Genomic DNA, 71,158 nt, shown 5'->3' with positions numbered 1-71,158 from the left:
GGTGTGCTAGTAATATCCAAAAGATGGATCAATGATTTTGGGAACCTTCTTAGAACCTTGTTCTACAGGTACAAAAAACCTTAGTACATACCTTTTGGGATGGTTGAACCCATGATTCCATGCTCGTGACATCGAACCTTTGAACCATATTTGATTGTGTTCTTGTTTGTGCATCCATCCATTGATGCATTCATTCATTATTTTTAATCAAAATTTCAAGGAACTTAGAAACACTTGTTGCAAACATCACATGAACTTTTTTACCATGGATTTTGGAAGAAGAAGAACTCAAAAGTACACTTAAGGAGAAGATTGTGCATGTTTGGCGTCATGTCCATAAAAAGGGGAGAGAAGTTCTAGGGAAGTCAAACTGTGCTACTTTGGAGCCTTATCTTTAATGAATACAATCTAGGGATATCAAGTTGAAGATGTCGTATCCTTGTCATGAGCCTTTGAGAAGGCTTGTTACTCTGTTAGTTTAAAGGTTTGGCTTTAACGTAGGTAGAGGGCATGGTTCAAAGTCTATGTTTTCCCAGATAGTACTTATGTTTTGGTTAATGGCTACTCAATATAAGAGATTAGTATTCAATTGTGTGATTAACCAATTTTATAATTTTATTAACCAACTTTTTATATTGTATTAACCAACTTTGATGACTATTAAAATTTATTTGGACAACTGAACGTTTATTAATCAACTTTTTATTTTTTATTAATCAACTTTGGTGTATTAGTAAAAATTATTTTTAATATCTGGAGGTGTATTAACCAATTTCATCATTTTATTAACCAATTTTATTTCATTACTATAAAGGTATTGTTCACTGTCATACGGTAAACTGACTTGGGGTGTTTTGCTTTTTATCGCAATGTCGCGGATAGCAAGAGTCGCCACCGACTTTTCTTTTATCCAATAAGGAAAGGTGGAAAAGAACAGGAAAGACCTCAATAGATTTTGGGTTCGGGAGGTACATTATACAAAGGGAAGGTGTTAGCACCCTTTGTATCCATGGTTATCCATGGGCTCTTAATTACTGGATCACTTATATTTTTGTCTGAAAAGTGTCGGTGAATTGCTTAAAAAATGTTTGAAAGAGAGTTTAACTTTGTAATGATTCTCGTATGAATGTATACAAAGTATTTATCTCATTTGATTTTGAAAATGGTTTAGAAAAATATAACTCGGTAATGATTCTAGTATGAATGTATACCAAGTGGTGATTTTCTAGGATTTGTAAAGTGTAAAGTGTGAGGGGTGGAAAATGTTTTAGGTTATGATCCAGTAATTGAGAGTTATACCTTCCTGAGGTCGTTATGGGCATTTCCTATCCTTATGAGGGTAAAACTGTCCTTACTATTGAGAAGTAAGTAATCTTACCCTTTGGATGTTTAAGGGTCACCGTAGGGTCATCGATAGGTCATTGAAGGCAACAGTTGTAAAGATACCTTAGCATTCGAAGGGACGATCATCATTTAACCGTAGGTTACACCGAAGGGTCATCGAGGGAAAAAATCGTATTTTCGAAGGCAACATCCGAGGGACCATGATTTATTTTATGATGATTTAATCGAAGGGTCTTTGCTAAGTGTATCCCTACATTCGCGGGACATGACCGTTATACCGTAATATCATAAGGCAAAAGAGAGGTCCAAGATCACATATTTAAAGGCCACATTTTAAAGTTAATTAAGTAATTAAGTCCATATTAAAATCAATACATTAAAAATAATACATTAAAATTAATACATTAAAATTAATTATTAAAATTAACACATTAAAATTAATTATTAAAATTAACACATTAAAATTTATTAAGCAATTTAGGGTGAGCCTCCATAAGGGTATCCCACAAATAAAGTGGAGGACCTAACGGCGGTCTTTTTTCTGGGACATATGAACCTTTGCAAAATTCAACAAACGGGTTAGCATACCAAATCCGGGTGCAATCGAGGATTACACCGTAAAAGAAAAACAGCAGCAAGAAAACAGTGTATAATTAACATAGAATCGACCAGATACGCATAAGACATAACAAACAAAATATTGGCGGCTGCCCTTGTTCGCCTCTGCTTCGCCTAGCGAAGGTCTAGCGAACACTCGCTGCGTGCTCGCTTAGCGATGTGCTAGCGAGCGGCTGCGGGTTTTGAATTTCAGAACAATATGACTTAAACCTGCGGCATGGCTTATGGCATCCAACACATAATTATATGGTTCAGCATTCACAATATCAAGGCACACTTAAATTCACATGCAAAACCTCAAATATGTTTATGAATTCAATTATATTATCACATGCAAGTTAAGAACATAAAGCGGTATCACATGCAAATTAAGAAAATAACACGATAATAGTAATGCAAACCTGTTTGCAATCGAATTGCAACCTTGAATTGGCGAGCCGGATTGAGTCGGGCGGCGGTAGCTTCGGGGCGGGGAAGCGGCCTTCAGGGTTTCTTCACTCGGAACTCTCTAAAGTAGCCTCCAGGGTTTCCGTGCCAGGGTTTCCGTCCGTCTTCCTCTGTTTTTCCTCCCTCCTTTCGTTACTGAAGTGCTGGTATTTATAATGCCATTTTTCATGACCTAATGGGCTCAGAACGAAGCCCGAAATTTTTTGTTGTCTGTCAGCCTCGCTAGGCGAGCTGGTAGCGAACGTTTGCTTCGCTAGGCGAGCTGGTAGCGAACGTTCGCTAGGCGAGCTGGTAGCGAACGTTCGCTAGGCGAGCTGGTAGCGAACGCGTAGCGAACAGGCCAGTTTTGGGCCATTTTCTGGATCGGGCCGTTCGCGAGCTGGGCTTTTGTCCATTTGAGATCAGTGTCATAAACATGATTCGGAATGCCTTGAAAAATGTCTTGAAATATTAATGGGCAAATTTTGGGGTATGACAGCTGCCCCTGTTCAATATTCTTGAACCGAGAGAGTAGAATGGTAGGTGCCGTTCGTGGTCTGGAGGTGAAAGATTATTGAACACTAGAATGCCCCAAAAATTTGCGCTTGTCAATCAGGAGCTAGTCTTGATGGAGATGGGCTTAAAGATGCCATCCAGGAAGTTTGATGACGAGCTTTCCAGATTGTGTCGTACGTTAGACAATGTCTGAAGACATGGATGTCATACCGGGTCATACGCTAGACCGTATAATGAATCATCCATCCTGCTGTTGCCTTCGCTGGGGAGTCAGCGTGTGCTATATACTGCTGGGGATGAGGGATCAGAAATGTACCTGTCCGAAGGTAGCATCTGAAGAGATGAAAGTTTAACTTGGTCGTACATTAAACCATATCTGAGCAGAATGAGCCGTCCGTTAGGCTGAATCTGCTGAAAAGGGAGTAGTCGTATACTACACTAGCATTCAGAAATGTACCTGTCCGAAGGTAGCATCTGAGTAAGGGAGTAGCCGTATACTAGACCACCATTCAGAAATGTACCTGTCCGAAGGTAGCATCTGAGTAAGGGAGTAGCCGTATACTAGACTACCATTCAGGAATGTACCTGTCCGAAGGTAGCACCTGAGCAAGGGAGTAGTCGTATACTAGACTACCATTCAGGAATGTACCTGTCCGAAGGTAGCACCTGAGCAAGGGAGTAGCCGTATAAGACTACCATTCAGGAATGTACCTGTCCGAAGGTAGCACCTGAGCAAGGGAGTAGTCGTATACTAGACTACCATTCAGGAATGTACCTGTCCGAAGGTAGCACCTGAGCAAGGGAGTAGTCGTATACTAGACTACCATTCAGGAATGTACCTGTCCGAAGGTAGCACCTGAGCAAGGGAGTAGTCGTATACTAGACTACCATTCAGGAATGTACCTGTCCGAAGGTAGCACCTGAGCAAGGGAGTAGTCGTATACTAGACTACCATTCATGAATGTACCTGTCCGAAGGTAGCACCTGAGCAAGGGAGTAGCCGTATACCAGACTACCATTCAGGAATGTACCTGTCCGAAGGTAGCACCTGAGCAAGGGGAGTAGCCGTATACCAGACTACCATTCAGGAATGTACCTGTCCGAAGGTAGCACCTGAGTAAGGGAGTAGCCGTATACCAGACTACCATTCAGGAATGTACCTGTCCGAAGGTAGCACCTGAGGAGATAAAGGTCTAACTTGGTCGTACATTAGACTGTATTTGCAAAATCTGACTTGAAGGTCTAACTTGGTCGTACATTAGACTGTATTTGAGTGGTATTTGAAGATTTGAAGGTCTAACTTGGTCGTACATTAGACTGTATCTGAGTTAATGAAGGTCAGAATGGATCGTACGCTAGATCGTATCTGAGTTGAAGGAGTCATGTGTTGAGATGAATCAGGATGGACCGTATGCTAGGCAGTACCTGAGAAGTGAAGGTCCAACTGGGTCGTACATTAGACCGTGTTGGGAGTAGTTGAAGATCCAAATGGGTCTTATGATAGACTGTATTGGAGTTGCAGGATGAGCCGTCCATTAGGCTGAATCTGATGATAAAAGGGGGTAGTCGTACACTAGACTACACTTCAGAAATGTACTGTACACTAGGTAGCATCTGAGGAGACGAAGGTCAAATTGGGTCGTACATTAGACCGTATCTGAGCAGACTGAGCCGTCCATTAGGCTGAATCTGATGATAAAAAGGGGGTAGTCGTACACTAGACTACACTTCAGAAATGTACCGTACACTAGGTAGCATCTGAGGAGACGAAGGTCAAATTGGGTCGTACATTAGACCGTATCTGAGCAGACTGAGCCGTCCATTAGGCTGAATCTGATGATAAAAAGGGGGCAGTCGTACACTAGACTACACTTCAGAAATGTACCGTACACTAGGTAGCATCTGAGGAGACGAAGGTCAAATTGGGTCGTACATTAGACCGTATCTGAGCAGACTGAGCCGTCCATTAGGCTGAATCTGATGATAAAAAGGGGGCAGTCGTACACTAGACTACACTTCAGAAATGTACCGTACACTAGGTAGCATCTGAGGAGACGAAGGTCAAATTGGGTCGTACATTAGACCGTATCTGAGCAGAATGAGCCGTCCATTAGGCTGAATCTGATGATAAAAAAAGGGGGTAGTCGTACACTAGACTACACTTCAGAAATGTACCGTACACTAGGTAGCATCTGAGGAGACGAAGGTCTAATTGGGTCGCACATTAGACCGTCTTGAAATAGTTGAAGGAATCATATGTTGGGCTGAATCAGAATGAACCGTATGTTAGGCTGTATCTGATGATATCTGTATATGTTGTACTTGCAATAAATGTCTGGGATGAGCTCATAAATGCCATCGTTAGGAGGATGTCAGAATGAATGTTGACATGGAGTATCTGAAAGATGTAGTTGACTTCTGAATGTAATTGATAAAGCTGTTCGTCTGAATGGACCTTTGTTTTGATTGTATCAAGAGGATAATTAACCTGAAAAATAAAGTTAGCTTCATGCCATGTCATGATGCATGAGATGCAAATGTCGTATGCATGCGCGTGCTTTGAAATGATGTAATCAGTGAATTATGCGTCTGGAATAAATGCGAGCTATGTTATGAAATGATGTAATGTATATGATGCGGAATGAAAATTGTATGTAGGTATGTGATGTGAAATGATGTAATGAGTGCACTATGCGTCTGAAATGTTCTTCCAGGGGACTCTACTGGGGGAATAAATCTCAGTCTTCTGGTCGGAGATATTTGTATTGATGACCCTTTCTTAGCTGGGGGTATTTGACCTTTATCTGATGGCAGAGATATTCAACAGAGCCTGGCTGGGGGTAGAAGAGATGACCAGTCTAGCGATGCCCATTTCTTCTGGGGAATAACTGGCTTAGCCGGGGAATAGAATTGGCAACAGATCCATTGGAAAGCCTGGTTAGACCTTCTCCTCGATCCTGAAGTCCTTTAGTAATTGCCATTGTTATTTTATGCATGTATTTTGATAAACATTGATCATATTCAAATGCACATATCAATTCAAATTAAATCAATGGACGTTTATGCAAGCAAAACAGAGAAAGTAAAACAAAAGCATCTTTTTGGAAATAAAATTGTATTGATTTTGAAAGAGGGCCTATAAACAGGCAATTTGTGTACAAGGAGACAAAAATCCTAGTAAGAGGAAATTGTCAGGCAAACGAAGAGAAGCTATGAGGAAAAATCCTGTCGATTCTAATTCCACTACTGTCATTATGTCTTCAAGCATCTCATCTCCTGCTGTCGGATAGAAGTGATTGGCTTGTTCAGTCCCTTGAACTTGGTTGAGGCAGACAGAGAATGAGGCATAGTCATACGCTTTAATCCCTAATTTTTGCCTGGACCGCCTTTTCAGGTTTTCAGTCCACCGGGATACCCTTTTTTGCTCAAGCCGCCTTTTCAGGTTTTCGACTTGCCGGGTGTACGTCTTTATATGTTTATCCCTAATTTTTGCCCGAACCCTTTTGGTTCGCCGGGATGCCCTTACTTTTGCCTAGGTACATCGACCTAGCGGGTCTCTTTTATGCGTAGTATTTTTTAACTATGTCAGCGTCCACAGGATGCGGGAACTCTTCGCCGTCCATTGTAGCAAGCATCATGGCTCCACCAGAGAATACCTTCTTAACTACAAATGGCCCTTCGTATGTGGGAGTCCATTTGCCCCTGGGATCACCTTGTGGTAGAATGATACGCTTGATAACTAAGTCGCCGATTTGGTACACTCGTCTCTTGACCTTTTTGTTGAATGCATGGGTCATGCGCTTCTGACATATCTGCCCATGACAAACAGCCGCAAGTCTCTTTTCATCAATCAGATTTATCTGATCGAGTCGAGTTTGAATCCACTCATCCTCATCTAAGCCTGCATCTTTCACAATTCTTAGAGAGGGAATCTGAACTTCCACTGGTAAAATGGCTTCCATTCCATAGACTAAAGAGAAAGGGGTTGCCCTTGTCGAAGTGCGGTAACCATGAAGAGCAAAAGGTAACATCTCATGCCAGTCTTTGTATGTTACTGTTATATTCTTGATATTGTTAGCAGCCTCCACGGCGCCGTTCGTCTTTGGCCGGTACGGAGAAGAGTTATGGTGCTTTATTTTGAACTGCGTGTAGAGTTCAGTTTAGTACCATTATCAGTGATAACTCTCTCAGGAGACAGCAGGTTTCTCAAGTAGATATTTGATAGAATCCATCTTAGAAATCAATAAAGTGGTATGATTCAACATATACTGTCTTAGTCGGCGAGCAGCCTAGGCCAAAGCGTAGCAAGCTTTCTCGAGCCGTGAGTATCTTGTTTCACAGTCGGTACCTTTTGCTAAGGCAGTGTATGGCATGCTCTTTTCGACCAGACTCGTCATGTTGCCCCAGCACACCCTATTGAATTTTCTAACACGGTCAAATACGTGATTAAAGGTCTTCCTTCAACTGGTGGCATCGGAACTGGAGGTTCTTGGGGATATTTCTTGATTTTGTCATTCATCATTCCCTACCATCTCTTGATTTTTCTGTTTTAGTAATTTGAAGATGGGTTTGCAGGTAGCAGTCAAGTGTGGAATGAATCGGGCAATGTAATTCGAGTGCCCCAAGAAACTTCTGACTTCTCTCTTGTTTATTTCAGTACCCAGATTTACAATTTCAATTGATTCCTCATGCGGCTGTATAGTCTTTTGTAGTACCAGTCTGGCAAGTTCTCTAGGGACTTCACAATCTTCCTCGCTTCCATCCTCGGCTTGGTAGATCGGATTTTCAAAGTCATAATGAACAGTAGCAGAGTCATTACCAACAGGATCCAGAGTGGATATGGATCGGCAAATTGTTACGTGAGTGTGTGCAAGAAAACATAGCTTGTTTTGAAAAATGACAGGAAAGATAAAGAGCGCAATATTTGAATGCAAAAAGTCCATTGATCTATTGAATATGAATATGCTTATGAAAATGACAAAACCCTTGAAAAATTAGCTATTGTGCCCCGGGCATAGACACAATGCCTTAAAATGCTAAAACAACAATAACAATTACTCCTGACTAAAGGAAATCGGGATAGTGTCTTCAGCCTTCCAACTATCGAGTCTGTCACCAATTGTTGGGGAAATCCAGCTATCCAAGTCACAATCGTTATCAGTATCTTCCACATCATTGACAGTCTCATCTTGATTAGGCAGAGGGGCAGTGATGACATTAGGAGTCTCAGGCGGATCAAATTCAAATTCTCCGGCGTCGATCATATCCTGAATTTTGTTCTTCAACGACCAACAATTGTTTGTATCATGCCCGGGGCTATCGGAGTGATATGCACACCTGGCATTGGGATTATAACGAGGAGAAGTAGTGTTGGGTTTTGCAGGAGGATCTCTAAGGGTAATTAAATTTGCTTTTAGCATACCCTGCAGTGCCTGTGCTAAAGTCATATTGATCTTCGTAAACTGCCTTCTTCCCGGGTTAATGTGCCTCACAGATTTCTTGTCTTTTTTCTTCTCGAGCAAGAGAGCCTTCAGTTCCCTCTGCCCCCTGGATAAGTTCAAGATTATCTTCTGGAGTTGAGCATTCTGAGCCTGGAGGTCTTTGACAATTTGTTCGAGGTCCATTTTTCTGTTTGGAGGAAAACCGTGAGAACATTGATCCCTTTAGAGTACCTGTTATGCAATGTTATGTTATGCTATGCAATGTATGAAATGTTTTCAAGGACTTTTGGAATTTAACTTTACGTAAACCAACAAAAAAAGGAAACTTTTTTTTTTTTTTTTTTTTTTTTTTTTACAAAACAGAGCAAAGTTAAATCCCTAAGTCCTCGAAATGGTTAGTACAATGCCATGATGTTATGATGTTAAGTAAACAACAAGCACAAGCAAGTCATACAACCATCATCCCTAGGTTTTAAGGCTTGCATGAGTTCCATAGGTAAGTACCCTCCCCACTGAAGTTTGGTTGGTTCAACCTGTCCTAGAATAGTAACCGGGTTCTAGAAGGATCTCAAATCATTGACCTTTCTTTAAGTCCACTTCAGTGCAACACCAAGTGGTTGACCGAAGCTTCCCTAAAGTCCAATCTCAAAGAGTGTAGTATCGAGTCTCAACCAACCCCAGTCGGAACCGAAGTCAGTTATCTCACTACTTTCTAATGGCCAGGATGAGTCAATTAGGGTTCTAAAGGTCTGGTTAATGCTTTGATGACACCACGCGGAAGCCAAATTTTTCCTCAAATAACATGAGGACCATCAGGACAACCAAAGTGTCACATTAACCGTAGCCATCATTTTAACCATTCCAGTATACGCCGGATAGTCGCGATGATCTATTGCTACTTACCTAAGGTACACTAGATCCGGGTGTAGGATCTTTCACTCAAGAATACCCAAGCGATCCCTTAAAAGTAAATCAGACAATTTTAAATAAGTGATCTTGTTTTTTAAGGTAACCTCTCTTGTAAGTATTCCCCAGCAGAGTCGCCAGTTCTGTCATACGGTGAACTGACTTGGGGTGTTTTGCTTTTTATCGCAATGTCGCGGATAGCAAGAGTCGCCACCGACTTTTCTTTTATCCAATAAGGAAAGGTGGAAAAGAACAGGAAAGACCTCAACAGATTTTGGGTTCGGGAGGTACATTATACAAAGGGAAGGTGTTAGCACCCTTTGTATCCATGGTTATCCATGGGCTCTTAATTACTGGATCACTTATATTTTTGTCTGAAAAGTGTCGGTGAATTGCTTAAAAAATGTTTGAAAGAGAGTTTAACTTTGTAATGATTCTCGTATGAATGTATACAAAGTATTTATCTCATTTGATTTTGAAAATGGTTTAGAAAAATATAACTCGGTAATGATTCTAGTATGAATGTATACCAAGTGGTGATTTTCTAGGATTTGTAAAGTGTAAAGTGTGAGGGGTGGAAAATGTTTTAGGTTATGATCCAGTAATTGAGAGTTATACCTTCCTGAGGTCGTTATGGGCATTTCCTATCCTTATGAGGGTAAAACTGTCCTTACTATTGAGAAGTAAGTAATCTTACCCTTTGGATGTTTAAGGGTCACCGTAGGGTCATCGATAGGTCATTGAAGGCAACAGTTGTAAAGATACCTTAGCATTCGAAGGGACGATCATCATTTAACCGTAGGCTACACCGAAGGGTCATCGAGGGAAAAAATCGTATTTTCGAAGGCAACATCCGAGGGACCATGATTTATTTTATGATGATTTAATCGAAGGGTCTTTGCTAAGTGTATCCCTACATTCGCGGGACATGACCGTTATACCGTAATATCATAAGGCAAAAGAGAGGTCCAAGATCACATATTTAAAGGCCACATTTTAAAGTTAATTAAGTAATTAAGTCCATATTAAAATCAATACATTAAAAATAATACATTAAAATTAATACATTAAAATTAATTATTAAAATTAACACATTAAAATTAATTATTAAAATTAACACATTAAAATTTATTAAGCAATTTAGGGTGAGCCTCCATAAGGGTATCCCACAAATAAAGTGGAGGACCTAACGGCGGTCTTTTTTCTGGGACATATGAACCTTTGCAAAATTCAACAAACGGGTTAGCATACCAAATCCGGGTGCAATCGAGGATTACACCGTAAAAGAAAAACAGCAGCAAGAAAACAGTGTATAATTAACATAGAATCGACCAGATACGCATAAGACATAACAAACAAAATATTGGCGGCTGCCCTTGTTCGCCTCTGCTTCGCCTAGCGAAGGTCTAGCGAACACTCGCTGCGTGCTCGCTTAGCGATGTGCTAGCGAGCGGCTGCGGGTTTTGAATTTCAGAACAATATGACTTAAACCTGCGGCATGGCTTATGGCATCCAACACATAGTTATATGGTTCAGCATTCACAATATCAAGGCACACTTAAATTCACATGCAAAACCTCAAATATGTTTATGAATTCAATTATATTATCACATGCAAGTTAAGAACATAAAGCGGTATCACATGCAAATTAAGAAAATAACACGATAATAGTAATGCAAACCTGTTTGCAATCGAATTGCAACCTTGAATTGGCGAGCCGGATTGAGTCGGGCGGCGGTAGCTTCGGGGCGGGGAAGCGGCCTTCAGGGTTTCTTCACTCGGAACTCTCTAAAGTAGCCTCCAGGGTTTCCGTGCCAGGGTTTCCGTCCGTCTTCCTCTGTTTTTCCTCCCTCCTTTCGTTACTGAAGTGTTGGTATTTATAATGCCATTTTTCATGACCTAATGGGCTCAGAACGAAGCCCGAAATTTTTTGTTGTCTGTCAGCCTCGCTAGGCGAGCTGGTAGCGAACGTTTGCTTCGCTAGGCGAGCTGGTAGCGAACGTTCGCTAGGCGAGCTGGTAGCGAACGTTCGCTAGGCGAGCTGGTAGCGAACGCGTAGCGAACAGGCCAGTTTTGGGCCATTTTCTGGATCGGGCCGTTCGCGAGCTGGGCTTTTGTCCATTTGAGATCAGTGTCATAAACATGATTCGGAATGCCTTGAAAAATGTCTTGAAATATTAATGGGCAAATTTTGGGGTATGACATTCACGATTACTATTCACATGTAATGTTTATCTATTGTTCATACACTGTTCATATACGGTTCATAATTATTATTTTTTAATTTTAAAAAAAATACTGTTTACCGTATTTATACGGTGAACAGTGTATACGGTGTATGTATTTAGTGTAAAAAATAGCGTAACTGGTTCTGATAATGTATTGGCGGGTAGTAGTTGTCTGCCCAAAAGAAATAAACATAATGAAATTTGAGTCCCCACCATAAAACATTGAAACCAACTTTGCATTTTCGACAGCAAGAAATTTGCGTTTCATATTTTGGGTGTCAAAAAAGAAAACGAGTGATACGGTATACCCACTTGTAAGCTTGGCTCTTGTATATAATAATTACTAATATTTGTGCCAACTCATCATTCATGATGCAATAGAAAACTACTACACTCTGTCTACATCTAGCTGTCAACACGGCAACATATCTGAGTGATTGCATTGCACTTTCCTTTGTTTCTTCCTTCCTTTCACAAATGTAGGACTATAAATACAATCATCCCTTCTTTCATCATCACTACCTAAATACAAATCTACCATGGCATTCATTCATTCTTCAACCATCACTTTCCTCCTATCTCAACTATTATTGGCTTCTTTCATGGCATCCTATACAGCAGGAAACTTCTACCAAAACTTTGACATAACTTGGGGAGATGGTCGTGCCAACATACTCGACAACGGTCAACTTCTCACTCTTTCTCTCGACAAAGCCTCTGGTTCTGGTTTTCAATCCAAGAATGAATATCTATTCGGCAACATTGATATGCAACTCAAACTTGTACCTGGAAATTCTGCAGGCACCGTCACTGCTTACTATGTATGAACAAATAACTCTTATTGTCTTTAATATTTATAGTAATATTAATACAAGTTTCAAATTCCTAATTACTTATTTTTAATGCAGTTATCTTCAAAAGGATCAAACTGGGATGTAATAGAGTAGTAGTGTAGCTGAGTCTTAGATATAAGTTTGTTATAAGTTTGTTATGCTGTTGTGCTGACGTGGCATAATCTGTTATGCCACTGCTCATCTATATAAGAGCTTCTGTAATCTTCTATTTTCATCAATGAATATAATATTCTTCTTCCTCATTATGACTCTCTCTAGATTTCTATCATGGTATCCAGAGCTTCTCTCTTGATCCAGAATTTTTTTTCCTTCCTCCATGGCATCACCGTTTCGCAACGACGGTGCCTTCCCTTCTTCTCACGTCAAACTCTCGCATCTGATCTCTGTTAAACTTGATGAGAAAAACTTCAAGTTATGGAAACAGCAGATCGACGGTGTTGTTCGTGGCCACCGGCTTCAGCGGTTCATCACAGTACCAGCGGTCCCTCCGCACTTCATCTCTAACTCTGGTCCTACTCACACTGTTGAAAGCGATGCGTATCTGGATTGGGAACAACAAGATGCGTTAATTTCCACTTGGTTACTCTCTACCATTTCTGACTCGCTTCTGCCGAAACTTGTTGATTGCAAGCATTCATGGCAGATATGGACCGAAGTTCATCGTTACTTTGCAACGCTCCTCACGACGAAGGCGAGACAGCTTCGCTCTGACCTTCGTCATCTTTCCAAAGGTGCGCTCACTATTGAAGCGTTCATGTTACGTGTTCGTGACCTCAGTGAGTCCCTCATCTCTGTTGGTGATCCAGTACCTTTACGTAACCTAATTGAAATTGTTCTCGATGCACTCCCTGAGGAGTATGATTCAATTGTAGCTGCGATTAACAGTAAGGAAGAGCTTAGCTCCTTGGATGAACTTGAGGCTTGTCTTCTTGCGCATGAATCGCACCTTGACAAGCATCGTAAGGCTATTCTCACTGAACCGGTGTCAGTCAATCTTGCGCAAGCATCGCCGGCGCCTTCGTCATCTCCAGCTGACTCTACCTCTCTTACTTCAGACGCCTTTCCTTCCAGTACCAATCACGTCACTGCGCAAGCTGAGAATACTAACTCTCAGCACAGAGGTGGCCGGTCAAGTCGTGGTGGAGGCCGTTTTGGTCGAGGCGGTGGCCGTTCTGGTAAATCTCAGTGCCAGATCTGTCACAAAATTGGTCATGATGCGTCTATTTGTTATCACCGGTACACACAGTCCATGCCATCTGCTTTCTCTGCTCCTCGTATTCCTTTCAATCCATTCATGATGCAGACTCGCCCTCAGTATCCTCCCTCCTTTGGTTATGCTGCTCCTGGTTATGCTGCTCCTCGACCTTCAGCACCTCGTGCTGCTACACCACAAGCGTTTCTTGCCACTTCAGATCCTTCGTTCAACAATCAACTGTGGTTTCCTGATTCTGGCGCATCTCACCATGTCACACCTGATTCCACAAATCTGTCTGACATTCAATCTATGACTGGTTCTGAACAAGTTTATATGGGTAATGGCCAAGGTTTGTCAATTAACTCTATAGGTTCTCTTCAATTCCCTTCACCTAACACCACTCACATGCCACTCACCTTACATAATTTACTTCATGTCCCTCATATCACCAAAAATCTCATGAGTGTTAGTAAGTTTGCTCAAGATAACTGTGTTTTCTTTGAATTTCACCCTTATTTCTGTCTTGTCAAATCTCAGGATTCTTCTAAAGTCCTTCTTCAAGGAGTGGTAGGAGCTGATGGTCTGTACAAGTTTCATCTTCCTGCTCCTCCTGTGCCAAAATCTCTGCCTAGCCTTAACTCTAGTGTTGTCCTTAATGCTTCCAATAAGCTCTCTAGCTCTCTTTGTAAATCCTCAATGGATAATTCTGTTTCACCTGATTGCACTCCTTGTAATGATCTTACATTCATTAATAAAAGTGATTCTTCTTCTGATAATTTGCCTACGGTTAATTCTGCCACTGCTTGTAATTCCGCTTTACCTATTTCTCACTCTAAATATACTTTGTGGCACACACGTTTAGGTCATCCTCATTATCATGCTCTCACTGAAGTGTTAAAATTATGCCATATTCCTGTTCCTTCTAAACCTCTCAATGAACTCTGTACTGCCTGCTGCCTTGGCAAGTCTCATAGGTTACCCTCCTCCCTTTTCCTCTACTGTTTATACTCATCCTTTTGAGCTGGTTGTTTGTGATCTATGGGGACCTGCTCCTGTCACTTCTTCAGGTGCTTACACCTATTTCCTCACGTGTGTGGATGCTTTTTCCAGGTTTGTGTGGGTGTTTCCACTCAAACTAAAGTCTGATACTCTAACTCAGTTTGTTCATTTCAAGTCCATGGTTGAGCTGCAATTCAATTGTACAATAAAAACTGTCCAAAGTGATGGAGGTGGTGAATTCAGACCCTTCACCAAATACCTCACTACTCTTGGTATTTCTCATCGTTTCACTTGTCCTCATACTCACCATCAAAATGGCATAGTCGAACGAAAACATCGTCATATTGTTGAAACCGGGCTTGCCCTTCTAGCTCACTCTCAATTGCCTCTCAAGTTTTGGGATCATGCTTTTGTTACTGCTGCCTATCTTATTAACCGGCTACCTAGTGTCTCCCTTGGCAACCAATCACCTTACTTTAAGCTCCTTCACAAAGTCCCTGACTACTCTCATCTTAGGGTTTTTGGTTGTGCATGTTTTCCTTTCCTCCGTCCCTACAATTCTCACAAAATGGATTTTAGGTCACAAGAATGTGTGTTTCTTGGTTACTCTTCCATTCATAAAGGGTACAAGTGTCTTTCCCCCACCGGGCGTATCTATATTTCCAAAGATGTTCTATTCCATGAAACCAAATTTCCGTATGTGTCTTTATTTTCCTCAATAGCCTCTCCTGCCTCTAAGTCTTCTTCTTCCCCTCTCTCATCGTGTTCTTTTCCTACTTTATCTGCCCCTCTATTTCCTCTTACAAGTGTTAGCCCTGCTCATAACACTCCTAATGCTACAACTTCTTTACATCATGCTTCTCCTAATTCTTTACCTAACACTCCTACTGCTACAACTTTTTCCAACTCTGCTCATAACACTCCTCCTGCTCCTACTTCTTTACATCATGCTTCTCCTAATTCTTTACATAATGCTTCTCCTGCCACCTCTCCTGTGACTCCTGCCCTATCCTCTCCTCTTACTCCTCTCACCTCTGATCCTGCTGAAGCTAGCACCATTTCTCCTTCCTCTCTCCCTGCTAGCATTTCCTCTGTACCTTTTGTCCAGCCTTCAGCCCCTCCCCTTAACTCTCACCCCATGGTCACTAGATCCAAGAATGGCATTGTTAAACCTAAACTTAAACCCACTCTTTTACTAACACATATGAATCCCACCTCTGTTAGATAAGCCTTGGCCACTCCCCATTGGTTTCAGGCCATGAAAGATGAATTTCAGGCACTTTTGAAAAATCAGACTTGGGACTTGGTGCCTGCTTCATCAGCTAGGAAACCCATTGGTTGTAAATGGGTATTTAGGGTGAAGGAAAACACTGATGGCTCCATCAATAAATTCAAGGCCAGGCTTGTTGCCAAAGGATTTCATCAGAAAGCTGGTTCTGATTTTACTGAAACATTTTCCCCTGTGGTAAAACCTGTTACTGTCAGAATTGTCCTAACTCTTGCTGTCACTAACAGGTGGCCTATACAACAGATAGATGTTAACAATGCTTTCCTCAATGGCACTCTAGAAGAGGAGGTTTACATGCAGCAGCCTCCGGGGTTTGAAGCAGCTGACAAAACTCTTGTATGTAAGCTCAACAAAGCCATTTATGGACTCAAACAGGCACCTAGGGCCTGGTTTGACAAGCTAAAAAGGTCTCTGATGCTCCATGGCTTTACTGCCAGCAGATGTGATCCTAGCCTGTTCCTCTTGAACAAGGTCACCTTAACTATCATGGTCTTGGTTTATGTTGATGATATTATCATCACTGGGAATTCTGCCACCTTTATCACAAGCTTAATTCATCAGCTCAATTCTGATTTTTCTCTTAAGCAGCTTGGCAAGTTGGACTACTTTCTGGGCATTGAAGTCACTCATTTACCCAATGGTTCACTGCACTTGTCTCAAACCAAGTATCTCACTGATCTGCTATCCAAAACCAACATGCTGAATTCCAATGGCATGCCCACCCCCATGGTTTCAACTTCCAAACTCTCTAAAATTGGCTCCAATGTTGTCTCTGACCCCACTCAGTTCAGGTCTGTGGTGGGTGCACTTCAGTATGCCACCCTCACCAGGCCTGAAATTTCATTTGCCGTTAATAAAGTATGCCAATTTCTTTCCAATCCCTTGGAGGAATATTGGAAAGCTGTCAAACGTATTCTACGATACCTCAGTGGCACTCTGCATCATGGTTTACTAATCCAACCTGCCTCTCCTCATCAACCATTGTCTCTTCTTGGTTTCTGTGATGCTGATTGGGCTTCAGACCCAGATGATAGGCGTTCCACCTCAGGCGCTTGTGTTTTCCTAGGGCCTAACTTAGTGTCATGGTGGTCTAAAAAGCAACAATTAGTTGCTAGGTCAAGTGCTGAGGCAGAATACAGGAGCATGGCTCAGCTGGCCTCTGAAATGCTTTGGGTGCAATCTCTGCTTCAGGAACTTCATTGCAGGTTTACTACCCCTAAGCTCCTATGTGATAATCTCAGCACAGTGACACTTGCGCATAATCCTGTTCTGCACAACAGAACAAAACACATGGAGCTCGATATCTTTTTTGTAAGGGAGAAGGTTCTCTCTAAGCAGCTGATAGTTGAGCATGTCCCAGCTCAAGACCAGTGGGCAGATGCCCTGACCAAACCTCTTTCTGCTGCTAAATTCCTCCCTCTCAGAGACAAATTCAGGGTCATCAGCAAACAACAGCTGTCTTCTACACTGCCAGCTTCTACGAGGGAATAATAGAGTAGTAGTGTAGCTGAGTCTTAGATATAAGTTTGTTATAAGTTTGTTATGCTGTTGTGCTGACGTGGCATAATCTGTTATGCCACTGCTCATCTATATAAGAGCTTTTGTAATCTTCTATTTTCATCAATGAATATAATATTCTTCTTCCTCATTATGACTCTCTCTAGATTTCTATCAGGATGAGATTGATTTTGAATTCTTGGGAAATGTAAGTGGACAACCATACATTCTTCACACCAATGTGTTCAGTCAAGGAAAAGGAAATAGAGAGCAACAGTTCTATCTATGGTTTGATCCAACTGCTGATTTCCACACCTATTCCATTCTCTGGAATCCTCAGCATATTATGTATGTACTTTTTACATATTTGATAGTCTTTTCAATTTCATTCATTTTGAGTGTTGATTAATGATGAGCATGTGTGTATATTCACTGAATGCAGTTTTTCAGTGGATGGAACGGCTATAAGAGAATTCAAAAACATGGAATCAAAAGGAGTTGCATTTCCAAAGAATCAAGCAATGAGAATATATTCAAGTTTATGGAATGCTGATGATTGGGCAACAAGAGGTGGTCTTGTCAAGACAGATTGGAATGAAGGTCCATTCATAGCATCATACAGAAATTTCAATGCAGATGCATCCTCATCCAATGCTTGGTATTCTCAACAGTTGGATTCAACAAGTAAAGAGAGATTGAGTTGGGTGCAAAAGAATTACATGATTTATAATTATTGCAATGACACCAAAAGATTTCCTCAAGGCCTTCCGACTGAGTGCACTGCATCCTAATAGATCTTTCTATCTTCATATTGCAACTATATGTTTCAAGATTTAATTCATTCTTTTTCTTCTTAGTTAGGCCTGTTCAATTTCTTTTACTTGTAATTTGCTTCATATCAATTCATTTCATTTATTCTTTGATACAAAAATAAATATTCAATTTTTTTTGTCTTCCAAACTCAAGGTAATCTTTTAATTTTTTATTAGAGTTCAAAATCAAAACTTAATCATGTTTAGTTGTTTATTAATGAATTATGATATTATGTTATTGTACACCTATAAGAAATATTAAAATGCATTCACTAATACTCGTTTTCTCATTCATTATGACCAACCTTCCATTCATCATAATCAATAAGTGCGTCTACATAAAATTGATATGCATTTTGGTTGTGTACTTACCATTACTACAAATCTTCAAATTGTCTCATGATTGTTGAGTCCTCAAATAAGGATTTTTTAAAATTTAAATTACTCTTAAAACATTATATTTTATTTTATATTTATCATAATAGTAACTTTGTCTAGGTAAGCTTTGCTATGCATAGTTATTTCTAAATCCGGATAAAAGGAGAAAATTGTGTTAGACGGTCAACAAATAATTTAAAATATTCTTGAATCTCTTTGAAATGGATCAAATACGTAATAATATGAATGATAGGTCATTGTCTAGAAGCAACACGATCTATGACTCGAGTATGTACAATGTTAAATGAGTAAGGGTGACTACATTAGTACCGGATACATTGAAAAATAAGTAAGGATTTATTTTGAAAAATAAAATATAAGTGCAGTGAGAAGAAAATATATGAAAATAGTGGAGACTATGTTTTGAAGGAAGTTCAACTTTATGTGTCTACAAAAACCTACCTAGAGGGTGAAAAGGCAAAAGAATTAGACATTTTAGGCTTTAAGGTTTGATATAGGACAAAGTTGGATCAATAAATGATTTGAGAATTATTGTAGACAAAGAGTGAAATAAATATATTATGGATGTATGAAGGATAGTATATTGGATCATAGTCTTGAAATATATAGTGGAACAAGACACCTTTAATGTTATTAGTGCTTACACACCTTAGGTTGGATTATTAAAGTTTTTGAAGGAATTTGAAGTATTGTTTTAAGATATACCTCAAAGAGAAAAGATTTTCTTGGAAGGAGGTCTAAATGGGCACATAAGGAGCTTATTGAGATGTTTTAAGGGAGTACATGAGGATATAAAATATAAAGGGTAAATCCATCCAAGATTTTTTGTCGACTTTTAATCTGACCTGCCAGAAGTGTACAATTATGCAAAGTAGTATAAAAATAGATTATCAAACCACTGAGATCTATGGTTTGATTATTGAATCCTATTTTATAGGTTTATATCTAGAGTGACCAAAAATTGATGGTTTGTGAAACAACTTAAATAAAAACCACTTTTGGAAAATAACTTCAATAAAAATCATTTAAAAATATTATGAGATAAACATGACTTAGGGTTCGTAATCCTTAGTCCGACATATCCATGTAATAATTTTGCTTCTATTACGAGAATTTCAATATTGTTATAGAAAATAGATAAATGTGGACAACACCTACTTTCATCAGCGTGTTGTCCTATCTGTGGTGAATAATCCGTCTGCTTTCGCACGTCCGAATTATTCATCAAAGATTCTTTTATTTGCACAACTATAAAAGGTGGGATATTTATCAACCGCATCCGAGCACTTTCGTTGTTTCAGGCTTAATTGTTTAAAAACATGTTCTTGGGTACTGATGCATATCCTTTCTGATTATGATCGGTACAAGGGTTGGGTTAAAAAATACAGGTTTTAAAATAATGTATGAATGAAACTCTCATAATCGATTTGCGAAGATTAATATGGATAGTCATGAGATAAGTCTCACGACCCTTATGCTATTTTTGGATATCATAAAATAAACAGAGCGGAATGGAGTGGAGCGGAGTGGGATGGAGAGGAATGGAGAGGAGCGGAACCAATGTTCCATTCCATTGTTTGGAAATTTTAGAACGGAATAAGACAAGTAGTTCATTCTGCCCAAATTGGAGGGGAAGAAATATGGTGGTAAGGGATGGAATGGAATGGAATCCATACCACTTCATTACGCTCCGCTCCATCGAATTTTAAATGATCCAAACAATGGAATACCATTCCATTCTATCTCATTCCGCTCTATTCGATTTCATCAATCCAAACAAAGTCTTAGTCCCTAATAGACTACTCACTCACGGTGACCAATACACAAATAGAGCAATAATCTTAATCGAAAATATGATTAACAATAAAATTATAAATTGACAAATGTAAATAATGATGAATATAACCCGACTGAAAATAAAATAGCTTGAATGATAAAGATCCAGATGCTCCAATGGAGACTTGAATACACAACAAAAACTTAGAGAAAACGAAAATTATACGATAAAACTAAAAATATCACCCCCCTCAACTATTACAGTGTATGAGCTTTTGTAGAAAAATCTTAATTGTCGATCAAATATCTCTACTAAATGCCTATTAAAATAAAATATTTTGAATCAGGAAGTTCACATATCCCAAAACAGCAACAGAAAACACCGGAAAAGAAAAGAAAATATGGGGAAAATAGACTTGTATGCCACGGTCCGTAGCAGCTGCTACGGCCGCCTGTAGCAGGCGCCTGGAAAACGTATGGGAAAATGGCTAGGTTGTAGCATCCCTCTAGAAAATGCATAGAGAAAAATATGTCTTTCCTCATTTTTCTGTGTGTTTGCTCATTTTGGTTCCTCTTTTGTCCGAGATACTTACTTAAGCCTGAAAAACATCAAAAACACACTACCAAGCATAAAATATGGTAAAAAAGAAAGTAAATCAAACAAAAACGTGAAAATAGATAAGTAAAACAACTAACAAAAGCGATACGAAAACCACTTATAAAACTTTCTCAAACTTAGATCGTTGCTTATCCTAAAGCAACAAAGTTTGCTTATGCAAATTTTTGGATCAAGTGGTTTAATAATTGAAAAGCTTACAAAAATTAAGCTATTGGTACTCATACATGAGTTTTTGCTCGGATTGGCTAAGATTCAGTTCTCTCGGTACTCATTTGACACCAAAGGTATTTACAGGGACACTAACCATAGTGAGACTACGAAACCAAGTCTCCCTTTCAGATACCGCTCAAACTATGCATTGTAATTAAGTATCATTTTTAAAATTTTCCTTCCCTTTTCATTCTGACAATCAAATTAAGGCATTTGGATTTATTATAATCTTCACATGCACAAAATCAGTTGAGCATTTTTATTTAGACACCAGATATGCAATAATTACCTTCTTTATTTACCAATGAAATTGCACACTTTTGTGTGTTTATTTATTGTCCACTTTGGGACAACGTCTAGGGTTCAACCATAGTTGGGCTAAATAATCAGACAAGGGTTACCCATCTTAGAAGGTGTAGTTGCCTTTTACTGTCTTTTTCATCATTTCGGCGCTAAATATATTTATTTTTCAACCAATAATATATGAGATGTGAATCTAAATTATGACAGACTATCATGATAAACTAATTAGGGAGTACTTCTCAAAATTCGAGTACTATGGTACAAATCTACATATTGGACTCGTATCTTACTATGGGGGACTTGGGATGTTTGAGTAATACATATTTTGTCAAACTTTCCCGGCGTCCCTAGATTTAGCCTATCATCCCTCTAACTCTACATACTTTTCCGGTTTCCTCATGATCAAAGTTTTTTCAAGAATTTTGTTTGAACAATCCTAATTCAAAAGAAAAAAAATGAAACAGTGGTCTTTTGAAAATAAAATTAACGAAGGCAAACAAACACACAAAATAGAAAGAAGCAAAAGAAAAGTTAATAAATTCCCCCTAACTTTAACCAAATATTGTCTACAATTTTTTAGCGCAAGCAAGAAGAGGTAAACTCACAAAAGCCCTCACTCGGGAGGGGGAAGCACAACATCAGTTGCATATCATCTAGTACCATACCTTGCCTTAATTTCTCATTGTGAGTCATTTTATTATCTGGAAAAAAAATCAAATGACAATAAAATCTATTAGTAACAAAAATTGTGGGTTGCCTTCCACGTAGCGCTTTGTTTAATATCGTTTTAGCTTGAAGGTTCATGAGTAGAAACACTCATGATAGTCCTTTAAAAAATGATTCCTCAACCTTATTCTCAATAGTCTTAGGTTTCCATGCCCACTTATGAAGCCATCTCTCATTCCATCACTCTTTCTATCCTAAGTATTAGTTGTTCGGGTTTGGATTTGATCCTTTCATCTCCACCTCAAAGGTCAACCTTCCCCTCTTAACATCAACAATTTCCCCAGTTTCATGGTCCTCTAATTTTCTCTTTTTAGATAGGACCTCGGATAATGGTACATTGGTGTGGATATTTTCTAATATTTTTGCATAACTTTTGAACTGGGCGCCTACCTTAGCTTCCATAAATCTTTGCGAGAAAGGAATTGGTGGCTTGTGGGGAAGATGATCAATATAAGGTGTTTTCTTTTCCACCTCATCGACAACCTCTTTTTTAGATGGTGTCGGTGAGTTTTTCTCAATCTCTACATTTTTCTCACCAGAAGACTCCTTAACCTCTTTACAATTCTCTCTAGAATTTTCAACTTGGTTTTCACTTATGATTTTTACAATATTCACATGTCCCTCAGGGAATGGTCCTAGAAGGGTGTGTGCAAGCTCGGGGATTTCGGTTTCCAATGCTTTGCTGTTAGTTGCAAGGGACTCGGCCACAATGTTTAGGGTCCTAAGGACTTCACTAGTATAGATATTTTGGTTTCTAAACTCTTCATTCTTGCGAGAGTTTACGCCGCAATAAAATTCTCCATTAGCATTTCAAGGTTGGATTGTTGGTAATCTTGTGGTTCCTCGGAATCCTGGGAGTGGTTATTTGAGAAAACTTGAGTGATCTATCCACCACGGATTATAGGTACTGGGATAAGAGTCTTCATGGTTATTGTTCACATAATTGACCATATTTTGGATAGACCTCATGCATATCATAAAAGAAACAACAGAAAAGTAAAAGTTGCTCTAATCTCTACAGTAACAAAAAATAAAAACGCTGGTCTATATAGGGACTAAATTGAATTTCAATATCAAGCACAGTTGGTCCCGACAATGGCACCAAAAACTTTTCTCCAAACATTTTTCGTCAAAGACGAATTCCACGTCTTTCCTTAATAAGTTGGTTAATGGTTTTGTTATTTTAGAGAAATCTTTAATAAACCTTCGGTAAAAATCGGTGTGTCCAGAGAAGCTTCACATTTCTCTAACAGTTTTTGGGGGTTGAAGGTTTTCTATAACCTCTATTTTCGCTTTGTCAACTTCAATCCCTTTATCGGACACTATGTGTCCAAGTATTATCCCTTGTCTAACCATGAAATGGCATTTCTCCCAATTTAGCACGAGATTAACCTTTACACATCTATCAAGTACCTGTTCTAGGTTTTTTAGACAACCTTCGAAACTCTACCCACAAACAGAAAAATCGTCCATAAATACCTCTATGATGTCGTCTATATAGTCTACGAAAATTGACATCATGCACCTTTGAAATGTTGCAAGTGCGTTACAAAGTCCAAATGGCATTTGTCTGTAGGCAAATGTACCATAAGGACGTGTGAAAGAGGTATTTTCTTGGTCATCAGGACAGATGGGAATTTGAAAGAATCCTGAGTAACCGTCCAGAGAGAAAAAATGAGAATGCTTAGCTAATCGTTCCATCATTTGGTCGATAAAAGTTAAGGGAAAGTGATCTTTGCGAGTGGCTTTATTAAATTTTCTGTAATCAATGCACATCCTCTATCCAATTACTACACATTTAGCTACAGTCTCGCCCTTTTCCTTATCGACAACCGTAACACCACCTTTCTTGGGTACTACATGTACTGGGCTGACCCATTTACGATCAGATATGGGATATATAATACCTGCCTCTAATAACTTCAACACTTTTTTCTTACTACATCGCTCATAATCGGGTTTAGTCGCCTTTGGTGTTCTCTAGAGGTTTTTGAGTCTTCCTCCAGCATAATGCGATGCATGCACAGAAAGGGACTAATTCTTTTTAAGTTTGAGATGTTGTAGCCTAATGCATTAGGGTATTTCCTTAAGACATGTAATAGTTTTTCAGTTTCTATTTGTCCTAAATCAGCGTTGACTATAACTGGTTGCTCAAGCTCTGTGTCCAGGAATTCATATCTCAGATTTTTTGGTAGTGTTTTAAGTTTTATAGGTTTCTTCGGGCATGGCATAGGATTTAGAGTTAATGCTAGACATTCCCTTAGACTGTCATCTACGGATGGTTATTTCCATTGCTCATCCTCAAGAATGGGTGGTGTTAGGATTTTTAGGATTTCAGTATCCTCTGATGGTTCCATTTTTATTTATTTTATACACTCATCAATGGTGTCCATGAAACAACATGTGTCGTCTATGGCAGGTGCTTTTAGAAATTGCAATAAAATGAATTCAATTTTCTCCTCTCCTACATCGAAAGTCATTTTTCCTCGTTTCACATCTATAATGGCATCGACAGTTGCTAGGAAAGGTCTTCCTAAGATAATTGGATGTTAGAATCTTTTTTTATTTCCATTATTATGAAACCGGTAGGGATAAATAATTGACCGACTTGGACGGGAATGTTCTCTAGCATTCCTATGGGGTACTTAACAGAATGATCTGCTAGTTGGAGATACATTTTCGTTGGTCTTAACTCTCCCAATTTGAGTCTTTCGTAGATAGAAAGGGGCATCAAACTCACACTAGCTCCTAAATCGCATAGGGTTCTGTCTATTACAAACTTCCCTATCACACAGGGTAGGGAAAAACTGCCAAGATCTTTTAGTTTAGGTGGCATGTTATTCTGAATGATAGCACTACACTCTGCATTAAGTGTCATTGTCTCATCATCCTCAAGTTTATTCTTGTTAGATAAGATTTCTTTTAGGAACTTGGCATATAAGGGTATCTATGTAATAGCTTCAGTGAAATGGATGGTAATATTAAGTTGTTTCAAGAGTTCAACGAACTTCCTGAATTGTCCTTCGGTTTTGGACTTAGCTAGTCTTTGAGGGTAATGGATTGGTGGTTTATATGGTGGTGGAGGCACGTATGGTTTCGCCTTCTCAACTGTCTCTTTGATTTCATCTTTTTCCTCTGGTTTATCAGGTTGGTCATTTTTCTGAGCCATCGGCAGAATTTGTATTCTAGGATCAACAGGTCCATCTAACTCCGCCCCACTTCACAATGTGATAGCATTAGCTTGACCTTTAGGATTAGGTTGTGGTTGACCAGGGAAAGTTCCAGTTGGAGTTGCGGTAGTTGCTTGTTGCTGGGCTACTTGAGAAATTTGAATTTTCAACATTTTGTTATGAGTAGCCAAAGCATCTACTTTAGTTGCTAATTGTTTCACTAATTCTGAGGTATGGACGTTTTGGTTCATAAACTCCTTGTTTTGTAGCATTTGAGAAGCAACAAAGTTTTACATCATTAACCCAAGATTAGATTTTCTAGGCGTTTGAGGAGCAGCTTGAGGTATGCTCTGAGCTGGCTTCTGGTAACCAGGAGGTGGTTGATTTGGAGCATACAAGGCATTGTTATTCTTATAAGAGAAATTGGGGTGGTTTTTCTAACCTGGATTGTAAGTATTGGAGTACGTGTTTCCTTGAGCATATTTTAACCGGTCAGGTGCGATGCCTGCTAGTAATTGGCATTCAGAAACGTTGTGTCCAAGTACTCCACATAAGTCGCAGCTTAGGGCTACGGCAGCCACGGTGGTCGTGGGAGTTATGGTCAAACTTTCAATCTTTTGAGTCAGAGTGTCTACCTTAACATTGACGTGATATATGCCACTGACTTCGTTCATACCTCCTTTCGGTTAAGGTTTCTCTATAGAAGTGCGATCTCCTCCCCATTGGTAGTGATTTTTTATCATATTTTCAATAAGCTGATAAGCTTCTTCATATGGTTTATCCACTATAGTGTCGCCAATTGCAACATCTAGGTTTAATTTGGTGTTATATGAGAGGCCACCATAGAAGGTGTGGATAATGAGCCATGGTTCAAGCCCATGATGCGGGAAAATCCTTAGCATGTCATTATATCTCTCCCACGCTTCAAAAAGTGATTCGTTGTCTTTTTGCCTAAATCCGTTGATTTGGCTTCTTAGCATAGCCGTTTTACTAGGTGGGAAATATGTAGCTAAGAAGACCTTCTTTAATTCATCCCATGTAGTTATGGAATTGGACGGTAAAGACTGGAGCCAAGCTCTAGCTCTGTCTCTTAAAGAAAAGGGAAAAATACGTAATCGTATCGCTTCGGGATTAATGCCATTAGCTTTCACTGTATCTGCATATTGCACAAATATTGACAAATGGAAATTTGGGTCATCTGTAGGGCTGCCAGAGAATTGGTTTTGCTGTACAACTTGTAACAGCGAAGGTTTCAACTTGAAATCGTTTTGGTCGATGGCAGGGGCAACAATGTTGTTGTGTGGTTCATCCTGAGATGGGGCAGCATAGTCCCTTTAAGGACGGTTAGTAGGGACAGCCATATCGGATTCGGGTATACTAGGATCAGGAAGATTGTATTTTAAACGGTATCTTCTGATTTGGCGTCTTAGTCTAATATAACGCTTGACTTCGTCTATCGGTTGTTCTAACTCGTTCTCTTATGAGCGAGTGTTTGGCATGCAACCGAAACAGATAAAAAGGAAAATAGTTGTCTTAGTCTATACCGTGCAACAATGGAGTTACGATATTAACTTAATTGGTCCCCAGTAACGGCGCCAAAAACTTGATCGCGACTTAGTATGTCTATCGAAATGGCTAACTGCAAGTGAATAGTCGTATCGCGTAGTTTTAAAAAGATATCGAACCCAAAGGACCAAAAACCAAATTATCGCTATCTATAGCTAAGGCTAATGAATATTTTTTTTAGATTAGATTAAGGGAAACTAGAAATAAAATTGAACGGCAAATAATAATATAATAAAAAATTTCAATAAAGAGGCATCGGTATGTAAATTATATCATTCTTCGAGGATTTAGTAAATAATTAATATAAAATAAGGTAAATCACTTTTCAGTAAAAAATATAAAATTAAAAGACTTTGCCTCACACTCTCGTGTTATTGACTCGGGTTATACTCTTAAGCCAAAATATTTTTCTCTCGCTCACCCACCTGAATTAAAAGTAATTTTTGGAAATTGATAAATCCTACTTAATCCTAAAGCGCTCTCGCCGTGTTTAGGATTAATGTCTAGAAACCAATATCCGGTTAAAATCTCAAACTCTCGGTCTGTTGATTTATAATCTTAATGACTTTTCACTCTCATGCAAAAACCTTTTTAGATTAGAATTGGAAACCACAGCGAGAAAAATAACTTATAAAAATTATCATTAATTATTACCGAATCCCGTCGAAACGACGGTCCTTACATACCGATGTCGAAAGGTTTAGTCAGACGTGGTTTTAAACTTAATCATATAGTTATAATTATTAAACATAGACATAATCATGATCAAAATTCAGAATTGTAAGCATGTAAATAATATTATGCGATTAGGCCAAATGAAAGCGGAAAGTAAAGAATTAAGCAATTAAAAGAAACCTGGTGAATAATAATAACTGGATTAAACTTCGGAGAATTCTTCGAGTAGAAATAACAATTGGAAAATATAACGATGTCGGCACGCTTGATCCAAGCAACTAGTAAACTTAAGAACTAAGGTGCAATAGCATCCCGATGTGGAAGAACTATAACTTTTAAGTTATTTCTGCTTAAGCTAAGAATCAAAATTATACGATAAAAACTTGGATGTTTTTTTTCTTTTGGTTCTGCCTTTTTGTACTGGTAAAGAGGAGTTGAACTTCCCTAAATTCGTGTGGAAGTGGTTGAGGAAAAATAGGGGGACTTTTGACCATGTTTTGTGTAGTTGCTGAAAAACTGCATTGCGTGCTTGTGGCGAACGTCACAGGGCCATGGCGAACGTCGTGGTACTAAAAGTTTGAAGTGATGTGGCAAGGGGGTCGTGGCGAATGCCACAGGGCCATGACAAACGTCGTGGTACTAAAAGTTTGAAGTGATGTGGCAATGGGGTCGTGGCGAACGCCACAAGCCCAGAATCTGCATTTTCAGCGTTTTCTTTCCCTTTTTCTTCATTTCTTCTCTTTTCTTTAATTCTTTCTCACACGTGAATTCTTCATCGACAAGTACCTGAAACAGGGCAACAACACCAACATAATACAATAAAACATACACAATATTATACTAAAATACATGCGAATCGAGTCAAATAAACAATATAGTTTCACGTTATCAAGCGTGATTCGCAAAAGAGTCTTAACCACAGGTGGAAGATTATTGGCTTGCCTCAGCCAAATGAGGATTGGTTTCAGGCTTCTTTGTCCTTATCTGGCCTAAAGGACTTGTGCATGACAACGATCAACCAGATGATGCTTAATGCATTCGTGGAGAGATGACACTCAAAGACTTCGTCATTTCATCTCCCGCTTGGTGAGATGTCTATCACACTCGACGATGTCTCGTGTTTTTTACATCTTTTGATCAGGGGAGACTTCTAGATCATGGAAGGATTACCAAAGATGGGGCACTCGAGATGATGGTTGACTATATGGGGGTTGATCCAATGGAGGCGAAAGAGGAATTGGATAGAACTAGGGATGCTCATGCTAGGTTTGAATACTTGAAGAAGATATATATGACTGAGATCTTGATAGCACATCAGACTACAGGTGATGATGAGTAGGTGACACTCCACGAGTCGCATGCTAAAAGAGCATACGTGATATATTTGGTTGGCACCACAGAGGCCAGCTCATCAGGAGATACTAGAGGAGGAGCAGACATAGTTTTATCATGCTAAGGATGTCTTACCTAAATGTCATCGTATTGTGGATATTACACAGGCAGTCATTGACTTTCCTGATGGGTTCGATGTGAGGCAGATCCTAGATGCCATCATGACAGAGGCACGAGGGACATTGATGTATTGGAGACAGTGCTGGAGAACGAGAGAGTTGATGGCCGAGGAGAACGAGGACATAGAGGAGGCAGAGGAGACCGAAGACGTAGAAGAGGCAGAGGAGACCGAAGACGTAGAAGAGGCAGATGAGACATAGGAGATGTAGTCAAACATACACAGTAATGCATTAGTATATTATAGTAGTACTATGAATTATATTTTATTTTGGCAGCATATTACTTATCGTTGTTCTCAGTTTTTTTTATATTTATTGGTGTTCTATTTATATATGACATTTTTTTACCATCTATTTATGTACGTCATTTTTTGCATATCGTTTGCATGGTTTAAATCTTCATCTAAATACACGTAAACAAAATATAATATGAAGAGATATGTTCTTATACATTACGGAGATACATCTCCGTAAAATAAATGGATTTGCATCTCTGATACAATAAACTTATAAAATAACTTCTGAATGTGATACATGATATATGTTTTAAATTGTTACAGATATGTATCTTCGAAATATGAGATGGATGACTCACTTATAACGCGCAATGCGCCTCTAAAATGTGTCTGAAAATAGATCTCTATAACAAATTCGAGTTTTTAAGTGTTTATCGTTAGTCTATAGAATGGATAAAGTAATGGCTGAAATAAATTACAATTTAATGGTTATATGCCCATGTTGAAAGTCCGGACTTTGTCACTTCTAGTGCTGGGAGTTAAGAAATTGTGATATTTATATTCGAATCCAAATCTCACGAGTCAGCAAAATAAGTTGGAATCTGTATCTTGTATCTGTTTTGATATATATCCTGGAATCTGTTACCTTGTATCTGTTTTGATAGATATCCTGAGGGAATAACTTAGTATTGCATTTGGATATACTCAAAAACAAATGAAAAAGTAAATATACTTACAGCTAGCTGGCTGCTTGTGCTTGCTGCCTCTTAACATGGGAATAGGGTCAATTGTGGCGACGTTGACAGGAACCATATCCACTCAAGTAAAAACATATTCACTTTATTATCATTTACATCATCATGATACACCCTCTCCACCATCACTATTACCTTTATCTATTTATTAAATGCGACAAACTTTGTTGGTTGAGCTCTCATTTGAGCTTTTGACAGCTAAATTTCTTTATACCATTCAATTCAATACAACTACCTACATAGTACAATACCACAAACTGACCTTCCTGTCCTTTTCCCCTCTTAGCAACTTGCTTCAAATCACACGTTCTTCATTTACTACTACTACTATATATACACCAACTCTTCAATCTTCACAACATATCCAACTTTACCACTTACTATTTTATTTATTCACAACATCATGGCTTGCCACAAATTACTACTGCTGCTTATTCCTCTCCTTTTCATTCATGTTGCTGCTAACTTCAACCAAGATTTTCAAATTACATGGGGAGATGGCCGTGCCAAAATACTCAACAACGCCAATCTTCTTACCCTCTCCCTTGACAAAGCCTCCGGCTCTGGCTTTCAATCCAAAAATGAATATTTATTTGGCAAAATTGATATGCAACTTAAACTTGTTCCAGGAAACTCTGCTGGCACTGTCACGGCCTATTATGTAAATATACATACATGAAAAAAGATATATATTGTGTTTGATTTAATGCTTAGAGATCATTACTAATTTGAAACTCTTTATGTTTGATAAATTCAGCTATCATCAAAAGGAGGTGCATGGGATGAGATAGACTTTGAATTCTTGGGAAATTTGAGTGGTGATCCTTACATCGTTCACACCAATGTGTTTAGCCAAGGAAAAGGCAATAGAGAGCAACAATTTCATCTATGGTTTGACCCAACCGCAGATTTTCACACGTATTCGATTCTATGGAATCCACAACGTATCGTGTAAGCATTCATCCAATTCAATTAAACTCATATATACTATTACTTTTTGTTCTTTTATAAATTGTTATTATAGTGAAGTTATTAAACTTTTGATGAACTAATTTCAGGTTTTCTGTGGACGGGACACCAATAAGGGAGTTCAAGAATTTGGAAAGAATAGGAGTTCCATTTCCTAAGAATCAAGCAATGAGGATATACTCAAGCCTTTGGAATGCTGATGATTGGGCAACAAGAGGTGGACTTATAAAGACAGATTGGTTCAAAGCTCCATTCACTGCTTCATACAGAAACTTCAATGCAAATAATGCTTGTATATGGAGCAGTGGAAAATCATCATGCAAATCTTCTTCTCCTACATCTGCTGCATCATGGCTATCACAAGAGCTTGACTCAACTGGTTTGCAGAGGCTGAGATGGGTGCAGAAGAACTATATGATTTACAATTATTGCACAGATAAAAAGAGATTTCCACAAGGCCTTCCACTTGAATGCATTCACTCCTAGTCCTATTATCTAGGACACTCTCTGCCTCATTTATCATTTTCTTATGTAGTTATATCATCTTTCTTTCTTTTTTATGCCTATATTTGTTCCTTCTTTCTTTCTAATTCTATTTTTTTTATTTAGTTACCATGTAAAATATCATATCAAGTCGTAGCTAGATAACCTTTTGTAACTTACATGAATATGATATTGTCCGATAGCAACTTTTTCCATTAATCTCATGTCAAATTTTCACATCATTTTTCTATTGATATGTCTTAATTGATTATTTTTTATAGATCAATCTACGCTTATTTAATTATGGCGATATGTTTATTTGAGTTTATTATAATTTATGTGGAATGTTTATTTCATCAACTATTCACTAAACATATAACCTTTTAATCTGATTTAGAAATCAATAATACGACAAATTAATTTATATTAGAAGAACAAATTATCTTAATCAATGTTTTTACAAGCTTTATACAATACATTATTCACACTTTTGATCTTTAACGATATGCTTCTAATTCTTCTACTAATACTTCCTTCACCTCAAATTTATTTTCCAAAATATTATTTACTTTATAAACAAAATTAAAGGTGAAGGAAGTGATAGTAGAAGAATTAGAAGCATTGAATTAAGTTCTAACTATTAAAGTACAAGATATGAATAATAGGTTGTTAAAGTATAAGATACAAATCATAACGGTTAAAGCTCGTAAAATATTGATAAGTGTAATTTGATTTCTAATATAACTTAATATCTCATATTGGAGGATGTGATTTGAATCAAATATCCAACACCGGAGAGGATGAAGATCAATGTGATACTGAAGTGGTTCTAAACCATGCACCTCAGTAAATGGTTGTTCTAGTTAACATTTCAACAAAAAGATCAAAGGGTGATGCCACTAAAAAGAAGAAGTCATCTGAAAAGGTAAGTCCCTCTAAAAAGGAACCATATGTGCATGTTTATAAACCTGATGAATCTATGAATATTTCTAAGGTAGTTGATTCTAATACCACTGAAAAATCATTAATCATGTTGAAACCACTCTTGAGGAACCATATGTGGGACCACATTTTGATTCACATGTTAAACCAAATGTTGAAACATTTCTTCCAACATTTGGTGAACCACAGGTTGAACCCCCGATGATATTACTATATTTGACACTCGTCTGGATGATACTTCCTCTAAAGATTGGAGTAATGTAGAACCTCATCATGTAATGGCTAAGTCTCAAAGTAAGAAGGGTAAAGATAAACAAACTATTGATACTCTTATTTCTGACTCATATATGGATAATATCTTGAATGAAAACCATGAGTACAATAAATAATTGAGGAATGAGGATCCTAAAAATTAAGAGTTTAAAGGTCAAGGTGAAAGGAACGAAGAAACTGATGAGGATGGTGATATAACCATTGTTAATATCATGAAGAGGACTATTGAAAGTGTTACCAACCCTCAAGAGAAAGTTGCAGAAAAAGAAGTGGTGAATATTGATGAAGAAACTGAGACTGATGAAGAACCTGAAGTGATAGTCATGAGAAGTATTGCTAAGTCTGTATCTGATAGAGTTAAAGACAAGAAGAAGCTGAAAGTTGTTACTCCCAAGTATAGAATGAGGAATGCTGAGAAGGTGAAGCATAAATATCATATAAAAAGGCCTTTGAAAAAGAAGAAGAAATTTGAAGAAAAGGTAGACGAGAAGAAGTCTCTAAAGATAAAACTTGTGCAAACAACTGACGCTGAGACAGACCAGATATCCTAGACATTATGACCTCTTCTAGGAGAAAGATTGGAGAAAAAAAGGAGTCTTGTTAATATTCCGGTTGCTCCCTTGGATAATATTTCTTTCCACTTAGAAGCAAGTGTGTAGAAGTGGAAGTATATATTTCAGAAAATAATTACTCGTGAAAGAGAGCTTAGCAAATAAGCTCTTGATTGTCAAGAAATTGTCGATTTGTTGAAGGATGTTGGACTAATGAAGACTATGTCAGACATTGGTCTTTGTTATGAGAAATTGGTCAAGGAGTTCATTCTTAACATATCAAATGAATGCAAGGTTATAAGAAGCAAATAATTTATGAAGGTGTGTATAAGAGGTTGTTATGTGAAGCAAAACTGAAGAATCTGATGAAGTACCTTCCATTGACAAATTTGCAAAAGAAATTACAGTTGGGCAAGTCAAGTAATGGCGAAAGAAAGTTCTACCCTCTTATGGAAATTTAAGTGTGAAATTGTAGTGTTGAAAAAGATTGGTGTATCCAATTGGTCACTCACCATCCATAGTTCAAACATAACTTCTGCCTTGGCCAAGCTGATCTTTTTAATAGAAACCAAGTTTAAGCTGAGTTTTAGAGAGTGTGTATTTTACCAAACCATGAAACATGCATGTTTCTTTGTTCTAAAGCTTCCCATAGCTTTTCCTTATTTGATAATTGGAATTATCTTGAACCAACACCCTAATATTGTGCATATTGAAGAAATAAAGAAAAAAAGGCAGTGCCTCTGACTCTTGACTACAAATTGTTTGTTGGAATTCATGTTCCAGAAATTATGGTGTCAAGAAATCCAGATAAAGTTGTTGATGGAAATTCTTCACCTTTATCCAAATCCACCAAGAAGGATGGTCTGCTTAAACTCAAGGAAGTCTCAAAATCCCTTGAAGAAACCATCAGATCAAGCACCTTAAGAAAGAAAAATGTGGATAGGTTGATTAAAATGATGTCCAAAGAAGAGGATGTTTTGGGAGAGGAAAAAGTTGGAAGTGAGGAAGATAAAGAAACTGCAAGTGAGGAAAAGGAGGAAAGCTCTGAAGACAGAAGTCTTTAAGTTATGGTTGGCTGCTATTGTTTGCAACATTTATGTTTTGATCATGAATTTATTTTGTTTACCCCTTGTAGACGGGAATGTTTTTTTGTGGTTGTGGTTTTTTCGTTTTCAAAATTTTTCCAAATTATGGAAAAAAGAGGGAGTAATGGGTGTGTGCATGCATGTATGCCTAGCTTAAGTTGTGAGCTCATGCTTAATATGTCCTCTTGAGGTGTAGCAACCTCTTTGCGTGTTAAGTGTGCTACTTCTGCTACAATGGATGTTCTGATGTGTTTGTGGAGTGCTACTTTGTGCTTCTATTGTTTAGTTGTGTGCTCACGTGCTGGAGCGTTTGGCCTGACATATGGACTTCAACTTTGTGACCATGTTTATGCGTGAGCAAGTGTGTAAGTCTCATTGTCGGTGTATGTTGTTGTTGCTCTAATATGTGTGTGTGTGTGTGTGTGTGTGTGTGTGTGTGTGTGTGTGTGTGTGTGTGTGTGTGTGTGTGTGTGTGTGTGTATTCTCCTAAATGAGAATTTTTTTGTTTTACTTCTGCACATCTTGTTGAAAAGTTGTAAGTTGTTTTAGCCTAAATTTGTCAATGGGGGGTATTTTTGTTCTTTGGGTTAGCTATACTTGGTAAAACAATATGGGTAGTACAAGATATATTTTTGGCGATGATGCAACATGAGGGATAAGATGTTCCAACATGTCTACAACATTGTTGCCCTCAGTCTAGAAGACAGATTCAATGAGTAAATTTGAGCATGTTTTTTATTTGGTTCCAAGGATATTTGTTATTTATGTGATGTATCTTTTAGTAATATGTTATTTTCTAAAAGATTTATTAAGACCAAATCAATTTAAATGAAGATTTAAAATTGAGTGAAGATAAAATCAAATCTAACCTTTATCTGAATCAAATTTGTTGTCATCAATCCAAATGCCCATTGGAGAAAAGCCCAGCAGATGAATTGTTATATAAAGACTCCTCTTATCTACAAAGAGAACATGATGCAAGCATTAAAAATATAGTGTGCTAGGGTTTTTGTTCTTTGAATCTCTATATTCTTATTGTTTCTTGTAAATCTCTAAAGAAGCCTAAACTAAATATTCAAGTCATGGAAATGGATTGTTAGTTGAGTTATAATTCAACATCTGTAATATTTTGAAAGCATTGATCACTATGGTAGTGATTGAGAGAAAGTGAGAAGGGCTCTCATATTTAGGGGGAGTCCTAAATAGAAATACATTGATAGTATTAGGAAGTAGGCATTGAACAAGGTTTGTTCATCTAAGACTAATTGTATTAATATTACTGAGAGTGATTCCTTTCTTCGGTTGGAATCCTCTCAGATTTAGGTGATGTTGCAATGAACTAGGTTAACAATTATCTTGAGTTCTTTACTTATTTCAGATTTAATTCCTTAGTATCAGTCAATCTAGTTTAAATTGTGGTACACGTTGTCCCAAACATCGTGTCTAACATATGTCCCCTAAGAACGAAATTTCATTTTGAGTTGTAATAGTTTCATCATTCAAACTATTTTCTAATTGTTTAAATACTAGGGATAGTGGTTGAGAGGAAGTGATAAAGGTCTCATATTTAGGGGGATTCCTAAATAGAAATTCACGGGTAGTATTAAGAAAAAAGGCATTGAATTAGAAGAGTTCATATAAGATCAATTTTTACTTTTACTATTAAGAGTGAATTTCCTTTCTTGGGTTAACGTCCTCCATACGTAGGTGACATTGCACCAAACTGGGCTACCAACTCTTTATATTCAATCTACTCTATTATTCTTGTTACACACATTGTCTGGTACATTGCGTCTGATATCTTTCTAGAAGGAGAACATGATTTCAAAAGGCAAGTGGCAACTTCCACTTTAAACAGGACAGACTCTCTTGCGTTAACTCGAACTTCAACACTAGATAATCGATACAAATCCAAATTCCAAAATCAAACTATCTTATGCTGAATATCCAACAATTATTATAATGCTTCATCAAATGCAACATAACTTAGTGTCGCGGCGCGAAAAATACCCGAGCGTAAGGAACGCTCGAAATATAAACAAAACAGAGTCGCCACCGAACTTTATTTATTCCCAAAGAGGGAAAGGGGAAATATCGATAAAACCCACAAAAATCAAAAAGAAATGGTCGTCGCAACTAAATCGGGTTTGGGAGTCGGTTATGCAAGGGGAAGGTATTAGCACCCCTCACATCCATCGTACTCGATGGGACCCATTTAGTTAGTTTCGTGTTAGAGTGTTAGCGTGATATCGTTTGCGATCTTCTACTTATCGGGTGAGGAAAGAGAAAGAAAGAAAGGAAAGACTTAGGATTTTTAATATTAATGTGCCTGACAAGATTTCGCAATCTTGCTCCTACGTATCTCCAGGTGCTATAAAGAACTCAAGGCATACGTAGTTCTACCCAAAGAGAACTACTTGATGGATTTCTTTTAAAGAGAGCGATGCTTGGATCATATTTGAGCGATTAAACCTTTACTTGCTGCTCGCTCTTGGAGGCTGAAATCTTTGTTTGTTTCGCATCAAAACGGATGTTGCATACTCTTTTCTGAAAATGTTTCTGGGGTCGCACGAGGGCGGAAAATAAGTTTGATGAGTTTGAGTTGATTTTAAGCGGAGACAGACATCCAAGCAGGGAGCTCTACTGCAGTACTCGAATGCCCGAAAAGGAAGAGGCCTAAGCCCAATCACTCTTTTTTCATCCAAAAGTTTATTATGAAAATGTGTGGCAAATTAGGTCAAAATTCATTAACGGAAGACGATTAATCGGACATAGAGCTCTACAGCAATGTCCAAATAATCGGGAAAGAGAAGGTCGATACCCAATCAATCTTTTTCTTCTATAAGAGAAATGACTTAATTCTAGTAATTATTGTATTTTAATATGGAAGACGAATGTTTGAACATTGAGCTCTACAGCAGTATCCTAACATCCGAAACAGAGAAAGTCTAAACTTAATCAGTTTCTTCCATTTTTATTGTGAAAAGCTTTTAAAAACAGGGGGACGACTTTGACGTTGGATCAAGTGTCAGAAGTTGGCTTATGAAAAATAATTTGGATGTGGCGGGGGTGGTGCTCGACTTTGCGATTAATTTGGATTTGATTTGGAAAAAAAGACTCGACGTTGGATCGAATGTTTGTTTTTGTTCTTTTCTAAAAGGGTTGATTTTAATCTTCTGTTAACAATCAAATAGTACAGTAAAGTAAATGAAAGCGGTAAATTTATTACACATGTTTGGGAATGGGGTACATTTTATCGAATGGGGATACAACACAATAATTAAATCATTCAAGTTTTGAAAGACAGTTATAAAAATAAAAGAATCTCGTTGTAAGAAGGCCCAAGAGAAAGCCAAGGGACTCGGAGTAAAAATCAGAAATTGAACTACATAATTTAGCATAATGTTAAGCAATTGTAAAGCAATTCATGTAGGAATCGCCATATTTGAGGCCGGACAACCGAATATATGCATCCATACGATTTTCGGAAGCTAAATTAAAATTCAAGCTTCGAAATAGAAATGCAATAAAAACCGATGTAACAATTAAATAAAATAACAAAGAAAAATCATAAAAAATTTAAACTAATCAATTAATCCTTAATTTAAATAATTAGACTAAATAATAAAAAAAATTAAAAATAAGATAAAAATAAAATAGAATGAAAAAGGGAGTATAAACTAATATGTGGGATATATATATATATATATATATATATATATATATATATATATATATATATATATATATATATATATAAATAGAATAATAAATAATAATGAAAATAAATAAATAATAAATAGTAAAAGTAAAAAAACAAAGATGAGTGGAAAGAAAGGGGTGACGTCTCATTAAGCTTACTGAGCAACGTCTTGCAAATTTTAATAACCAACCAATAGAAATCCAACACTTGGCAATGCAATATTTACAAAAAAAAAAAAAAAAAAAATTGAAACCATATTTTAAGTAGACAAAAGAGTGAGGATAGTGCAATAATGGGGATATCATCATCTATCCGTGAATACAACTTCACACATAAAACCACCATAAATCATTTATTTATAAATAAAAACAAATTTAAAATCAAATAATATACAAATCATTTTAATAATAATAAATAAAATAATTTTGCTCCCAAATATCTTTATGACAAAATATCCTTTATTTTGCTTTGTGATGAAATGAAAAATGAGTAGCAATATGTAATATGAATTCACAGTCCAAAACATAAGCAAAATACAGAGTAAAAAAAAACTCATTTCTCCCTCATACTCATCTTTTTCTTTTACCTAAGCAAACCAACTAAAATATTAAATCCCAAACATGTCAGCAAACGAAAACAAGATCATGACAAAATAAGAGGTCAAGAATGCTATACCAAATAGTATGAGGTGAAGTTGTCCGTGTAGGTTGCTTTATGAAACGATGGTGAGCTACGTATGTCAGTCGGCGGTTTCAACGAAGGGTTGAACGTAAATAAAGATGAAGGATAACATTACTTTCGCTTAGTTTGAAGATCAAAGCTCGCCGGTAAGAACGGTTGTGGTCACGGTTTTGGTAGATAGGTTATGTAAAGGTTGAAGAATGATTAGAGGTTTTGTTTGAAGAAGAGTTGAGGAAGGTTATTGAAGAAGAAGAATATGATGGTTGTAAAGGATTGTGTGTGTTGCTATTTTTTTCTTGTTTTTAAGAGAGGGAGTAGAGTTATGTATGATTATGGTCATGTGTGGATGAAGGTTATTTCCATGCTACAATAGTTTGTCCAATGGTTTTACAAGTGTGTTGAAAGATGTTTGGATTTTTCGATGCCCACTAGTACAAAAAAAAAAGATGTAGGGCGGTTTGATAATTCTTTGAGGGAGAAAGCTTTATGATATCAACCTTTCCTAAATCAGACAAAAATAAAACTAATTGGTGGTGTCCGCATGGCAATGAAAGTTGGGATGATATGTAGATATTTTACTTAAAAGCGTGATTCTTTTTCTTTCTTTTTTAAAAGAAGATAAAATCAAAGGGTTTTTTAAACAAAAAAAGAAAAGAACAAAATTAATAAACTAAATAAAATTATACCTATAACATAATAAATTCTAATTAAAATGGCTAAAAAATATTTAAAAAATTGAATAAAAGAAGAACAAGAATCGGTCAAAAAATGCCCGAAAAATAAATAAATCGAGCTCATTAAGATGATTCATGCAAAATAAAAACTTCTCAGAAATATACAGGTTTGGATCAAATTTGAAATAAAAATCGACCGGTTAAAAGGCTCAGGCGGGCATAAAAAATGCGACTGAAAAAGCAGTCGAAAAAATAAAATGAGCATGCCAGGTTGAACTACGCGAACCATAGATCAATAAAACTGACGTCTGAAAGCTCAACTTTGAAAATTTTCGGCCATTAATTCGATGTACATTTGGGAAATGATTCAACCGGTTTGTCTGTAGATCCGAAAAAATTATTTGGCTGATATTTTAAACATTATGCAGAACAAAATACATGTTGTGACAAGCATAAAATGCAAATGTCATGTAAATAAACTGAACTGTTGACTGAATAATCGTGAACAGACAATCAGATGCAAATGAATCGCCCTTGGACCATTTACTTATGATTCTCCATCACAATTAAAACCTACAAAGATTCATACGATGTTAATACTCTTGATTTATCAATCTCTGAACCTCTGAAACAAGATGCAACTGCATGAATGATGCACTGAGATTTGAGAAATTAAATCTTTTGATTTCTTAATCAATAGATGACTGAATGAATGTCATCAAGACCAGATGAAATGCCAGAACACCGGACTTTTTATCTGAACCCTGAGGAATGCTTTAAATTGATGAAATACACGACAAAACGGATTGATTTATCCTATGCTGATGCAAGTGAAAAACTCAGGGTAAAATTTAGGGTATGACACTTAGAAACTTACAAACTAAGGTATAAGAAATAAAGTCCTACACACATTGAAAAATTCTCGGATGATTCAAATACCGAGGAAATTAAAAGACATTAAAATTCACCTATATGGTGTGTGTTTGATTCTACTATGACGTGAAAATGAGTTGAACAAAAAAATTAAGTGTAAAAACCATATTTTGAACCAAAATCTACAAATCTTAACTTTAAGGTATAATCAACTCTAGAAGAAAAATCAATTATAATAAATAACCTATGCAGGTAAATCTGAACATGAAAATAGAAAGAAACAATTAAAGGGATTTCTCTCTATTTGAAGAAAATTTGAAAGTATAAAATTCACAAAATCAAAGCATAGAGTTAATTATCATATTCATAAACTAAAGTAAAAATAACTTATTTTTAAAGTGAATCACAGTACTAAATGGAATTTAAAAGAGAGATCATACGCAAGTTGAAGGAAGCTCTTACCGGGGAGATGAATCAACAAACCATACATAGCTTGAAAATGAAAAAATCTTCTATATTAGAATTTTTGTTCACCACGTGTTATGACCCTTGCAGCTCTCATGGGAATCAATGTCTTTGTCGAGAGACTTACTTCAAACCATTGATTAAGATGATTCTGTGAAACCCTAAAATCCTCACTTTGTGTATATAGTTTTAAGGGTTTGAGAATAAGGAGAAGGTAAGAAAGGGTTCGGGTTTGGGTTTGGGAGAAGATACACAAGACAATATTTGTTTCAACTTTTGAAGAATCATACCATGGGGGCTTTGATGAGTTTGGGAGGGAAGAATTTTCAGTTTTAGCGCTCTTATTTTTCACTTCTAATTTTGTTTTAGCATTATGACTAGTTTGTCTTAACGTTGAAGCAAGGGGAACAATATTGTTTTAGCGTTGAAGCAAGGGGAATGATAGATATTGTTTTAGCAAACCTCGGTTCTACTAATAAAAACCATTTTCTTTGTCATCTACAACAACAGTATTCTGTCATTGCATAAGATTTGCAAAAAATATATACACTCCCGCAATAGATGTTGGTGATTTTAGTATCATCAATGTATTTTAGTAGTAATGTGATTTACTATAGGCCGATGCAATTATGCGTTAAAGCTTGGAAACGAGTTAGGGGTAGTGCGGAGTGCACGCTCGTCGAGCCAACGTATAATTGAATGCGAATAATTGAAACGGGGTTCCAAGGGGCGAAGCCCCTGGCGGGGTGCGGGGCAGCGCCCCATTCGAAATTTTCTTTTGAACAGTTGAACCCTTTCCCAACCGACGTAACCGTTTCTGAACAGTTGCGTCTTTTCGGTTTCTGTTATTGATCTCCTATATAAGGAGTCATTTGGCCTCAGTTTAAAAGCATAACGAAACCAAACTTTCTCTCTACATTCCTGAACATTTCTCTTTGCCAGAAACAAATTGTTCTTCAAGAATTATCCCCACAAAGATTTCGTGAACCCAGGCAAGAATAGGATCGAAATACTTTGTTCGGAAAGTGTACGAACACGATTCTTCGAAGTTATCCAGGATTATCATACCCGATTCTCTAACAAACGAACAAAGTATTTTCTGATAATCATGGCTGGAGGAAGCACCGTCAAGGAGATGACTACAAACTTCGGAAAATTGGACAAGTTTCAAGGACAAGACTTCAGGCGTTGGCAGAAGAAGATGCATTTCATGTTGACAACGTTGAAGGTGGTGCGCGTCCTGTCTACACCGATTCCAGAACTTCTGGAGGAAGACACGGTTGAAAATCTGAGACGCAGATCAAAATGGGAGAACGACGACTGCATATGCAGAGGGCACATTCTTAACGGTATGTCTGATCCCTTATTTGATATTTATCAAAACATAGAATCTGCAAAGGAATTGTGGGATTGTCTCGAATCCAAGTACATGGAAGAGGAGTCATCCATTAAAAAGTTCCTGGTAACCGATTTCAACAATTACAAAATGGTTGAATCGAGGTCTGTCATGGAACAATTCAATGAACTCCTCTGAATCCTTGGACAGTTCGCACAACACGGATTGAAGATGGATGAAACAATATTTGTCTCAAGCATCATAGACAAGTTGCCTCCTTCGTGGAAGGATTTCAAACACAATCTGAAGCATGGAAAAGACGAGCTGTCTTTGATCCAACTTGGAAGTCACTTGCGCATAGAAGAATCTCTAAGAGCGCAGGAGGATGACAAAGGAAAAGGCAAAGAAATTGTTGGACCCTCGGTTAATATGGTCGAAGAGGGTGGTAAGAACGGTAACAACAAAAACAAAGGAAAGAAGCGTGCTTTCAAGAACAATAAGGGCAGTTTCTGTGCTAACAAGAAACCGAAACTAGAATGCTGGAAGTGTGGCAAAACAGGCCACTTCAAGAAGGATTGTCGTTCCGGCAAAAAGCATGATAACGCGAATGCAAGTGGTTCAGGAAAGGGGTCTAAGGACCAATCCGAAAACCAAGGTCAGAAATCAATTCGTGATTTGAATAGTTTGATTAAACATTCGGTTTCACTAAATTCTGAAGCATTATGTGCAGGATGATGCTATCGCGTGGTGGATTGATTCTGGCGCTACAACACATGTTTGCAAGGATCGTTTCTGGTTCAAGACTCTTGTTCCAGTGGAAGATGGTTCTGTCCTCTACATGGGAGATGATCACTTCGCTCCCGTTGAAGGCAAAGGAAACGTGGTGCTAGAATTCAGTTCTGGAAAGACTATTACTTTGTTTAATGTTTTGTATGTTCCTAAACTACGTAAGAATTTAATTTCTGGTCCTGTATTAAATAAGCTTGGATACAAGCAAGTGTGTGAATCCGATAAATATGTTTTATCGAAGTCTGGTGTGTTTGTAGGATTTGGATATTATAATAATGGTATGTTTATGATGAATTTGAATGGAGTTCCTAATGATTCTGGTTCTGTATTTATGTCCTCTTCGAATGTTATCAATTCATCGTTATGGCATGCTCATCTAGGACACGTACATTATAAAAGAATGCATGAAATGTCTAAAGATGATTTAATTCCTGTTTTTGATAAAAATGTAGAAAATTGTAAAACTTGCATGTTAACAAAGATCACTAGGCAACCTTTTAAAAGTATAACAAGGAAATATGTCATTCTTGAGTTGATACATAGTGATTTATGTGATTTGCATGCTACTCCATCATTAGGACATAAAAAAATATTTTGTCACTTTCATAGATGATGCATCCAGATTCTGCTATGTTTATTTGCTGCACGCTAAGGACGAATCCTTAGATAAATTCAAAATTTATAAAATTGAAGTTGAAGTGCAACAGAATGTGTTGATTAAAACATTACGTACAGATAGAGGTGGTGAATATTATGATCCTGTATTTTTCCAATCCGTAGGAATCATTCATGAGACTACGGCACCTTATACACCTCAACAAAATGGTGTGGCTGAAAGGAAAAATAGAGTGCTTAAGGAAATGGTGAATGCCATGTTATCTTACTCTGGTTTGAGTGAAGGGTTTTGGGGAGAAGCTATGTTAACGGGTTGCTATTTGTTAAATAGGGTTCCTAATAAAAGGAACAAGACTACCCCATATGAACTTTGGTATAAGAAACGACCCAACTCAACATTTCTACGTGTTTGGGGTTGTAGGGCCGTGGTTAGACTCCCGGACCCAAAAAGGAAAACTTTGGGTGAAAAGGGTGTAGCTTGAATCTTTGTTGGATATGCTGAGCACTCCAAGGCCTATAGGTTTTATGTTATAGAACCTAATGACTCGATTTCTATTAACACGATTATAGAATCGAGAGATGCCATATTTGATGAGAATTGTTTCTCTTCTATACCTAGACCAAAGGACTCTATACCTAATTCAGATGAATCTCTAAGGGGTGATCATTCAAATGATGTGCCAAGTGAGACACTTGAACCCCGTAGGAGCAAAAGAGCTAGAAAATCTAGATCTTATGGATCTGATTTTCAACTATATTTAGTTGAGGGATCAAAGGATCAGATTGACACTCAATACTATTATTGCTATAGTATAGAGGAGGATCCAAGAACGTATGACAAAGCTGTGAAATCTCGAGATTCTGCTTTTTGGAAAGAAGCAATTGACGAAGAGATTGGTTCTATCATGGAAAATAATACTTGGGTATTATCTTATTTACCACCAGGTTGCAAACCATTGGGTTGCAAATGGATCTTTAAAAAGAAGATGAAAGTCGATGGTACAATTGACAAGTTTAAAGCTAGATTAGTTATCCAAGGCTTCAGACAAAAGGAAGGGATTGATTATTTCGATACATATGCTCCTGTTGCCCGTATCACTACTATTAGATTGTTGATTGCCTTGGCGGCTATTCATAATCTAGTGATTCATCAAATGGATGTCAAAACAGCATTTCTGAATGGTAATTTGGAGGAAGAAGTGTATATGAAGCAACCTGAAGGATTTGTAATGCCTGGTAATGAGCATAAAGTGTGTAAGCTAGTTAAGTCGTTGTATGGGCTGAAACAAGCTCCGAAGCAGTGGCATCAAAAGTTTGATGAGGTTGTTTTGTCTAATGGTTTCATTCTAAACCAAGCTGACAAATGTGTATATAGAAAATTTGATACTTCCGGTAAAGGAGTTTTCATTTGTTTATATGTTGATGACATGTTGATCTTTGGCACCGACCAAAATCAAGTTGATAAAACAAAGAATTTCTTGTCATCAAAGTTCTTCATGAAGGATATGGGAGAAGCGGACGTTATTCTTGGTATTAAGATTAAACGGGAGAATAAGGGGATTGTAATTACGCAATCTCATTACATTGAGAAAATACTCAAGAAGTTCAATTATGAAAGTTGTTCTCCAGTAAGTACTCCCATGGATCCGGGAGAAAAGCTTATGCCAAATACAGGTAAACCTGTGGATCAACTCGAATATTCAAAAGCTATAGGCTCTTTGATGTATGCTATGATTAGCACTAGACCGGATATTGCTTATGCGGTTGGAAAGTTGAGCAGATTTACTAGTAATCCTAGTAGACATCATTGGCATGCGATAACTTGGGTATTCAAGTACTTGAAGGGTACAATAAATTATGGATTGTCATATATGGGATTTCCTTCGGTGTTAGAGGGTTATTCGGATGATAGTTGGATAAATAATGCTGAAGATTCATCCTTTATAAGTGGATGGGTGTTCTTGCTTGGGGGAGGTGCCATCTCATGGGCTTCCAAGAAGCAAACATGTATAACTGGTTCCACAATGGAATCTGAGTTTGTAGCATTAGCTGCTACTGGTAAAGAAGCGGAATGGCTAAGGAATTTGGTATATGAGATTCTGATATGGCCTAAACCGATATCACCAATTTCTATCCGTTGTGATAGTACTGCCACATTGGCTAAAGCTTATAGTCAAATATACAATGGAAAGTCTAGACATTTGGGTGTTAGACATAGTATGATTAGGGAATTAATCATGAATGGGGTGATATCTATTCAGTTTGTTCGGTCGCAACAAAACTTAGCTGACCACTTGACGAAGGGGTTAGCTAGAGACTTAGTGAAGAAGTTGGTAATTGGGATGGGATTAAAGTCCATTTAAATCTATTAGCTATGGTATACCCAATTCCCTTCTAATACAACATTAGAAGCAGAATTCAATGTGGAAAGATCATAGTTAGAGATTGGAGCAATTGTGTTTATCTTCCCAAGGTATGTGCTCAGACCTGCAAGTGATGGCTAGGTTGAATTATATCTTCTTAATGGTTCTTTTGGAAAATTGCAAATGCAGGTGCAAGATTAAAAGAATCACCTATGTGAACATGAAGTTTTGCCACTTCAAGAAGCTTGGACTTGGCTTCCTATATGCTTATTAATGGATAAGGACACATGGCTTGTAAAGTGTCAAGTATGAATAGTAGAGTATTGTAAGAAACATATGTGTACTATATCTTCAGACACTCAAATGGATTGACGGGTTCAATCGCTATGACACCCCGATTTTCGAGTATTTGAAATGTGTATATTGTACTAAGATGAAAATTCAATCGCAAGACATTTTCATTTATGCATTTGTTTGATCGTTATACCTGTGTGTTATACCCTTGTATATATTATTGTATATACTGAGTAAATCAAGGATTACACTAAAATGGGGGGGATTTGTTGGTGATTTTAGTAGTAATGTGATTTACTATAGGGCGATGCAATTATGCGTTAAAGCTTGGAAACGAGTTAGGGGTAGTGCGGAGTGCACGCTCGTCGAGCCAACGTATAATTGAATGCGAATAATTGAAACGGGGTTCCAAGGGGCGAAGCCCCTGGCAGGGTGCGGGGCAGCGCCCCATTCGAAATTTTCTTTTGAACAGTTGAACCCTTTCCCAACCGACGTAACCGTTTCTGAACAGTTGCGTCTTTTCGGTTTCTGTTATTGATCTCCTATATAAGGAGTCATTTGGCCTCAGTTTAAAAGCATAATGAAACCAAACTTTCTCTCTACATTCCTGAACATTTCTCTTTGCCAGAAACAAATTGTTCTTCAAGAATTATCCCCACAAAGATTTCGTGAACCCAGGCAAGAATAGGGTCGAAATACCTTGTTCGGAAAGTGTACGAACACGATTCTTCAAAGTTATCCAGGATTATCATACCCGATTCTCTAACAATAGAGTATAAAATTTGTTCCCTATTACACTATAGAAGAACATTTATTTTACCTTCCGAAAATTAGGTATTTTCATAGAGTTAAAATCTTGTAGTGTATGTATAATATTTATTAAAGAAATAAATTTTAAAAAAATGTTTGTCCTGCATTGTAACTGCAACGTAATTGATAGTCATCATATGTAGGCACAGATCCACATTAAAGACATTGGGGGCATCTTCCCCCACAAAGTTAAATATTTTACCATAAGTTTTATAATATATTTTTTCTACAAAAAAAATTATATGTTGCCACCACTAAAAACGGAAGAAAGACCACATATAAAGAAACAAAAAGTGTCATTTGAACATATTGGTACTGATTTAATGATAGCACATTTGTTAACTAAAGGTTACAGCTCAAGACATTTGTTGGTCGTGTAGAAAGGATGGTCGTTATGTAAAATTCCTTGTTAACATTATAATATAATTGGTATATATACACATGTATAGTTTATGTTCATATTGTATGATACTTGTGAATTCAATTAAGATTACATTTCTGTTTAGTTTTATTTGTTAAATTGTAATTCCTTGTGTCGAAGCAGGTTGCTCGACAGAGCAAGGAAGTGTCCAACCACCTAGTGCGTTAAGTAGTGTTAGCTATTTTGGGCTTTTATAGTTTTGGGCTTTGGCTTGAGCTCGAAGTTAACCTAAATCTATAAATAGAGGGAGTAACCCTTATTTTGTAATATAGGTGAATAGAGTATTCACAACACATTGTATTCACAGTATTTTGCATTTGCAAAGTGAATAGCAAGTTTTCCATAGTTTGTGGGTAGAGAGAAACTCTGCAGAATTATATTACTCTTCTCCTTCATCGTTCTATACACTCTCTCTTTCTCCATTTTTATTCTTTTTTCATTTTTATTGTGTGGGTAATTAACAATCTTGTTCATCAAGATTGATTGAAATTCTCCATAGGTTTTAGGTGATTTCCAACATCTGGTATCAAGAGCTCCGATTTTATCAATTCATGGGAAGAAAATCACCATGGCAACGAATCATCCAAACAGGAATTTTCCAGCAAATCTTCTGATTCTCAAGAACAACAATTATAAGAATTGGGGCAAGCAGATAAAGGTTGTGTTCTGTTATCAAGATCTTTGGGATCTTGTGAAGGAAGGAGTAGCAACGCTTGCAGAAGCCGCGACAGATCAAGAAAAGGTTGCACATAAAGAATTGAAGAAGAAAGATTATAAAGGTCTCTTTATAATCCATCAATATGTTGATGCAGATAACTTTGAAAAGGTTAGTGATGCAGAGTCAGCGAAAGAAACATGGGAAATTCTGGAGAAATCGTTTGGCGGCACGGAGAAGGTGAAAGAGATGAGGTTACAAACTCACAAAATAATGTATGAATTGCTTCAGATGGAAGAAAGTGAAAGCATAACTGATTTTTTCACCAAGGTTACGAAACTGGTGAATCAAATCAAGGTATATGGAGAAGTGTTGACATCAAGATCTGTTGTTGAAAAGATCTTGAGGTCGTTGGCTCCAAAGTTCAACCACGTGGTATTAGCCATAGAAGAGTCGAAAGATTTTTCAAAAGTGGCAAAGGAAGAGCTTCAAGGGACGCTTGAATCTCATGAACAAAGAATGGCTGAAAGAGCTGCAGGAAAGTCGAAGAGTGATATGGCTTTGCAGGCTCAATCAGCAAAAGAAAGAAAAGGCAAAGGAAGTTGGAATGGCAACAAAGGCAGAGGAGGTTACAATAATTCGAATGGTTGAAATCAGCAAGAAGGAAACTGGTCGAATCAGAGAAAACCCAGGAACCAAGGCAACCAAAGAGGTGGTGTTACAGGTAGAGGAAGAGGTGGTGGTCAAAAGCCAGACAAGAGTCACATTCAGTGTTACAATTGTCAAAGGTATGGTTACTATTCTAGTGATTGTCCAGAAAAGCAGAAGAATCAAGAAACTTATGCAAAGCTTGCAAAACACGAAGAAGAAGAGACATTGTTGATGGTTACAACAAGAGAAGAAGAGAGATTCAAGGACCAGTGGTACTTGGACTCAGGATGCTCATCACACATGTCTAGAAGAAAATATTGGTTTGTCAACATAAAACCCTCAATGAAGAACATGGTGAAATTTGCAAATGACAACACTCTAGCAGCTGAAGGTGTTGACAATGTTCTGATTATGAGGAAAGATGGAAAGAGGTCAGTAATTTCAAACGTGTTGTACTTACTAGGCATGAAGAGTAATTTGCTCAGCATAAGGCAGTTGGTCGAAAAGAACTACAAGGTGTCAATCAAAGACAAGATGATGAGAGTTCTCGACTCAAATGGAAGGTTGATCTTGAAGGCTCCAATGTCTCAGAATAGAACCTTCAAGATTGAACTAAATGTGATGGAGCATAAGTGCCTTGCAACAGCAGCCAGTAGAGATGAATGGATATGGCATTACAGACTTGGCCATCTCAATTTCAAAGACATTGGAGATTTGAAGAGAAGAAATATGGTTTCAGGATTACCAGAAATCGACATTCCAAACGAAGTGTGTGAAGAACGTGTGCAGGCAAAGCAGCATAAGAACAACTGATGCAGGAAGCAGGTCGAAGGCAATTCTTGAAGTCATATACTCTGATGTATGTGGTCCTCTCCAGGTGGATTCTATTGGAGATAAAAAATACTTTGTTACATTCATAGATGATTTCAATCGAAAACTGTGGTCTTACCTGATCCAGAAGAAAAGTGAAGTGATCGAGGTATTTTCCAAGTTTAAATCTATGGTCGAAAGATAGGGCAGTCGAAAGATTAAGATTTTGAAACAGTTTAAATCTATGATCGAGGTATTCTCAACTTCACACATCCAAATTACATCTACAAACTATCAAAAGTAATCTATGGTTTGAAACAGGCACCAAGAGCATCGTATGATAGCCTTAAACATGCATTGTTAACTTAGGGATTTCAGAACACCAAAAGTGACACCTCTTTATTCTTTCTCAAAGGTACTGATCACACAACCTTTCTCCTCATTTATGTTGATGATATCATCATCACAGGTAGCAATAACAAATTTTTGGAAGCTTTTATCAAACAGTTAAACATTGTGTTCTCATTAAAAGATCTTGGCCAATTGCACTACTTTTTGGGAATTAAAGTGCAAAGAAACAGTAATGGCTTGTACTTGAAGCAATCCAAGTACATTAGAGACTTACTCAAAAGATTCAACTTTGAAAAAGTCACTGCTTGTCCAACACCAATGGTAAGTGGTAGACAATTTACCATTGAGGGGGAATCAATGAAAGATGCCACTCTATTCAGACAAGCCATGGGAGCACTACAATACTTAACCAACACAAGAACTGACATAGCCTTCTCTGTCAACAAATTGAGTCAGTACATCAGTTCTCCTACAATGGAACATTGGCAAGGTATAAAAATAATATTCAGATATCTTCAAGGCACCATTGATCACTGTCTACATATTAAACCATCAACTGATCTAGACATCACAGGGTTTTCAGATGCATATTGGGCAACAAGCATAAATGATAGAAAATCAATTGTAGGGCATTGTGTTTTTCTTGGTGAAACTCTAGTATCTTGGTCTTCTAGGAAGCAAAAGGCAGTGTCAAGATCATCAACTGAGTCAGAATATAGAGCATTGGCAGACTTGGCAGCTGAAATTACGTGGAGATGCTCACTAATGCAAGAGTTAAAATTGCCCCAATTAAGAAATCCTATTCTGTGGTGTGACAATCTAAGTTCTAAAGCTCTTGCTTCCAATCCAGTGATGCATGCTAGAACTAAACACATTGAAATTGATGTGCACTACATCAAAGACAAAGTGCTACAAAATGAAGTCACAATTGCTTATGTACCCTCAGCAGACCAAGTTGCAGATTGCCTCACCAAAGCTCTCACTCACTCAAGGTTCAATCTGTTAAGAGACAAACTTGGAGTAATTACATCACCCTCAAGTTTGAGGGGGGTGTTAGACAAGTCACTTAATACTGTCTTGACAGTAATTAACCATAAATCATATGCAATTAGAATATTTGATTTTGTCTTCATTAGTTTCCTTATTGGTAGCTTGTACATTAAGTTCCCTTGATTCTTGGATCATGAATGATCCTCTCTCTCTTGTATATGTAATGTAACTTGTAATGAGAATCATAACCCTTCAAATCATTCTATTTGTATTTCTAACTATACTACTTTGAGGTGTTTTCTCCTGTAGCAAGACATGAGACAATCATATTGGTGATTGTGATAGCTGCTAATAGGAATTGGCCCTCTGATGCATCTGGATGTGAAATCTTCATTTCTGAATGGTATATTTCAAGAAGAGGTATATGTGTCACAACTTCCTGGATTTGTGAAAAATAATCAGGAAGGGATGGTTTACCAGTTGCATAAATCCATGTATGGGCTTAAACAAGCTCCTAGAGCTTGGAATCTGAAAATTGATTCATTTTTTAAGCTCTAAGCATTTAGAAAGTTGGAGATGGAGTATAGCGTTTATATTCAGCATACTTCTAAAGGCAATATGATTCTTGTATGTTTGTATGTTATTGACATATTGCTAACAGAAAGTTATGAACATGAGATAGTTAAGTTCAAGAAGGTGCTGATGAACGAGTTTTAGATAACTGATCTAAGAAACATTACATATTTCCTAGGGATAGAGTTTACGTAATCTGAGAAAGGTATCATTTTGCATCAGCTGAAATATGAACTTGAGCTTCTGAAGAGATTTGACCTGCTAAATTGTAAGGTTGCGGTCACACCTGCAAAAACAAATCACAAATTGAATTCTAATCCTGAAGGTGATGATATAGATGCTACAACTTTCAAGCAGTTAGTTGGATCTCTGAGGTATTTGTGTAATACCATCCTTGATATTTGTTATGCAGTTGAAATGGTTAGTAGGTTCATGAGTAAACCGAAATAGTCTCATTATCAAGTTGTTGTCAGGATTCTGAGGTATATTAAGGGGTCTTTGAAGTATGGCGTTTTGTTCCCTTATGGTGAAAAGGCGAATTCATAGTTGATGTGTTACTCAGACTTTGATTGATGTGGAGACAGAGTTGATAGAAGAAGTATTTATAGATATTTGTTTAAATATATAGGAGGTCTTATTTCTTGGTGTTTCAAGAAGCATCCAGTTGTTGCTTTGTCAAACTGTGAAGCTGAATATATTACAGGTGTTATGGCTGCATGTCAAGTTGTTTGGCTTCTGAATTTACTACAGGATCTGAAAATCAAGGTAAACAAGTCTCTGAAACTCATGATTGATAACAAGTCTGCAATCAATCTTGTTAAGAAATCAGTGTTGCATCGGAGAAACAAACATATTGAGATTAAATGTCATTTTCTGAGAAGTCAGGTTCATAATGGAGTGCTAGAAGTTATGCATTTTAGCATCCATAAGCAGTTGGCAGATATTCTAACGAAAGCGGTCAAGACTGGTCAATTTCTCCACTTGAGGGATGAAATTTGTGTTATTAATTTTGATCAGTTAAATCCTAAATAAAGGGATGGTGTTGAAGGGTAATTTAGTATTTTAGTATGTTGCCTACGTGACATTATTGTTTATGTATATAAACTAGTGTAGTTGTCAATAGCTGTAAGTGCAGTCTGTGTACAAAAATGTGTGTGCAACCATTTTGCTGTAACCGTTTTTAGCATAATAGTGGAAGTTTGTTAGTCTCTCTTCTCTCTCTTCTTCCATCTTCATCTTCTTCATCTTGTGCACCAACATATAATCCTATATTAAATTTAAAATTATAGAGATTTGATCTCACTCAAATGATGGTAAACCCTTTATATGATCATCATATTCTTTCATATGAAATTATATAAATAATGATATATTTTATTTACGTGAAAAATATATGGTGGAGTTTGTAAAATTCTAATGATGATATATTATACCCCACTTCTTTGTATAATTTTGCACTAAAATTAAAATTAATATTTCATTGTATAATCAAAGTATTTAACACTAGTGGATTCTGATAAATCTTTATCATATTTAGTTATGTTGGATGAGTGGGAGTGCATTTGTACACAATCATATAATAGAATTTTTTCCGATTATTATTCTCATATTGTCATGTATTCTTGCATGCGTTATAAAATATGACATATTTTAAGAAGACTTTAAAATATACAATAACTTTAAGAAATATTATTATATTATTCTGAGATATATATTATTCTCTTAATCTTAAGAAGCATCATAATTTGATGTTTATGTCGATATTGAAAAGAAACAATAATTCTTTAACATGCAATAATATTCTTGAGATCATAAAATACTAAAGTACAAGTATAATATCAATACTCATGATATTGAGTTATGAAAGTACTTATGATTAAATGTAATTACTCTTAATAAGGTACACTTATATGTAATTACTATTCTTAGATATATGTGGATATTTGATGACCTATAATTTAAAAATTACCATGAGTAAGTTTTATAATATTTTGGGTTAGTGAGAGTTTATTAATAGCATTTTCATATGTAAAATTGAGGTAAAAGTAGGGCAGTTTTGAAAATCCAAAAAATTCAGTTGTTGGGGATCGAACTCTGAATTAGTGTCATTTTTTCTCTTCATTATTCAAAAATTAATGGAGAAAGTGACGGATTTTTATGTCGCTCATTCGTTACCTCGATAGTGTAATCGAGGTTATATCCCTTCGTGCTTGAGGTGAAATGTGATTATTTATAATAATAAATATAGTGAAAATTTTCTCCTTTTTGATGTGATTCTGACTTATACGTTCTCTAAAAAATCTATTGAAAAGAATAGAAGAATATAAACTAAAACTTGTTAATCCATTAACCTAATTCTTTGTGAGGTATACAACCAATAATAAATTAATTTAAAGATAACATAAATTATTATTTTTTTTGAAAAAATATTCAATTCACACGTTAACACATTCATTGTTGGGGAGTGATCCTAATTGCTAGATTAATTGTTTCTTCCTTAAATAGAAGATGCTCTCAATTATAGTAAGGATGAGTTCTTTCATCTTTATAGTGTTGCAATCTCAATCGTTGATAAAGGGCGAGGTTGTTTGTAGTTAGACGGTTCTCTAAAGTGATTTTGTCCGCCAAAATCTAGATTTTTATTTTAAAAAGAAAATTTAGATTTCTAATTTTTAGTATACAAATCCAACTAAACTGTTATCCAAAATTCAAAGAATTTTATGTTTGACACTTAATAATTTGACATAATATGAAGGCAAAAAAGTTTTGCAATTTTTTCTATTAAAAAGGTTTAGTTTAACTTTAATTTGTGTCATTTTGATTCTATGAATTTAATCATGACATTGACAATCATTTCCCATCTTAACAGGAATATAATTTTAATTAAATGAGAGATTCATATTAAGTTTAGGAATTTGTTTATAATTTTAATAAAAAATCTAATATAATTTTCATAAAAATATATTTAAATTTTGTAAAATAGCAAATTTATTAATCACAAAAATAAATTGCACATGTGGTTCGCCTATTTTATACATTTGCATCCGATTTAAAACCACCTCAATATACTCGTGACGGTTGTTAAATCATAATAGTGTCCATTAATAACTGTTTAAATTGCCACCAAAGACTCTTGGAATAGTTGTAAAACAACTTTTTTTTGTTATCGTGAATGAAGATGATGAGAATAAAAGGAAAAAAATCATTGTTAAGGATGTATTATTAGAGATAAATAGTTATAGTACTATAGTGAAATTACAAAATAAAATAAGAGATAAAATGTTTAATTTAGCCTTATTGTTATTACTTGAAGATAACGTGGAACAAAAGGTGTTAGATTTTAAATAAGCTAATGAATTGAAATGGATAAAATATGAGATTAATAGTCATGCGGCATTAGGGTGTAAAATACTTTTTCTATGTGCATTCAATCAAAACACATTATGTATGTATTTGTGGCGATATTTTAAGAATAAATTTATTACACCATTTATGTGATTTGATTGGATAGACTTATATAAAATAAAATTACACTGTTTATTGAATTTATTTTTAAAATAATGGATTTTCCAAAAAAAAATCTTCAGATTATCATATTTTACCATTAATTTTTAAAGTGATCATGTTTCAAAAAAAAAAAATCAACGGTGAGTATTAGCCAATTCAATTGACGAATCTATTGAGAAAATAAGTGGTTTAACGAATTGAATTGACGAATGTGTTTAGTCTAATCAATTGAATTGACGACTCTGTACAAGTCGTAAGAGCCGTTGTTAATTCATTTGACTTCTATGCGTTGGATATTTTTTTTATTTTAATAGAATTTAATTAATAAAAAATATTAATATTTAATTTAAATAAGATTACATACGATAATATTTTTACATTAACGACGACGATCTGCTTAATCGTACATGACATCGGTTACACACACACTAGATACCCTCTATATGTTCGTGTCCATGTTAGTAAAATCATGTCCTACTTCATTGATGTTAAGTTTATACTAACTCTATAAGAAAGATGGAGACGTGAAACACACACTTTCTTTCTTTCAATTAGTGATTGTATCGTAACACTAGAAGACATGTACATGTTATTGGGTTTACCTATTGAGGATAAAATGATCAATGGAAAGACCAACTTAGCCAATTCAATATGCGACGAATTTTTGGGTGCCGACTTGTTAGATGATAACCGAATGGGGCAAGGTATTTTACTTACATGCCTTAAAAATTATTACTACGGTATAATATTAGATGAAAATAGGAACATATAGTTGTGGTTCAGCTTGTTTTCCTATCTATATAACTCTTTGTCTAAAAATACAAAGAAAGACACATCTACATTTAATGTATGAGCCATTTTGCTCCAAAAAGGAGAAAAGAGGTAATTGCTCAAGTAAGAGGAGAAAGAAGATCTAAAAGGGAATGACTCTAGTTGTTCCTATACTTATGTTCTGGCAATATGGAGGGAATGGTTTCATATCAACGACCGTGTCTTTCGCACGTAGCACTCAAGTGTTTCAGTTCCCAAAAATGTTAGTAATGACGCCTCCGAACAAACATTTGACGTTCCAATCAGCAGAAGCACGAAGAAGGGAGATCGGGAGCTAAGGGTGAAATTCTCTAAACCATTCCCTTGATATTCAAGCACGAGGGCTTTGGGAAAAATGTTATGGGTCAGTCGTATTCCTCTCAAACCGACCACCCTGAGATAGGTCACTCCAGATCAATACTTGTCAGCCGACTACACGGTTATGCCCGGGAAAACCCCTCCTTACCATAGAGTATCCTATACATTATTGCAGGAGATTTACGCCTCGAGCACATCCAACGGTCCTCTGTATTCAACGGCTAAAAGATAGCGAGGTTGTTATCCATCTCTCCTATATATAGGGAATGACGTCATTTTCAGATGATAAGTTTCAAACATAATTTGAATACTCTACACTTTTTCACATACTGACTTTAGCGAAGTTGTAATTTGAATACTCTTGCAGGTACGACCCCCTCTGTTGCATAGAAAGCTCTACTCCATGGCAGCTTCAGCATCTCTCTATTTCTAATTTCAAAGCCGAACACTCATATGTAATCCTATTTAAATTAATATTAATTTCATTATTATTAATTAATCATATTAGACTAGGTGCGTCAATTCAATTGCCTAGACAACATATTTTTCAATAGAATCATCAATTTAATTGACTAGTTATTTCCATTGCAATTTTTTTTCATTTGAAATATATACTTTAGATATTAATGGAAAAATGGTTATTTAAGAAATTTTATTTAAAAAGTTGGTATTTAAAAAAAAATCTCAATTCATAACTATTTACTTTTAAAAAGAATAATCAAATCATTAAATATAGAATAAAAGAAAAGATATTAAATTAAGATACCAAATAACATTGAAAAGTAAAGATAAATTATAAATTTTAAACGATAAAATATTTAAATTTATTTTATTAAATTTATAAAATAGTCAAATAAATTTAGAAACTTCTAAAAGTAAAAATTATGAAATAAGTCCTTTTTAAAATTAAAATTTTATGAGTCATAAAAGTGTTATTGTCAAACACATCCTTAGAGTGTGTTTGTTTGATGGATTAAAATTATAATCCCGGGAATATCATTCCTAGAAATATTATTGTCAGGAACTTTATTCCCATCAATGTGTTTGGCAAAATCAATAAAGTTCCTAGGAATATTTTTAAGTTTTATTTAATTAAATTTTAAAAATTAAAAAATTAAAAATAAATGTGTTAAAATAACATGAGAGTGGGAAGTTATGGTTGGTTATTTTATATTCCCATGGAAATATAAGATTCTCATCCTTTGACATGGGAATAAAAATGGAGAAATTTATGAACAAAACATATTCCTTGGAATAAAAAGTACTCAGACATAAACTATCAAAACTTAAACAAACAAGGGAATATGTGAATTCCAATGTCATATTCCCGAGAATAATATTTGTATCCACGAAACAAATACCCCCTTAGTCATATTTTCAGTGTGGCCGGTGTGGTGGATTTGGTACCCTTACCTGCCTAGCCAGCACAAATAAACATATTGAGATTTTAGTCCCCACTTTGAATTTTCGATACTCATAAAAGATATGAATGTCCGTCTCTTACTATACTCTAGTCAAATATGTTAGCAACTTCGACAAATCACCCTTAAATTTTTTAATTTAAACTAGTGTAGTATCGTTGTAAAACAACATTACATGTATATTTAATTAAAATCTTTATATTATTTAGTCCTATCAATATTTTAAAATAAAAATATAATTTAGCGAGATATAGGATATATTTTATGGTACATGTTTTTTTATTTATTTATAATGGTAGACATACCAATACATATCTCATCCAACTATTAAAATTGTAAACATATCAATAAATAAATATCAAAATTAATAGGTTTTTAAATACAATTTACTCATTAAGTAAAATTTTTAATAATGATTTTAATTCATAAAAATACTAACAAAAGAGATACTAAGTATATTTTTGAAATTTCAATAGATTTAAAAGTTATAATGCATGTACTTAAGATATTCAAAGATAAAATAACTATATGCACAAGACAAGTTTTATAGTTGCCACATTCTTAGTCATGTAGAACATAATAAATGTTGGTTTGAAACAAACAAATAGGAAGGCTCTAATTAGTAATTTGGTAGATTATAGTTGAAAATTGATTGTTTAAAGTTGATGACGATACTGTTGATTGATAATTGACAAGTCAATTAAACTGTTTAGTTGAAAAGGATATTCTTAATTAATAATTTAGTGAGTCTATTATCTTTTATATATTATTATTATTAAATTAATTTTTATTTGATAAAATTAAATGTAACAATAAATACATGTAAAATATTTTAAATATATATGAAAAACTAAACATAAAATCAAAATGTATTCAACTCATATCTATAAATTTTGATGATAGAAAATATATGGAAAAGACTGAAGACAAACAACGATAGAGCGCAAGGGTGAAATCAGAGTGGACTCGGGACGAGTAAGAGAATAAAGGAACAGTTGTTGTGGGATATTCATGGTTTTTTATATACTAAACTTAATTTTTTATAGGATTGCAATTTAAAAAATAATTTAAATTATAAAAGATAAAAATGAGTTTTATTTAAAATAATAAAGATAAATGTGGAAGTAAAAATGATAAGTTCAAAATTTTAAGTTCAAAATTTAAACCAAATAGAGTAGCATTCAAAAGAAAGTCAAAAGCTAAAAATTCGTGATAAAAAAATGGTTAAGAACACGATTTTTTAGGAAAAAGTGACTTTCAGCATCAATAGCTATCTGATTTAAGATATCTTAACAACTTAGGTGACACCTGACATTAAATTTTATCGATAAAAATAATGTAATTCATATGTAATACTAATAAACTCCTTATTTGATTATTTTTATGCAAAATAAGATATTAAGCACTTACCACAATACTAATCAAATAAGGTCACAAGCAAGATAAACATACCAAACGCAATCCACGCCAGAAATTAATAACACCAAAGCAAATCAAGTATCAAAAACAGAAATTTATTCTCCCTCTGTTTGCCTAAAAAGGCCAAGGCCGAAACAAGAAACCATCACTAAGCAACAATCAAAAATAAAAGAATTTACATGGCTAAAAGAGTAGATATTCAATCTACCAAACTGAAAAGCCTACGATCCAAAAAAAACTATATCAGAGCGAAGGAGTATGAGATTCTTTGTCAGAGGCATTTTCATTAACATCATCATCCTCATTTTTAGAGCTTGGCATATCATTAGCGAAAGTGTAAAAAATACAAGAAATAGGGGTTTGAATTGGATTTTTAAAACAAAAGCTTTTTACCAACTCAAGAACACAATACTAAGAACAAAGAGTTAAAAAACACAAGTATTTTTATCCTAGTTCGCTTGAGACTCAAAACTACTTCAGTCAACCCGCCAAGGTGATTTTGCCTTATATCCAATGACTTAATCCACTATAATCAACTGATCACAATAATCACAAAGAATAACTTTCTTTGTCTTCTCAAGGATCTAACTATACCCTAGTCTCCTTAAGGAATCACAAACAACAAGTTTGAATCAAAGGTTTTGCGTTTACAAGATGCTTCTACACAAATTGATTTTACACAAATGAAAAACAAACACTTAAACAAAACGGTGTACAAAAATGATAGTTTGTCACAAGAAACAAACTTGTCAAATATTATAGTGTGTCACAACTTTTTCTTCAAGTCTCCAAGTCCCACATATATAGCATAAGAAAAGAGACTGTTGGAGGTCAGAATGGGGATACCAATAGAGCGTTTGTCCATTGTTGGATTGGTGAAAGGAGTGATACATAGTACCATCATTCGCCCACAATTTCAGCGACATGTGCAATATATAGTACTGTCCTTTTCCCATGATATCAGGTACTGAAAAGAATATTTGATTTGTACCAATACTATTTGATCACATATGCATTTTGATATTATCTTCAAATTCATTGGCTTCTTATGAATAAATGATGAAGCATGAATGAAGAAACATACATCCGGATTCAGAAACTTCAGAGTCTTTAGTCAGAACCTTGACATCATCAGCAGTCTGACTTGAGATCTTCAGTATCTTTAGAATCTTCAGAATCTTCAGACTCTTTAGTCAGAACCTTGATAACCTCAATGTCTCGCTTAAGATCTTCAGAATCTTCAACTAAGTAACAAAAATTCAGAAGCTTTCCATTCTTCAGAAGCCTAATGATCAGAGTCACATTCAGAAGTATAAACGGAGACAATATTGCAGCAGCAACATAGCGTCTCTTCAAAAACTTCCCATGAGTGAATCAACACAGAAGCAGAAATATCATTCCAACAACAACTTGAACATCTTTCAGAACTTCTCATGATTAGTGCCGAAGCGGAATTCGGAATACAATGTTCATACATTGATGACGTTGCACGTCATAAACTCAAAATCATAGTTGGTTGTTAAAGCTACATAATAACGAACCATTAGGGTACTGTCGCATCTCGAAAAATATGATCCCTCGTGATGGTCGCGGAAAAAATGATTCGAACAGAGTCACCATCGAACTTTATTTATTCCAATGAAGGAATAGGAAAATATCGATAAAACCTTTTAAAAATAGAATAATGGTCGTCGCAACCATATTCGGGTTCGGGCGTCGATTACGCAAGGGGAAGGTATTACCACCCCTCACGTTCGTTGTACTCAGTGAGAACCTTTTAGTTAAAACTTGTGATTTGGATGTTAGCTAAATGTTATTTGTTTTCTTCGAGTGAATAAAAGGTTGAAAATTGAAATGAAAGGAAGCCTCAAAAGGGGAAAAGGGAGGTTTTTTAAATGTGTGCTCGCCAAGATCTAGCAATCTCGTGCCTACGTATCCTTATAGTGAAATAAAGAAATCAGAGCATTCTTAGTTCGGGGAACTACGGTTTGTTGGTGTTTTTTAGTGAATAGCTGTTTAGATCGCATTCTAAAGGCTAAACATTAGCTTGTCTACTCTCGATGGAGGCTTAAGTACTAGTTTGTTGTGCGCGTTAGAAGAGATTGAACAGTGTTCTTTCTAAAAAGTTTTTCGATCGCACGGGGGTGAGAAAAAAGGGTTGATGGGTTGAATGTGTTTTAATGAACAAGTGCTTATATCACATTCTAACGGTTACACGTTGGCTTGCATGCTCGCGGAGGATACTTAAGGGCTAGTTTGTATGTGCATTAGAAAGGATTAAGAAAATGTTCTTTATAAAAGAAGTTGTTGGATCGCACAGGGAGAGAAATTAGGTTAAAGTTGTGTTGAATGATTTGGGAGAATGACGAATATTTGGTAAGAATAAGACATGAGCCTCGGGACCAATGAATCGGGGTGTTACCATAATGGTAAATTTCGACAACACCTTTTTCATTAAATTTATTGAAGAAGTTGTTTGATGGACGACGAACATTCAAAAGATTGTTTAAAGGTTCCACCGGAATGCTAGACTCTAATGGCTACTTATTTTGTCCAATTAAGTGTTTTAGAAAAAAAAGAGTGAATGAAATGATAATTTAAGATGTGTGCCTCAAGAGCCATCATTCGAAGATTCAAGGAATGTGAGACTCCAAGAACCTTCTTCTTTTGTGTTTGATTAAGAAAAGGTTTAGCGCTGTGTTTGAACTGGGGAAAGACTTAATTGCACGAAGGAAGTACTCGATGTTGGATCAAGTACTCGTGTTAGTGAACATGATTTGATTTGGATTACAAAAATGACTCGAAGTCGAAGTAATCTTGAAATCGAATTGATGGTTTGAAAATGATTGTTTTAAGCGATATTGTTGATTTTTGGCAATGATGGTGACGTAAGTCGATCCATATTTAATTAACAAAATAAATTAATTGAAATTGGATTAAATCATCTAATTAAGCTAATTAAAATTAATTATTCAAATTATTTGATTAAAAATTAATGTAATCAAGTTAATTAAAATTGGTTAACAAAATTATCTAATTAAACAAAAATTTAAATAATTGATTAATTTAATTAAAACATAAAACGAGATAACTAACCAAACGAGTATAAAATGATCGAATCGAGTATATCATAATGTGCTCGAAACCGGTTTGTACATAATGACCACATGAGTAACGTCATACACAAAATTATAACGCGGAAAAAATATTCTATTGATGTATTGGAATTTGGGCGGCATAACGACATGAAATTTCCGAATCCACAGATTAAAAAATCGATAAAAGAAAATGCAAATGAAGTAAAATAGCAACAACCCAATTCAACCTACAATAATATGCATTATTTACAATGATCCATAATATCAATAGTGAAGGAACAAGATCGACTGCACATCTAAATTAGACTCGAATCCACCATACAAATTGTAAACTTGTTTATATACAATATAGAATCAATCCCCAACCAAACTATCAGTCCTTTTATTTAACATGATAGAAGTAATATTAGTCAAAAAAGCCCTGGACCAACTACTTCATAAAACCGAAGTTTTCAATGAGCATATGTTGTTGGGATTGTGTCAGTTATTTGTGGAACAAGTACTGACTTATTCAAGTTTAGGGTTAATTATTTGTTTTTTTAATAAACATACTCTTTAGTGGTAAGATATGTTGCTGATTTATTCTTCCTTAGAATTAGCCATAATATAGTCGTGTAAATTATGGCTCCTTATTTTTCTCATTTTCAGCTTTTGTACTGTACTGGCTATATTAAGCCATTTAACTCATTGAATAAACCAAGCTTTAAGAGCTACAATCTAAACTTATAAGTGGTATCCGAGCTCACATAAAGGCCTGATTTTTAGAAATAACAAAGAGAGAAATTGAGTGAAACACATGAGAGGAAGCGACAACAAGTCATGGCTGACGGCAATAATCTTCTCAGTATTCCGAAGTTTGACGGAGACTATGATCACTCGTCCATGCTAATGGAAAACTTGTTGAGATCAAAGGAGTACTAGATCTTAGTGGAGCAATGTTGAATAGTATACTTTCGGCAAATATTTTAATATCGTATCCACAGAGATTGGTTGTTATTACTGCCGTTCTATAACCCAAATTGTTATAAGTTCAAAATGTAACCAAGTTGTTTTGTTTGAAAAGTTATCTTTTGAGTAAAATGTCACTAAAACAATAAAATAGTTTTAATCAAATGTAAAAGGCTTGGCAAGATTGGAGTTCACTATTTGTAACACCCCAAAATTTGCCCTCCTCATTCATGCATTCATTTAGCATTTCATATTGCATTTCATCATGTCAATCAGAATTAGATCCAAAAAAAAATAATAATAATAAAAAAAAATTTAATTAATTAATTAAATAATAAATAAATAAATAAAATATAATAAAAATTTTGGACTTGGACCTTTCTCAAAAGCCCACTAAGCTACCAATATTAGCCTATAAATACTAGAGTTTCATTGAAACAAAAGCCACACAGAAGAGGAGAAGAAGGAAGAGAAGCAAAATACTCTGAGGTTTCCTTGGAACAAAACCCTGAGGAAAAAGATAGTGAGAGAAGACCTAACGGAGTTCAGAGCAGCCTCCAAACCCCGAAGGGAACTCAACTACACAGAATCACCTCTGCCTCACATAAACCCTGAAGATTGTTTTGTAAACCTCACGGGTGCAACTCAATTTCAATCAAGCTCTCCAATCAGGGATAACTTGCGTGGTTTCCCACTTTATTTGTGGGATAACCCCTGGAGGTTCATTCTGATTACCTGTACTGACTCACTTTTCTTTGATGGTACCAGCTTGAGAGATCTCTGGGTTTCTTGTCCCCTTGGTTGCTGTTACTTCGGATCTTTATCCGTGTGGTACTTTTTACCTTTTCCCGCATTTTACTGCTTTCCTAGCTGGAAGACCTCGATAGGAGGCAATGTTTTGTGTTTACTTTGAGATACATGTTTTGTGTTTTGTATTCATATCCCTGCAGGTAGCGCGGTTCCTTCATCAAGGACTGCCTTTTTGCCCTTGAGCATCCCAAACCCTAAAACCCAAAGCAACACGTTAACTCCTTCTACTACAGGCGAGTAAGTCTCCAAAGGTCGAGCATCCGGTAGATTGCGTAGTAACGTTGTTCGCCCAAAACCCAATCCATAACCCCGTAGTTAGCCGAACTACGTTTTGCTATGATTCTCAGGCTAGATGAGATACGTAGGCATAAGACGCGATGTCTTAGCGAGCACACATCCCCCAACCCATAGGTCAGCCGAGCTACGAAGACTCTGATTCTCATATTCAGATGAGATACGTATGCAGTGGATGCGACATCCGCGCGAGTCATTTTCATTTAACCCTTTTTTTTTGGTAAACAGCACAAGATAAACCCACACCCTTTAGACAAGAACTACAAAAGTGGATCCCGTAGAGTACTACGGATGCGTAGGGGTGCTAATACCTTCCCTTCGCATAACCGACTCCCGAACCCAAGATTTGGTTGCGAGACCCCGTCTTATCCTTTCCTTTTTCAGGTTTACTTCGAGCGTTTCCTTTCCCTCCTTTGGGATGAATAACGCACGGTGGCGACTCTTCTGTCTTTTTCTTTCGCCGGTTGTTTTTTTTCGCACTGTATTTTTCAGGTTGCGACAGCTGGCGACTCTGCTGGGGAAAACGGTTTCCCTAAGCGAGTCCCTCCTAGCTTGTGTGATTTCTTGTTTATTGGGTGTTCATGCTTTTGTACGGTTATTTATTTACCTGTTTTACCTTATTGCATTGTGTATATATCATTGCTGTTTCTGTTGGCTGGCTATGGCTGCTTGGTGATCTTTGTGAGATGAGTTCTATACCCGAACTCGAGTGCACTTAGGATAGGAGAATGGCATAGTCCTGTCGACTTGTGTGGAGTTATTCCTTAGCGAGTTGACTTGCAAGCCCATTCACTTGGTGGAGGTCGTGTTGAGATCAATAATGTCACATAAGTAAGTTGTGGTTAGACATTACTTGTTCCAATATAGACCTAAGAAGCCAAGGACCTTAGTTTACCTAACCCATCTTGGCCTATTCGTAGGACGTAGTGCGAAAGTCGTTCAAATGTAAGATTTGATACGATTGTTACGCGATACTACACTCATAAGAGTCTCTCTTGAGAATATTGTTGGAATACGAGTAGTCGTTCCTCTGATAATATCCGAAAGATGGGATTATGACTATGGGAACCTTTTGTAGAACATGTTTGGCAGGTTTAAACCTTAGTACACTCCTTTTGGGTGGTTCTTAACCTAAACTCCATGCTCGTGACTTGCAACAAACCCTTGATTCATGGTTAATCCGATCAGGTATCCTTAATATCAATGGAACTCGGGTGTTGATAAGATGTAAACCATAATCCACCAAAATGGGTGGTTGATATTAAGGATAACATGATCCATCCCATGACCTTTGTTTGGTGTGCTCTTAATTTCTCTCCAGACAGTGCAACCTGACAAATGTTCAAGCAGATACATCAATTCTGATTGACATGCCTTTGCATTGCATAACATCATCTGCATATTTGCATCCAACATCTCATGCTTATTCATTTGTAGGGTATTCCCTTTCAAAACAGGGGTGCCTTAAAACTGAACAAGCAGTGCATCGCATACCATGCATATTAACCCTTGTCTGTTTTGCAGGTGTCACCGCAGTGTCTAATGTTTGTTCCCTGTATCAGGCAGTTATTGGTCCCAAGCGAGTCCACAGATACCCGACAAAGGAAAACCGTCCACGACTAGCGATGGACCAAGTACAGAAAGAGCTGGCTGATATGCGTGAAAGGATGGATCAGTTCATGACATTGATGACTGGTATGGCAGAAGGCCAGGCGAAGCTGAGGGAATTGGTTGAGCAACCGAGGCCCAATCCGGAGGTGGAGATACCAAATGCTGAGGGAAAACCTGGTAACCCTGGGAACGCTGATAACCCTGTGAACACTGGTAACGCGGGTAACGCAAATGCTGATGGAAACCCGGGTAATGTTGGCAACACAAGGAATGTTGGAAATGATATTGGCGGAAGGTACAATGTGAATCAAGGAATTCAGATTAACGGGCACCCCGTTACTGAAGATTATCAGTATGATCAATTTTCTTTGCACGACGAGGCCCTCGAGACCACTCGCCGTATGGATGAGCTTGCTAAGAAGCTCAAATCTTTGGAGTCTCAAAATTCCTTAGGCTTTGATGTCACAAATCTTGGTCTGGTTCAGGGAGTAAGGATTCCTCACAAGTTCAAACCCCCTACTTTTGAGAAATACAACGGGGCTTCTTGCCCCCGCACTCATCTCCAATCTTATCTGGGAAGGTTGGGAGCTCACACGGAAGATGAAAAGCTGTGGATGTACTATTTTGAAGACAGTCTAACTGGAGCTTCTCGTGAATGGTATTCTCATTTGTCTCGTACTACCATCAAGAGCTGGAAAGACTTGGCAGAGGCTTTTATCAAGCAATATCAATACAACTTGGACATGGCTCCAAATCGGACCTTGTTGCAAGGTATGTCTCAGACTGCCAAGGAAACCTTTAGAGAGTATGCTCAGCGTTGGAGACAGATTGCTGCGTCCGTCCAACCCCCTATGTCTGAAAGGGAGATGGCGGACATGTTCATGAACACTCTTCAAGGCAATTATATTGAGAGATTGGCTGCTTGCCCATCAATCAGCTTTGCAGAGATAGTAATTGCTGGAGAAAGAATCGAGAGTCTGTTGAAGATGGGCCGAATTCAAGACAATAGTGCTTCCAACTCATCAGGTCCCAAGAGACCGTTTGCTGGTAACGGTCAGCGAAGAAAAGAAGGCGAGACAAGCGTTGTGTATACCGGCAGAGGCAGGGGTAGAGGACGCCCTAATTATTATCAAGATCAAGTGGCCGCAGTCACTATTCCAACACCTGTTCCTCAACCACAATATCATCCGCAACAACAACCCAAGTACAACAATCAAGGAGGTAATCCGGGTCAGCAGAGACACTATCAACAACGTCCAAGGCAGACGGACCGGGTCATCGAGCCAATCCCAATGCCTTATTCAGTATTACTTCCCAAGCTGATTGACATGAATCTGGTTACGCTGAGAACTCTGGCCCCACCAATCGATCCCAATAATTTGCCTAGAGGTTATGATGTCAACGCCAGATGTGCTTTTCACTCCAACGCACCTGGCCATACTACAGATAATTGCAAGGCTCTCCAGTTAAAGGTAAAAGATTTGAGAGATGCCCAGGCTATCAATTTTGCTCCGGTGCCTAATGTTATCCAGAACCCGATGCCGGCTCACGGCGGGCAGGGGATTAATGCTGTTGAAGTGCTCAAAGCTGGTAATGCCCAAGGCTGGGGCAAATTTGTGGAGCCAGTCATCAAAGAAGACAAGGTTGACGGCAACTGTGACGTAGATAGCTGGATTCGCCCGTGTGTCCCAGGAGAAAAGCTCGACAATTGGTCGTCTGAAAAAACCGTCTGGGTTACTCTACTGAAAGAGTGATTTTTATTGTTTTCCTTTATTACATGCATAATAAAGTCTTACACTTTGCCCAAGGTGTAACGGCATTTGTAGGGCCATCCATTTAGTTACGTTTCGCAATTATTTTTATCATCAATAAAGGACGGCTTTTGCAAACAATTTTGTGTTCTCTTTCTTTCAGTTTTTTTACTTTTTACAAAAAAATGGCAATGTTTCTTTTTTCGTTTTTCCTTTCTTTCAAAAAAAAATCTCTCATTCTAAGGTAAAGCATGATCCTCCATCATGCAGAGCTGACCACCCGGATCTCACTGCTAACGACACTGCTATGGCCAAGTATGACTTCGACAATCCTATCTATCAAGCCGAAGAAGGGGCTGAGGAAGATTGTGAATTGCCTGAAGGGTTAGCCAGATTGTTGAAACAGGAGGACCGAGCTATTACACCTTATCAGGAGGTGATTGAGACCGTCAACATCGGTACCGCAGACGACAAGAAAGAGATCAAGATCGGGGCAAGTCTACAGGCCGAGAGGAAAGACTGTTGATCATGTACTTGACTGTGTTAGAAAGGTCAATGGGTTGTGTGCTCGGTCAACATGACGAGTCAGGTCGAAAAGAGCATGCAATATACTACCTTAGCAAAAGTTTACCGACTGTGAACAAAGATACTCATTGCTCGAGAAAACTTGTCGCGCTTTGGCATGGGCTGCTCGCCGACTAAGACAGTATATGTTGACTCACACGACTCTATTGATATCAAAAATGGATTCAGTCAAGTATATTTTTGAAAAGCCATCACTTACCGGAAAGGTTACTAGGTGACAAATGATACTGACAGAGTATGACATCCAATACACTTCACAAAAAGCCATCAAGGGAAGTGTCTTGTCAGACTATCTTGCAGAGCAACCGATTGATGATTACCAACCTATGAGGTTTGACTTTCCTGATGAGGACATCATGTTTCTCAAATCGAAAGATTGAGAGGAACCACTCCCGGAGGAGGGGCCTGACCCTGAATCCAAATGGGTTATGATGTTTGATGGGGCGGTCCACGTCAATGATCACGGAGTTGGTGTAGTGTTGATCACACCGGAAGGGGGTTCATATGCCATTTGGTGCCAGAATAACTTTTCCCTGCACCAACAATGAAGCCGAATACGAAGCTTGTATCCTAAGACTTGAGGAAGCCGTCAAAATACAGATTAAATCCCTGGATGTATACGGGGACTCAGCTTTGGTCATCAATCAAACCAACAGGGAAATGGTGCTATGCTGGAACTACGTACCCAGAATTGATGTATCTCGGTCAGAGACGAATGAAGAAAGCATTTGGTCAGAAAGTGCGCTCTCGGGAGTATCGAGTCGGTGAATTGGTACTCAAAATATTTCTTCCTCCCAACACAGATCACAGGGGCAAATGGACACCGAACTATGAGGGTCCGTACGTGGTTAAATGGATTTTCTATGGCGGAGCTTTGACGCTAACAACCATGGAGGGCGAAGGATTCCCGTCCCCTATTAACTCAGACGCGGTTAAAAAATACTTCGCATAAAATAGACCCGCTGGACAGTAAAAAGAATAGTCCAGGCAAAAAAGGGGCATCCCGACGAACCAAAAAAAAAAGAATAAAGAGGTTCGGGAAAAAATTAGGGATATATAAAAAATAAAAAATAAAAAAAAGAGTACACCCGGTGAGTCGAAAACCCAAAAGGGCGGCTCAGGCAAAAATGGGTATCCCGGTGGATTGAAAACCCGAAAAAGGGGCGATCCAGGCAAAAGTTAGGGAATAAGCGAATGACTGTGATCTGAGTTCATCAGTGTTATATCACCGTTTCATTCAATCCGGAAATCTTCGAAGGTTAAAGATCGACTAATCATCCACTTCAGAAAGCAAGATGAGCAGAGCGTCTTGAGGACATACGAGTCATAACAGAGTCGAAACTCAGTGGGACCCCGTATCCCCATTGCCATTAGGATAGTTCTTTTTTTATAGCGATCACCTCTTTTCAGGGATCAGCTTCCTGATACCCTCGCCTATTCCTGGCACAAATTTTCTCCCCAGTAAGAGTCGAATAATTCAGTTAAAGAGCCTCTTTATTTTTCATTTATCAGTTTGTTTGCAAAAATGTCCGAATTTTTGATAAAACATATTGCATATGAACATAATGGTGGCTTTTGCAGATGATTTGCACAGGAAAACATTTAAAATTGCTTTGAATGTGCTTAATCCCGAACGGTGAATTCAAACCGAGTAATTCCCCCGAGGCATACGTGTATTTTTGGTTGCAGGTCACAGGAACCGGATGCCAAGTCATGAATGCTCATCCCCAAGCGGTTGACAAAGTCTCTCCTCAGCAGAGCATGTTCCCCAACAGAGTTGACAGTATCCAGACTGTCTATCCCCAATAGAGTTGACAGTATCCAGACTATATATCCCCAGCGGAGTTGACAGTGTCAGACTGTATCTTCCTAGCAACAGCGGAGTGGTTGCATACCCAACGGACAAGAGGGTGGTGTTCCCAGTGTTCATCTCATCCCCAGCAGATTATTTCTAACAGATTTGTTCTAATCCCCAGCTTGAGGACGATTAGCAAGTTTATATCCCCAGCAAAGGTCGTTTCCTACGACATTTCCCCACGAAGTGTTTTCCCCACAGACTCTCCTCACAGAGCCTCGCCGAACCAAGTTTCCATAGTTGATACTCCCCCTGCAAGGTCAACTTTTCAAGCAGCCAATTTATTTTTGGTGGCTCATTGGTCCCGGCAGACGGATCGTTCCCCACAGAGCATTCAAGGATTGATACAGCGATCTATTCCCTACCGGAGTTTGCTTCCCCTAGCAGATTTCTTTTTTTCTTTTACACCATGCATAGCATTTGCATTCGCATGCATATCATATCAAGCATACACATAAGCTGATAAACAGGTTCTTCCAAGCAGACTGAAGAATTACTTTACAACCAAGGTCATGAGATCCAGCCAGAGGATCAAGCGTGAGTGATCCAGCCTGAGGGTCATTTTGAAGATTCAGCCTGAGAATGGTTTTCCCGTGATCCAGCCTGAGGGTCCATTTCGAAGATTCAGCCTGAGAATCGTGTTCCAGTAAGCCAACCTAAGGTTCAATTTGAAGATTCCCCAGTGAAGTCGCCTACAAGCTTTATTTCCCCAGCAAGCCCAAGTCTAGTTGAGGAGTCGTTACAACATGTTCTAGCCCGAAGAATATGTACGAAGCCCAAAAGTGGAATATGCTCGAAGCTGCATATCTAATATGAAGGTTGGGTGTAGATTTCAAAAGAGGGTCAACCAGCGCATGCCTCAGATGCGGGATCCTAATGATGGGAATTTATCATCAAAACAATCCAAATCTAGCCAGAAGATCGAAATAGATTCGGCCAGAGAATCGAAACAAAGGAGATATAGCCAGAAGATCGAAGAAGATCTAGCCAGAAGATCGAAGTCAGGTCTAGCCTGAAGACCGGAAATAGATTCAGCCAGAGAATCGAAACAATTCAGATCTAGCCAGAAGATCGAAGTAGATTCAGCCAGAGAATCAAATTAAGTTCAAATTCAGCCAGAGGATCGACACTCCAGATCTAGCCAGAAGATCAAAGTCAGGTCTAGCCCGAAGACCGAAAATGGATTCAGCCAGAGAATCAAAGGAAATAGATCTAGCCAGAAGATCGAAGAAGATCTAGCCAGAAGATCAAAATCGTATCCAGCCCGAGGATCAAAATTAATATCCAACCAGAGGACTAAATT

At 37.0% G+C, this 71,158-nt stretch overlaps 2 protein-coding genes and 1 non-coding gene across 4 annotated transcripts; all 3 read left to right on the top strand.

Annotated features, from left to right (window-relative positions):
• Positions 1–11,990: 11,990 nt before the first annotated feature.
• LOC127138539 (probable xyloglucan endotransglucosylase/hydrolase protein 23) lies at positions 11,991–18,273 on the top strand. 2 transcript variants are annotated; one of them, XM_051065009.1, is made up of 4 exons: positions 11,991–12,301; positions 12,389–12,415; positions 17,492–17,661; positions 17,756–18,273. In XM_051065009.1, the coding sequence occupies exons 1-4, from the start codon at positions 12,020–12,022 to the stop codon at positions 18,102–18,104; spliced, it is 828 nt and encodes a 275-aa protein (XP_050920966.1). In that variant the 5' UTR covers positions 11,991–12,019; the 3' UTR covers positions 18,105–18,273. The 2 variants fall into 2 exon arrangements, with proteins under 2 accessions (XP_050920966.1, XP_050920967.1); XM_051065010.1 differs by having other exon boundaries at positions 12,389–12,416; positions 17,496–17,661.
• A 7,928-nt stretch (positions 18,274–26,201) lies between these two features.
• LOC127077581 (small nucleolar RNA R71) lies at positions 26,202–26,308 on the top strand. The gene has a single exon (XR_007787376.1). It is a non-coding gene; the product is annotated as a small nucleolar RNA R71 (small nucleolar RNA).
• A 4,107-nt stretch (positions 26,309–30,415) lies between these two features.
• On the top strand, positions 30,416–31,742 carry LOC127138538 (probable xyloglucan endotransglucosylase/hydrolase protein 23). The gene is made up of 3 exons (XM_051065008.1): positions 30,416–30,732; positions 30,829–31,022; positions 31,130–31,742. Exons 1-3 carry the CDS (start codon positions 30,475–30,477, stop codon positions 31,524–31,526), a joined length of 849 nt encoding a protein of 282 aa, XP_050920965.1. The 5' UTR covers positions 30,416–30,474; the 3' UTR covers positions 31,527–31,742.
• The last annotated feature ends 39,416 nt before the right edge of the window (positions 31,743–71,158 follow it).

Source organism: Lathyrus oleraceus, chromosome 4 (genome assembly GCF_024323335.1).
Source record: "Lathyrus oleraceus cultivar Zhongwan6 chromosome 4, CAAS_Psat_ZW6_1.0, whole genome shotgun sequence".
Taxonomy (NCBI): Eukaryota; Viridiplantae; Streptophyta; class Magnoliopsida; order Fabales; family Fabaceae; genus Lathyrus; species Lathyrus oleraceus.
The sequence above is the reverse complement of the archived record's forward strand: the minus strand, read 5'-3'. Positions and strand labels throughout refer to the sequence as shown.

Coding starts and splice junctions, on each gene's coding strand:
- LOC127138539 (XM_051065009.1), top strand. CDS start 12,020: ATGGCATTCATTCATTCTTCAACCATCACTTTCCTCCTATCTCAACTA. Junction 12,302..12,388: donor GCACCGTCACTGCTTACTAT/GTATGAACAAAT, acceptor TTTTTAATGCAG/TTATCTTCAAAAGGATCAAA. Junction 12,416..17,491: donor CAAAAGGATCAAACTGGGAT/GTAATAGAGTAG, acceptor GATTTCTATCAG/GATGAGATTGATTTTGAATT.
- LOC127138538 (XM_051065008.1), top strand. CDS start 30,475: ATGGCTTGCCACAAATTACTACTGCTGCTTATTCCTCTCCTTTTCATT. Junction 30,733..30,828: donor GCACTGTCACGGCCTATTAT/GTAAATATACAT, acceptor TGATAAATTCAG/CTATCATCAAAAGGAGGTGC. Junction 31,023..31,129: donor TGGAATCCACAACGTATCGT/GTAAGCATTCAT, acceptor AACTAATTTCAG/GTTTTCTGTGGACGGGACAC.